The sequence below is a fragment of the Aegilops tauschii genome, chromosome 1 (genome assembly GCF_002575655.3).
Source record: "Aegilops tauschii subsp. strangulata cultivar AL8/78 chromosome 1, Aet v6.0, whole genome shotgun sequence".
Classification (NCBI taxonomy): domain Eukaryota; kingdom Viridiplantae; phylum Streptophyta; class Magnoliopsida; order Poales; family Poaceae; genus Aegilops; species Aegilops tauschii.
This window is the reverse complement of record NC_053035.3, coordinates 492,444,844-492,516,932: the sequence shown is the minus strand read 5'-3', so window position 1 is coordinate 492,516,932 and position 72,089 is coordinate 492,444,844. Positions and strand designations below refer to the sequence as shown.

General features: G+C 47.0%; 3 protein-coding genes across 3 annotated transcripts; 2 read left to right on the top strand and 1 right to left on the bottom strand.

Annotated features, from left to right (window-relative positions):
- The first annotated feature begins 53,900 nt into the window (after positions 1-53,900).
- On the top strand, positions 53,901-54,419 carry LOC109740132 (uncharacterized). Its single transcript, XM_020299170.1, has one exon. The coding sequence runs from the start codon at positions 53,901-53,903 to the stop codon at positions 54,417-54,419; it is 519 nt and encodes a 172-aa protein (XP_020154759.1).
- Positions 54,420-57,890: 3,471 nt separating this feature from the next.
- On the bottom strand, positions 57,891-58,692 carry LOC120961981 (protein RADIALIS-like 3). Its single transcript, XM_040392130.3, has 2 exons — positions 58,324-58,692; positions 57,891-58,211 (listed from the first exon to the last, which is right to left on the bottom strand). The coding sequence occupies exons 1-2, from the start codon at positions 58,602-58,604 to the stop codon at positions 58,190-58,192; spliced, it is 303 nt and encodes a 100-aa protein (XP_040248064.1). The 5' UTR covers positions 58,605-58,692; the 3' UTR covers positions 57,891-58,189.
- A 4,727-nt stretch (positions 58,693-63,419) lies between these two features.
- On the top strand, positions 63,420-64,588 carry LOC109740115 (uncharacterized). Its single transcript, XM_020299150.4, has 3 exons — positions 63,420-63,816; positions 63,915-64,001; positions 64,091-64,588. The coding sequence occupies exons 1-3, from the start codon at positions 63,733-63,735 to the stop codon at positions 64,343-64,345; spliced, it is 426 nt and encodes a 141-aa protein (XP_020154739.1). The 5' UTR covers positions 63,420-63,732; the 3' UTR covers positions 64,346-64,588.
- The last annotated feature ends 7,501 nt before the right edge of the window (positions 64,589-72,089 follow it).

The following is a 72,089-nucleotide window of genomic DNA, read 5'->3' as shown; positions in this document are numbered from 1 at the left end:
ATAAAATAGTAAAGATAGTACCACATACTTGTGGCACTGCAATTTGAGTCATATTGGTATAGAACGCATGAAGAAGCTCCATGCAGATAGATCGTTTGGACTCACTTGATTTTGAATCACTTGAGACATGCAAATCATACCACATGGGCAAGATGACTGAAAGGCCTCGTTTTCAGTAAGATGGAACAAGAGAGCAACTTATTGGAAGTAATACATTTGATGTATGCAATCCAATGAGTGCTGAGGCATGCATTGGATATCGTTATGTTCTTACTTCACAAATGATTTGAGTAAATACAGAGTGTATTTACTTGATGAAACACAAGTCTGAATTATTGAAAGGTTCAAGTATTTTCAGAGTGAGGTTGAAGATCGTCATGACAAGAGGATAAAATGTCTGTGATATGATCATAGAGATGAGTATCTGAGTTACGAGTTTGGCACACAATTAAGACATTGTGGAAAGTGTTTCACAATTAATACCGCCTGGAACACCATAGTGTGATGGTGTGTCCGGACATCATAGCTGCACCCTATTGGATATGGTGCATACCATGATGTCTCTTATCAAATTACCACTATCGTTTATGGGTTAGGCATTAGAGACAACCGCATTCACTTTAAAAGGGGCACCACGCAATTCCGTTGAGACGACACCGTTTAGAGAAACCTAAGTTGTCGTTTCTTAAAAGTTTGGGGCTGCGATGCTTATGTGAAAAAGTTTCATGTTGATAAGCTCGAACCCAAAGCGGATATATGCATCTTCATAGAATACCCAAAACAGTTGGGTGTACCTCCTATTTCAGATCTGGAAGCAAAAGTAATTGCTTCTAGAAACGAGTCCTTTCTCGAGGAAAAGTTTCTCTCGAAAGAATTGAGTGGGAGGATGGTGGAGACTTGATAAGGTTATTGAACCGTCACTTCAACTAGTGTGTAGCAGGGCACAGGAAGTTGTTCCTGTGGCACCTACACCAATTGAAGTGGAAGCTTATGATAGTGATCATGAAACTTCGGATCAAGTCACTACCAAACCTCGTAGGACGACGAGGATGCGTAATACTTCAGAGTGGTACGTGATCCCGTCTGAGATATCATGTTGTTGGACAATACTGAACCTACGATCTATGGAGAAGCGATGGTGGGCCCATATTCCGACAAATGGTTAGAAGCTATAAAATTCGAGAGGATCCATGTATGAAAACAAAGTATAGACTTTGAGAGTACTACTTGATGGTCGTAAGGCTGTTGAGGTAAATGGATCTTTAAGAAGAAGACGGACATGGACGGTAATGTTACCGTCTATGAAGCTCGACTTGTGGCAAAGAGTATTTCCACAAGTTCAAGGAGTTGACTACGATGAGATTTTCTCATCCGTAGCGGTGCTTAAGTCCGTCGGAATCATGTTAGCATTAGCTGCATTTGTGAAATCTGGCAGATGGATGTCAAAACAAGTTTCCTTACCAGTTTTCGTAAGGAAAGGTTGTATGTGATACAATCAGAAAGTTTTTGTCGATCCTAAGGATGCTAAAAGGTATGCTAGCTCCAGCGATCCTTCCATGGATTAGAGCAAGCATCTCGGAGTCAGAATATACACTTTGATGGAGTGATCAAAGTTTTTGGGTTTATACAAAGTTTGTTAGAAACTTGTATTTACAATAAAGTGAGTGGGAGCGCTACAACATTTCTGATAAGTATATGTGAATGACATATTGTTGATCCGAAATGATGTAAAATTTCTGGAAAGCATAAAGGGTTGTTTGAAAGGAGTTTTTCAAAGGAATACCTGGATAAAGCTGCTTACATATTGGGCATCAAGATCTATAGAGATAGATCAAAACGCCTGATGATACTTTCAAAGAACGCACACCTTGACATGATTTTGAAAGAGTTCAAAATAGGTCAGCAAAGAAGGAGTTCTTGGTTGTGTTACAAGGTGTGAGTATTGAGTAAGACTCAAGACCTGACCACAGCAGAAGAGAGAGAAAGGACGAAGGTCGTCCCCTATGCTTCAGACATAGGCTCTACAGTATGCTATGCTGTGTACCGCACATGGAGTGTGCCTTGCCATGAGTTGGTCAAGGGTACAATAGTGATCCGGGAATGGATCACATGACAGCGGTCGAATTTATCCTTAGTATCTAGTGGACTAAGGAATTTTCTCGATTATGGAGGTGAAAAGGAGTTCGTCGTAAAGGGTTACGTCGATGCGAACTTTGACACTAATCCGGATGACTCTGAGTAGTAAACCGGATTCGTATAGTAGAGCAGTTATTTGAAATGGCTCCAAGTAGCGCGTGGTAGCATCCACAAGATGACATAGATATTCGTAAAGCACACACGGATCTGAAAGGTTCAGACCCGTTGACTAATAACCTCTCTCACAAGCATAACATGATCAAACCAGAACTCATTGAGTGTTAATCACATAGAGATGTGAACTAGATTGTTGACTCTAGTAAACTCTTTGGATGTTGGTCACATGGTGATGTGACCTATGAGTGTTAATCACATGGTGATGTGAACTAGATTATTGACTCTAGTGCAAGTGGGAGACTGTTAGAAATATGCCCTAGAGGCAAAAATTGGTTATTATTATATTTCCTTGTTCATGATAATCGTTCATTATCCATGCTAGAATTGTATTGATAGGAAACTCAGATACATGTGTGGATACATAGACAACACCATGTCCCTAGTAAGCCTCTAGTTGACTAGCTCGTTGATCAATAGATGGTTACGGTTTCCTGACCATGGACATTGGATGTCGTTGATAACGGGATCACATCATTAGGAGAATGATGTGATGGACAAGACCCAATCCTAAGCCTAGCACAAGATCGTGTAGTTCGTTTGCTCAGAGCTTTTCTAATGTCAAGTATCATTTCCTTAGACCATGAGATTGTGCAACTCCCGGATACCGTAGGAATGCTTTGGGTGTGCCAAACGTCACAACGTAACTGGGTGGCTATAAAGGTGCACTACGGGTATCTCCGAAAGTGTCTGTTGGGTTGGCACGAATCGAGACTGGGATTTGTCACTCCGTGTAAACGGAGAGGTATCTCTGGGCCCACTCGGTAGGACATCATCATAATGTGCACAATGTGACCAAGGAGTTGATCACGGGATGATGTGAGTTACGGAACGAGTAAAGAGACTTGCCGGTACGAGATTGAACAAGGTATAGGGATACCGACGATCGAATCTCGGGCAAGTAACATACCGATAGACAAAGGGAATTGCATACGGGATTGATTGAATCCCCGACATCGTGGTTCATCCGATGAGATCATCGTGGAACATGTGGGAGCCAACATGGGTATCCAGATCCCGCTGTTGGTTATTGACCGGAGAACGTCTCGGTCATGTCTGCATGGTTCCCGAACCCGTAGGGTCTACACGCTTAAGGTTCGATGACGCTAGGGTTATAGGGAAAGTATGTACGTGGTTACCCAATGTTGTTCGGAGTCCCGGATGAGATCCCGGACGTCACGAGGAGTTCCGGAATGGTCCGGAGGTAAAGATTTATATATGGGAAGTCCTGTTTTGGTCACCGGAAAAGTTTCGGGTGAAATCGGTAATGTACCGGGACCACCGGGAGGGTCCCGGGGGTCCACCAAGTGGGGCCACCAGCCCCAGAAGGCTGCGTGGGCCAAGTGTGGGAGGGGACCAGCCCCAGGTGGGCTGGTGCGCCCCCCCACCAAGACCCAAGGCGCATGGGAGAGTGGGAGGGGGCAAACCCTAGGTCCAGATGGGCCTTAGGGCCCATCTAGTGGGGCGCCCCCCTCTCCTCCCCTTGGCCGCCCCCCTTGATGGGATCTAGGGCTGGCCGCCTCCTCTTGGGGGTGGAAACCCTAAGGGGGGCGCAGCCCCCTCCCCCCTATATATAGTTGAGGTTTGGGCTGCCCAAGACACACGAGAACGTCTCTCTTTCGGTGCAGCCCTACCCCTCTTCTTCCTCCTCCTCTCCCGCGGTGCTTGGCGAAGCCCTGCGGGATTGCCACGCTCCTCCATCACCACCACACCGTCGTGTTGCTGGTGGATGGAGTCTTCCCCAACCTCTCCCTCTCTCTCCTTGCTGGATCAAGGCGTGGGAGACGTCACCGGGCTGCACGTGTGTTGAACGCGGAGGCACCGTTCTTCGGTGCTCAGATCGAAATCTACCGCGATCTGAATCGCTACGAGTACGAATCCCTCATCCGCGTTCTTGCAACGCTTCCGCTTAGCGATCTACAAGGGTATGTAGATGCACTCCCCTTCCCCTCGTTGCTAGATTACTCCATAGATTGATCTTGGTGATGCGTAGAAAATTTTGAATTTCTGCTACGTTCCCCAACAATGGGTACATCTCAAAATCAAGAGGTGATAACCGACCACAAACGGGAATGGTTGAAAAGCCGAGAAGAACGAAGAAGTGCGAAACTCCACTAACAAGAATATGGAGGATTACTTGCACCTCGAGAAACAAGAATAAGAATACTTGCGCTACTCCAACATGAATCTTGATGAATATTTGAGGAATGAAATAAATCATGACGAGCCACCGTTACAAACACCGGTAACAAAAGAATGATGAGATAGAATTGAAGGATGACAAAAATAAGATTAAGGCCTTGCGATGATTTGGGTGGAGGTTCGCGACGAAACCGGCGAGAAGCTTGGAACTCCAGAAAAGAAAAGACGAACAACCGAGAAATCACTCATCACGACAATCTCCGAAGAAAAGAATTAATCAACTTGACCACGATGAAATGAGAATAAGAATTATGTTATGCTTATCCTTCATCAATTAAATTGATGAGAAGCAATGGATTGCATACAACTTATTCACATCGGGAAAAAATTAAGGGGAGATATAGCGCAATACTTGGGAAAATCTTCATGCACCACCGGTAGGATTTGGAAAGAACGAATTAATAGATATGATAACAACAAAAAGAATCTTGAACGAGCCACCATAGGAATTCAAAATTGAGTGACGAAGGAGAATGAATCACCGGGAAGAATTAGAAAAGCACGAAGATACTTGATGGAATCTAGAGACAAGAGAACAAAGAGATTGCAAACTGATTAAAGAGCAGAACACCGGAAGAATATGGAAACGAACAAAAAGGCATGAATATAGAATAATCGGAGAACGGATTTGAAAACTTAGAACGAAGAAATATTTTGAAATGGAGGCCTCCGGATAATTGAGACGGAAAACAACTCCTGAAATACTCCGGATGGGTGAAAAGAATTGCACGACTAGAAACAATATGAGCGGATAGCATCAAGCTAGCGACATGAATCTTCGGGAGAATGGACAAGATTTAAGAGAAACTCTTATTTAGTCTTCAAATGTTGAGAATGACGACGAGAAAGAACACCAAAATTGTTGAGATACTCCGGGAGACTGAAAAGCGAAGAGGTAGAGTCAACAATGAAAATATTTTGAAATCGATCTTGGAAAGGCATCTGACTGATGAAATCCATACTTACGTCAAACTTCAAAAAGGATTTGAGAATAGCTCCGGGAAATTAGAAGAGTCAGGTAAGATCCTGGGAGAAGACCTGTGGTTAGTGTCGTGGAATTGTCACGGCAGATGTCCTCGAGCTAGGACTTAGTCGTGGAGCCATCGCAGCTAGGAAGCTTGAAGGGGTTATGTGGGACAAGGAACACGAGGGTTTATACTGGTTCGGCCCCTTACGGTGAAGGCAAAAGCCTACGTCCAGTTTGAGGTGGTATTGATTAGGGTTACGATTACCAGGGAGCTAAACGGCTATGCCCGGCTCTCGATGAGATTGTTGTCGCCCTTAAACCGCTGCCGGGTCGTCCCTTTATATAGGGAGGCTGACGCCCAGCAGCCCATAGAGTCCCGGTCGGCTCATAAGAGTGTCCGGCTCGGACTCTCAACTATACTTGCCTTACACTACAAGTTCTACCATAATAATGATTGTAACTACGGGCCTTAAGCCATATCCGGGTCTCAGCCCATCTCTGGCCCATCGTCTTCAAACTTGGCTCCGGGCTTCTGGCAATGACCACACGAGTAACCCGGCCCCTCCTGGCGGGTGACTCTAAGGTCTATATCCTCAACAGTTAGGGCCCACTAAAAAGAAACACCGTTGAAAAAGATTGTTGAAAGAGAAATGATGCACCAGAGCAGCTGAAAGATTTGAATGAGGTAACAACCTCGAAATAATTGAATGCAAACACGAATCTTCTGAGATGTCTTCAACACTACGGAATGATTAAACGACGAGAGGGAAACGAGCAATGGGAAACATTTGAGCCGAGGAAAGAATACGATCGACAACGAAAAACATGAATTGAGTCCACCGGAGAAGAAAAAAGATGAAGAATGTCAAACGAGACGAGAATTCACTGGTTGAAATAATTTACGAAAGACTGAAGAGGTTCCGCACGAATGAAATTGATGCTCGAAAGAGACTCAGGCTCCGGGAAAAAGAGGGGATGGGAGGGCGGGAAAAACAACGGCAACTTGGAAGGGGAAATCGACGAATAGCTTGAGGAGAAAGCACCGGTTGAAATATTTGAGGAAAGAATGCAAAGGCCTCGCACTAGCAGGATGGATACTCGATTACGGACTCCGGCTCGGAGAAGAAAAAAGGGTGGGTGGGTGGGAAAAACAAGGACAACTTCGGACAGGGAAACAACATCGATTGAAAAGAGCTGAGGATTGATCTTGCAAAAGATGACAAGGATCGAAACCACTCGATGAGAAATGCGCCGGATTGAAAAGAGAATGGACAATGAATGAAAAACTAACCGCGTGATCCTAAAGAAAAATTTGAAGGGGAAGAGAAGTAGTTCAAAACACCTACGTCAAGATTTCTCACCAGAGCGACGAAGGGACTGAGGAGTAAAAAGAATTCCTACCCTCCGATATAATTAGACTCAGAAATAGTTTTCTTCTAGACTCAACAACGGCGAACTACGCGATCAATCAAGGGGGGCTCCTAGGGTCAGTCGAGGCTCTGATACCAACTTGTCACGCCTAAGATGCGACCCTATCCTAAAGGAACACGAAGGTCCCACCAAGGATAGAAGCGCAACTTGAAGACGCTTTTGCAAGGTGGATATCATTACATCAACATTACATAATAGATGGGGATACATTCAAGGCATACAAATGCCGCAAGAATACAACAATACATCATACATAAGATCAACATCCGACTACGGATGAAACACAAACAGAAGCTCAAACGACATCCACCCTGCTAGCCCAGGCTGCCGACCGGGAATCTATCCCCTGATCGAAGAAGAAGCAGAAGAACTCCAAAACAAGAAACATCGCTCTCGCGTCATGATCATCGCAAAACCTGTACCTGCAACTGTTGTTGTACTAATCTGTGAGCCACGAGGACTCAGCAATCCCATTACCATGGGTATCAAGACTAGCAAAGCTTAATGGGTAAGGAAGGGGTAAAATGGTGAGGTTGCAGCAGCGACTAAGCAAGTATGGTGGCTAACATACGCAAATAAGAGCGAGAAGAGAAGCAACGGAATGGTCGTGAAACTAGCAATGATCAAGAAGTGATCCTGAACTCCTACTTACATCAAACATACCCAAAAACCGTGTTCACTTCCTGGACTCCGCCGAGAAGAGACCATCACGACTACACACGCGGTTGATGCGTTTTAGATAAGTCAAGTGTCAAGTTCTCTACAACCGGACATTAACAAATTCCCATCTGCCACATAACCGCGGGCACGGCTCTCGAAAGTTTATACCCTGCAGGGGTGTCCCAACTTAGCCCATTATAAGCTCTCACGGTCAACGAAGGATATTCCTTCTTCCGGGAAGACCCGATCAGTCTCGGAATCCCAGTTTACAAGACATTTCGACAATGGTAAAACAAGACCAGCAAAGCCGCCCGATGCACCGACAATCCCGATAGGAGCTGCACATATCTCGTTCTCATGGCAACACCGGATAAGTCAAGCTACGAGTAAAACAAGACCTCGAGTTGCCCCGAGGTGGCCCCGCAGGTTGCTCGGTTCAGAACAACACTTAGAGAAGCACTGGCCCGGGGGGTTAAATAAAGATGACCCTCGGGAGCGCGACTACCAAGGGAAAAAGGCTAGGTGATAGGCAAATGGTAAAGCCAAGGTCGGGCCTTGCTGGACGAGTTTTATTCAAAGCGAACTGTCAAGGGGGTCCCATAAATCACCCAACCGCGTAAGGAACGCAAAATAAGGGAAAATAACACCGGTATGACGGAAACTAGGGCAGCAAGAGTGGAACAAAACACCAGGCATAAGGCCGAGCCTTCCACCCTTTACCAAGTATATAGATGCATTAATTAAGTAATAGATATTGTGATATCCCAACAAAGTTCATGATATCCATGTTCCAACATGGAACAAACTTCTTCATCTTCACCTGCAACTAGCAACGCTATAAGAGGGCTGAGCAAAAGCGGTAACATAGCCAAACAACGGTTTGCTAGGAAGGGTGACAAAGGTTAGTGGTTCATGGCAATTTGGGAGGCCTGAAGAGAAAGTGATAGGTAGCGCAGCATAGCGATAGAACGAAGCAACTAGCATAGCAATGATAGTAGTGAGATCCAGGGTAACGGTCATCTTGCCTGAAATCCCGCTAGGAAGAAGATCGAGTCCATGAAGAAGATGAAGCCACGAAGACGAACGAATCCTCACGATCGCAACGAAACAGGAACTAACGAGAAGGAGCACAACCGGAAAGAAGCAAACAACACGGTAAACATTCAACACATAAACAAGACATGATGCTCAACCAAGTATGATGCATGACAAGGCTACATGAAGCTACTCATGACAAGAGATGATGCATACAAGAACAACACATCAAAGCAAGTTTAAATGAGGCCGAAAACAACATATAACAAGTCCGGTAAGTCCTCATATGCAAGTTTCGAAATTGGTCCAGATCTGAATAAACCTTATGTTGAAGTTGTTAAACAGCAAGTTAAGATGCACCAAGATGATCTACACAAAATTCTAGTCAAGTTACATATAAAGTTCATTTAATTCGGAGCTACGGCTCAAAACAAGGATGCAACATGATAATATGAAACTACATGCAATTCTAAGCAAGTTTCATATAGAGCATGCTCAAAACGGAGCAACGGTGCAACACATACACTCCAAACAAGATATAACAACAATCTGTCCAAAACAGCAACTAGGCATCTAGCAAGCATCAAAACAATATCCTCCATCACCCTAACGTGAGAGCAAAAGGAATGGACATGAAGTACAGGTAAAGCATGACAAAACATGAACACTGAGCTATCTCCAGAAATCAGTAGAACATGCTTAAAAGGACATGGCAAGATTACAAATAATAACAGTTTCACAGACTTAGCAGAAATCACTGGACATGGCAGAAATAACATCAGGTTGCTAAGTTTAGAGCTATCAAACAACATGATACAGGAACATAACATAGCAAAAAAAGGCATGGCAGGAATCTACTAATTGCATATAACAAAACACCCTTACTGATCACGAGCCAAAAAGGCACAGAAGATATTATGGCACCCATGTAAACATAGCAAGTTATATGACAGATTCAGACACTGAAAATAACAGTGCATGGCAGAAACAACGATAAGTAGGCATGTTGGTGAGCTTGAACCACTCACCACAGAGCAATACGTGGCATGACAAGGTAACCAACAGTAAGACGGCATAAATATGAAGCTAAGCATGGCAATAGCATAGTCATAGGGTACATGGATCACTAGCAAAACACATGGAAATAACGAACTTCATGTTAACAGGCTGACAGCAACATTATTTAGCAATTTGAGAGCAAGATAGCAACAAGCTAGAACAGGCTATAACTGCACACAAGGGCATGGCTGGATAGAGCATAACATGTATAACAAAACATCCTTAGTGAACATCTCCATATTATGCATAGAACTCATGGTGACAGCAGGTTTACATGGCATCACAATGTAACAGACTCAGACTTAGCATAAAACACGAAGTCACAGAAATCAGCAATATCACGGAGCCTACTTTGCAGGCTTGTGCTAGTCACCATATATATCATACAAATACAAGAGAAGCACCCTTTAAAGAGGGCATGGCATAGATCAAAACACATGTAGACATCAAGCTCATAGGATGCACACACAAAATGCAATGAAAAAGACAAATCACTAAGTTCTGATAACAGACAGCAGGTAACATCATATAGCACTCTTGCAATGATGATTAGGGCATCAAGATGGACTCAAACAAACATAGCACAATGGAATTAAATGAAGATCATCTCATGATGAACATTTGGACATATTACAGGCACAAATCGGAGCAACGAGCATGAAGTTATGATCACTCCAACATGCACACATGAGATGATATAACAGGGACTTGGCAGATTTTCGAAGTCAACCTCGGTTTTTCAGATCTGGGCGCGGAGAACGAGGATCGCCGGAGGTCTTGCCGGAGACGAAGGAGAGGCGACGGAGGGCACGGGATCCGGCAGATCCGGCGGAGGGCGAGGTCGGGGACCCGTTCCCGGCCCGATCCGGCGACCTGCGGGCGGCGGGGCCGGCAGGTTCCTGTGGCGCGCAGAAGCGCGTGGCGGCGCCGGCAGACAGGTGGCGCGACGGGGTTGGTGCGGGAGGCGGCGGTGGACGCGTCCGGCGCGGGCGGACTTGTCCGGCGGCGCGGAGGGACCTAGGCTAGGGTTTAGGTTAGGATTCATCCGCGAAAAAAGGAGGGGAAGGTCTATTTATAGGTAGAGGAAGCTAGGAGAGTCCAAAAGAGGTGCGGTTTTCGCCCACACGATCGTGATCGAACGACCGAGAGCATGGAGGGGGTTTGGATGGGCTAGTGGGCTGAATTGGAGTGGTGTTGGGCTGCAAGACAAAAGGGGCTTTCGGGGTACGCGGTTAACCGTTGGGGCATCAAACGTCGTCCAAATGGAACGAAATTTGACGGACGGTCTGTCGGTGCTATACCAAGGCCACTCGGCAAATCTCGGCCCATTCCAAGAATGTTTTTCTCCCGCTCACGAAACAAGGTCTGAGTGGGGCGACGGGCGCGAGGGAGAGTGTCGAATCGCGAAACGGACAACGGGGAAAAGGACCGGATGCAAGTTTTGAAAACATGAGGATGCAATGCAGATGATGACATGGCACGAAGCAACACGCAAGCAAATGACATGGCAACGACGGCGAATAACTGGATGGCACCTGGCGCATCGAATCCGGGGCGTTACATCGCTGGACCGTGCCTCACCTGCGCGGGGCCTCCTGGGCCACGGCCCGGCCCATCTGCTGCTTCCCCCTGCTGGGCCCGCGTCGCCCCGGCTGGGCCGTTAGGCAGCTCTTGGGCCGCCTCCATGCCCTAGGCCCGAGACATCGGTATCCTTGATCTGGCTATCCGGTGGCCTCCCGTCCACCTCATTCCCCACCCCCACCGCCTTCCTCGACCCAGTGCGCTCCTCCCATGCATCTCTGCCGAACGCCTCGCCCTCCCCTCCCGCCCAGCCATCCTCTACTGCCGCCCCTCCCCCGCCCCCTCCTTCCTCGCCGTGACTGGCCATGCCTCGCGATTGGGATGACGGGGCGGTCTGGCACAAGCGCCGCGCCGAGGATCGTCGCGAGGCATCCCGTCCCTCTCCCTATGCCCTTCGCCATGAAGAAGAGCTCCGGCGTGAGCTGCGGGAACTCCACAATGGTCGCCGTGATGATCGCCGGTCCCCGGCCCACCGCGACTCCCGGGGCCGGTCCCGCTCTCCCCGACCGGCAACTTCTGGGGACTGGCGGTCCTGTCGGCGTTCGCCGTCCCCGGCCTCGCGGCGCGGCCGTAGCCCCTCCCCATCCCGGGCTGTGCGCCCCCCGTCTCCCTGAGCTCAAGCTCCATCGTTTGCCCCCGCGGCTCAAAAATACGTGCCGCCCCATGCCATCGTCCCCTCAGCTCCTACCACTGCTGCCATCCCGGGCGCCCCCCTCCCCCGGGCCGCCAAGGCCCTGCCAAGAAGAAGAAGCGCCGCGGCCAGGGCCGTGGCAACCCGGCCACGCGCCACCCGTCGGCCCCGGGCACCTCCTCCGCCCCGGGCCTGTCTCCAACCGTCCTCGCACCCCTTGCTTCAATTGCGGGGTGGCGGGCCACTCGCAAGTCAACTGCGTCAACCCCCAGTCCTGCTACCTCTGCAAGGACCCCGGGCATCCGGCCCTCCTGTGCCCGGATCGACCGGTGACGTCGGAGCTCATGATGTACGGCCACGGTATCGAGGGGCTGGGCTTCTTCCACGTCGAGGTCCCCGACATCCCACCGCCCACCCCCTCCCTCCAGGCGGTCGTCACTGTGGTCGACGGGGTGGCCTCTCCGGAGATGATTGAGGCCGAGCTCAACCACCTCTACCGTCGCCAGTGGGACTGGGTGGTCACTCCTACCGCCGGTCACATCTTCACCGTGGTCTTCCGCGACACCGTCAGCTACGGCTACGCCACTCGTAGTGGCCGGATCACCCTCGCCCTCAACCAGCTCATCGTCGACATCACCGAGCCAGTCCTCGGACAATCAAGGGATAGCACTGGAAGCCCAAAAGTGTCTGGACCATCCGGTCTAGGCATATATGGGAGAAATGAGCTTCCGCGTTCCCTTTTAGGTTATGGTCTGGGTCATGGGAATGTGCGTGCGTTAAGAAGAGAGCTGGGATGTGTTGTGTGGGCTTAACCCCGGGCCAATATAGGAATGTTGGTAGTTTTTTTGCGAGGAATGATGGTGGTTAATAGGAAGAAAGCCCTGCATTCAACAAAGTAAGGGTGGCGATGGCGACCGCATGCTCTGGCGATGGCGACCCGCTTCCTCTAGCGCTGGTTGTCGCCCCCGCCGCCTCCCCTTGCTCCGGCGGCGCCCCAGCGCCCGCGTCCCCTCCCGCTCCGCCGGCGCCGTGCGCTCGCTCGGGCTGCTGCCCCCTTCGCCCACCCTGCCCCTCCTCCTTGTGTCCGCTGGGCGGACCTAGCGGACGAGGAGCCGCTGCGCTCTCCAGCCAGCCGCCCCTCTCCCCCTCTCGCCGCTCCCCGTCGCTCTGCTCAGCCGAGCCGGTGGCTCAGCCCCCCGCGTGCGGGGCTCTGCCGCCGGCTCGCGGCTGTTGCGGTTGCCGACGCTGCCTTCGAGCTCGTCTCGGGCGAATGGGATGCAAGGTGCAGTCTTGCGGGAGAGGGGCTCGCCGCCGGCGGGTGCGGTCCTGGGGTGTCGTTGGCCGCTCCGACCAGGTCTTCCCCTGCTCGACGTGGCGCCGGCCGGTGGCCAGCGGGTGTCCGGTAATGTCCCCGGCTCCGCCAGCGGCTCGCCGTGGCATGTCCCCCGCGGCCCCGTTTGTTCGCGCATCGCCCTTCCGTCCGTTCATTGCCACCTTCGGGTCCTCCTCACTCCGCTTCCGTGCTTCCCTTCCCCTGCGGCGGCCCTGGCTGGCCCTCTCCGGCGGCTAACCGGCGGCGGCGATTCCTACGCCTTGGGTGAAACCCTATAGATCGCGGCTTCCCACCGCTCGCTGGACCGTGCCTCACCTGCGCGGGGCCTCCTGGGCCGCGGCCCGGCCCATCTGCTGCTTCCCCCTGCTGAGCCCGCGTCGCCCCGGCTGGGCTGTCAGGCAGCTCTTGGGCCGCCTCCATGCCCTAGGCCCGAGACACCGGTATCCTTGATCTGGCTACCCGGTGGCCTCCCGTCCGCCTCGTTCCCCACCCCCGCCGCCTTCCTCGACCCAGTGCGCTCCTCCCCTGCATCTCTGCCGAACGCCTCGCCCTCCCCTCTCGCCCGACCATCCTCTACTGCCGCCCCTCCCCCGCCCCCTCCTTCCTCGCCGCGACTGGCCATGCCTCGCGATTGGGATGACGGGGCGGTCCGGCACAAGCGCCGCGTCGAGGATCGTCGCGAGGCATCCCGTCCCTCTCCCGATGCCCTTCGCCGTGAAGAAGAGCTCCGGTTGAGCTGCGGGAACTCCACGATGGCCGCCGTGATGATCGCCGGTCCCCGGCCCGCCGCGATTCCCGGGGCCGGTCCCGCTCTCCCCGACCGGCAACTTCTGGGGACTGGCGGTCCCGTCGGCGTTCGCCGTCCCCGGCCTCGCGGCGCGGCCGTAGCCCCTCCGCATCCCGGGCTGTGCGCCCCCCCGTCTCCCCGCGCTCAAGCTCCATCGTTTGCCCCCGCGGCTCAAAAGTACGTGCCGCCCCACGCTATCGTCCCCTCGGCTCCTACCACTGCTGCCATCCCGGGCGCCCCCCTCCCCGGGGCCGCCAAGGCCCCGCCAAGAGGAAGAAGCGCCGCGGCCAGGGCCGCGGCCAGGGCCGTGGCAACCCGGCCACGCTCCCCCCGTCGGCCCCGGGCACCTTCTCCTCCCCGGGCCCCGTCTCCAACCGTCCTCGCCCCCTAGCTTCAATTGCGGGGTGGCGGGCCACTCGCAAGTCAATTGCGTCAACCCCCAGTGCTGCTACCTCTGCAAGGACCCCGGGCATCCGGCCCTCCTGTGCCCGGATCGACCGGTGACATCGGAGCTCATGATGTACGGCCACGGTATCGAGGGGCTGGACTTCTTCCACCTCGAGGTCCCCGACATCCCACCGCCCACCCCCTCCCTCCAGGCGGTCGTCACTGTGGTCGACGGGGTGGCCTCTTCGGAGATGATTGAGGCCGAGCTCAACCACCTCTACCGTCGCTAGTGGGATTGGGTGGTCACTCCTACCGCCGGCCACATCTTCACCGTGGTCTCACTACTAGGAAAAGGGCTATAGATGGAATGGCCACTAATGGCGCACCATATATGTGGTGCGCCATTGCTATGTAGCAGTGGCGCATCATGTGCTGGTGCGCCATTAGTGTGAAATACACTAATGGCGCACCAGACACACGGTGCGCCATTAGTAACAATTTTTTTTATTTTTCCAGACATACTAATGGCGCACCAGTGCACAGTGCGCCATTACTAGTTCTAACTAGTAACGGCCCACCAGCCACATAGTGCGCCACTACAATATTTTTTTTATTTTTTATTTTTTTGCAAAACTGCTAATGGCGCATCAGGGGAGAGTGCGCCATTACTAGTTTAAGCTAGTAATGGCGCACTGTTCGACGGTGCGCCATTAGTGTATATTTCATGGACACTTTGATCTCGATCCCCCTCCATCTCGATCGCTATCCCACCTCGTCAGATCTGGTCCCCCTCGCCGCCGAGCACCCCCCGCACCCTCTACCCCGCTCCACCGGCCGCCGCCGACCCCCGCACCCTCCCCCGCTCCAACCGCCGCCGACGACCCACCGCACCCTTCCCTGCTCCACCGTCGCCGACGACCCACCGCACCCTCCCCCGCTCCACCGCCGCCGACGACCCACCGCACCCTAGCTCCCCTGCTCCACCGCCGTCGACGACCCACCGCAACCTCCCCGGCTCGCTCCACCGCCGCCGACGACCCCCCGCACCCTCCCCGGCCCGCTCCACAGCCGCCGACGACCCCCCCGCACCCTCCCGGGCCCGCTCCACCGTCACAAATGAATGCAACTAAAATTGCAAAAAAAAACAAATTTGATTATATTTTCAAATAACAAATTTGATGATATTTTCAAATAATAAATTTGATGATATTTTTAAATAATAAATTATTACTGTTTCATATTCATATTCAATTTCTAAAAAATTATTAGATGCAACAAAAAATAATAATAAAAAAATTACTTATGGCGCACCTCTGGCTGGTGCGCCATTGCTACATAATTTTTTTTTACTAATGGCGCACGCGTCGTGGGTGCGCCATTGCTATGTAAAAAAAAACATTCTAATGGCGCACCGCTTCGGGGTGCGCCATTAGTAAGTTTCCCCCCTTAGCTAATTCCTCCCTCTCCCTCGCCAGTCCACCCGCGCGCTCACCGGCCTGACCCACGACGCCGCCGCCCCGACCCCCGCCGCCCCCGCGCTCCCCCACCACTGCAGCTCCCCCGCGCCGCCGCCCCCGCGCCCCCGCGCCCCCCACCACTGCAGCGCCGCCGCCCCCGCGCCCCCCACCACTGCAGCTCCCCCGCGCCGCCGCCCCCGCGTCTACCCGCCGCCCCACCTCGTCTTCCACGCGCCAAATCGAGCGGCGGCCAGGTAAATCCCTCCTGACCCGCCGGCGTCCACCTCGACCTCCCTCCTCCCCTCCATTCCCTCCTGACTCCTCCACCTTCCCTTCTCTCTGCAGGATCGGACGAACTCCATCATCGAGCAGAACCGGGGCGAGCTCCAGCCCTACCCACCTGCGTCCAGCGCAGGTATGCTCATCCCCTTCCCGCCCCTCCGGCTGCCGGCGTCCGCCCTCCCTCTCCCCTGTCCCCCATCTCTGATTGGCAGTGGTTATGTTGATGAATATAAGTGGTGGTTATTTCAGTGTTTATTTCAGTGAATATAAGTGGTTATGTTGCAAAATCTTCTACTTTGTAATAAAGCTCAAGTGTTTCCAACACATATTTTATATGAGGTTGCATCTGTGTCAACTGTCAAGTTCAGCACTTTCATATGGTATCTCAAGCAAGTCTCATTATCTCAAGCAATATTAATGTAGAAGTGAAGGGTGGTGTCACTGCAGATCGGAGCAGTTCGCTCCTCACACAAATTCAGATGGTCTGCAAGGCCATAATACTGAGCATGGTTCTTGTTTTTAGTAGAAGCTCTATACACACAGTCTCCCAAAAGCTTAGCAAATCAGTCATCAGTGTAGGTGCCAGGGTTAGCTAGAGACAATGGAGTAGACAGAACACAGACGTATAGTCAAGCCTCTTGAGAGGCTGGAATGATATCAGTGGCAATTAATTTGGCTTTACTGAAAACCTTACTGAAACTAAATTCAGTTAGCTGGGTCATCTTCCACTTGAGAGGCTGGAATGATATCAGTGGCATTTATTTCCTATGATATGATGCAGCAGTAGTAGTAGTATATTGTGCTTAGGGCATGAATCATATGCAGCAGTAGTAGTAGTATTTTGTGATGTGGCAGAATATCTTGTTTCAAATATAGCCTATGCATGTCTTGTTTTCTGGTTATGGATATTGTATAGTACTGCATATCTTGTTTTTTTGTAATATAATGCTTACCAAAGGCACATAAACTGCCAAAACTGAAAGAAATTGGAGTGTTGAAGATATGCTAGTAGAGGACCATATGGTCTGTGGCCTTTTCATCCATATGAAAGTAGAGGCACATTGTGGTGCTAGTTTGCTGGGTTTTTTCTCCGACCATTGTGTCGTGATGATTTTGCAGGTACCCCGAGAGGCCCTTGAGTTTGCCGGAATGTCGATTAACTTCCGTTCCGGCAAATTCGGGTACTCCATATGTCCTATTTTCAGCAAAGGTCATGCTGAAATTTTCCGTGAATTTTAGCATGACTTTGCTAAAAATAGGACATATGGGGCACTTCCGACTAATGCATGGGCCGGGGTATCTTAGTACTTAATTAAGTAGGATCAACTGCCTCTTGTGTTATACATATAGAAGTGTGATATCTACTCATAGTTATTACTAATGTCAGTTGCTCGTCATCGATAAACCTTAATCTGGTAGGATGACCTACTAAAAAAGCCCATACCACATATTCTACTTGGATGGGCGTGTGTTCACCACACTGTGGATTATCTTATTGGACCCAACAGAGATGATGTAGTTTTGAATTATGAACATAGGAATGTCGTCATCGGACGACGAAAGTCTCTCGGGGGAGTGCGGCTGGTGCCACGACGGTCGAGGTCTGTGTGACAGGCCTCACTTAGACGATGATCGGCGCTTCAGCATTAAGCTCGAGGAGACCTTCGAAGTTGAGACGGTACGCAACGACGACAAGTGTTTTTTTCATTATTAAGCATGACTTCAACTATTTCAACGTGTAATTTCATCTTTTACAATTCGAGTATAGTTTATCCCATGCCATGCAAGACGCTATGTCTTGGAGAGGATGGATTTTGAAGATCATGAAAATTTTGAAACGAAGAAAATTCACCTAAGGACACATCATGATGTGGATTTTGAAGTAAATCTGTATAATGCTGGGAGCGTAACCCATTTTGGTTGCAAAAATTGGGAAGCATTTTGCAAGATGTATGGTTTTGATGAGGGTATGCTTGTCACCATGGATCTTGGTGAACCTGGCATCGACCAAGACAATATGGACATTTGGGTCCTTGTTGATACGCCTCCAGTTCTACTGCTATGTGAGTTTGTCAAACATAGTTAATTATTAACTAATCTATATTGTTTATTTCAAAATAGTTGACAACTTATTTCCATTGACAGCTTATTTTGATTGTTCAAAAAATGTGCGGAAAATGGTAGACAAAACCCATTACACCGATGGCTCCGAGTTAACTTATCAGGAGAAAAATCATCTGGTCGGATTTTGTACTGATCTTGAGAATTACAATATCTACAATCAAACTCCTCAACATTATGGTCAATACGTGCCACTAGTGCATGTGTTGAACTACGGAAACTACCATGGAGATACCCTGGTAAGATTTTTTACTATTATGACATCCGTGCATCTTTTGCATACTTCTAAAACTAGTACATCATTGCTAACTATGAAGTTATTACTATGTTTTTCAACAGAGAATCCCAGAGGATTGTGTGCCTCATTTGATGTATCAGAATGGCAGCCTTCAAGTTTTGAACTTATATCCAGGTCATCCTAGGAATCTCAACTGTCCATACCGGATTTCTAGAAGAACTGGAGACATGCTAATCAGAGAATGGAAAAAATGTATGGACAGACGTAAGGAGGTTCTTGGAAGCAAAAGGAAGCGCCGCGCAAGAATTGGAGACAGGATGATCTCCATTCTCCATAATGGAGAGTCAGGGTCTATATTGTTTTATGCTATTTTACCTTAAATAGGGTATTTTAGGTCCTTAATAACGAGTAGAAGTTGTATGATGATGATTAGTAGGACTTGTTAGGATTAGTATTACTTTCGACAAACTCGCTACTCGCGGCCTCGAGACTTGTAATGTTCTATCTTTGTTCGGTCTTTTGAATTCAGAGACTTATATGATGAATTGTATTCGGAGACTAATCTTCTATTGTATTCGATGAATCTGCTGTTGCTGTGTGGTGCTGTTTATGTTCTGTCCAATAATATATTTTGTAATCTGTGCAAATATTAGAAGAAAAAAATCCCTAATATACATACTAATGGCGCATCACCCAAATGTGCGCCATTAGTATGCCAAAGGATACTAATGGCGCATCACCCAGCAGTGCGCCATTAGTATGGCAAAGCACATGCCCACTGGGAGGCATACTAATGGCGCACCGTGGCCTATACTAATGGCGTACTGCCTGGTGCGCCATTAGTATACCAGATACTAATGGCGCACCAGTGGTGCGCCATTAGTAAAAAATACTAGTGGCGTGGTGCTAGTGGCACACGAGTAGTGCGCCATTAGTAGGCAAAACTGGTGCGCCACTAGTAAGCCTTTTTCTAGTAGTGATCTTCCGCGACACCGTCAGCTACGGCTACGCCACTCGTAGTGGCTGGATCACCCTCGCCCTCAACCAGCTCGTCGTTGACATCACCGAGCCGGTCCTCGATGCCAAGGCAGTGGCCGTCCTGGATACCGCCTCGATCCTCGTGGCCGGTCTTCCCGACATCCACTACAAAAAAAAGACACATCCGTGACATTTTGGGGCGAACGAAATTTTTTTCTATCATATTTATGACACTTCTATGACGATAATTGTGACAAAAACGATATCATCATAGATGTGGTGGGGTCCTACTTCTATGAAAAAAATCATGACAGAAAATGGGCTTTTCGTCCTGGGCGGGCCGGAGACGCAGCTGCATGACATTCTTTGGGCCGTCCATGACAGAAAAACCGTGGTAGAAGCGAGGGCGAGGAAAATATCGGGGTGTTCCCGGTTACGGTGGGTGGTCGGGGCCGAGCGACGCGCGTTTCTCTCGTACACGTACGCACGTGGGTGCGAGGCGTTGGGCTCTAACTGAACCCGAGCGAGGTGTTGGGCTCTAACTGAACTCGAGCGATTGCACTGCAGGCTACGCGTTACTGAACCCGAGCGATCGATTGATGGCTGTTAACTGAACCCGATCGAGCGATTCCTTTGCTACTGCTGCTAACTGAAGCTGATCGATGCTGCCTCTGGATGAACAGTGAGCGTTGCTGGGGGGGGGTGGATGAACAGTTCCTGGTGGGGGTGGATGAACAGGACCCTGTGGTGTTGCCTCTGGATGAACAGGACCTCGATCGATCGAGCCGGTTGGGGCTGGATGAACAGGACCTCGTGGAGGGCTGGACGAACAGGACCACCCCGTGGAGGGCTGGATGAACAGTAGACGGTGGAGGGCTGGATGAACAGTACCCGTGGAGGGGTGGTTGAACAGGAGCCCGTGGAGAGGGCTGGTTGAACAGTAGCCGGTGGAGTAGCGCGTGGTGGAGGCTGGATGAACAGGAGCCTGTGGATGAACAGTCGCAGGTGGAGGCTGGAGGAGGTCGACGGTGGATGAATAGTAGCCCGTGGAGGCTGGAGGGGGTCGACGGTGGAGATGAACATTATCCCGTGGAGTCCCGTTTTGCGGTACGCGACACCCCTCCCGATGAACCTGGCCCCCGTTTCGACCGTAGCGCTCCAACACAAGTCTGTTTCCTCCGTTTTGCGGTACGCCACACCCCTCCCGATCAACAGGACCCCCGTTTCGACCGTAGGAGGTCCATTTCCTCCGTTTTGCGGTACGCCAGACCCGTCCCGATGAACAGGATCCCGTTTTGAACATGGTCGATCGAACACAAGGCCGTTTCCTCTGTTCTGCAGTACGCCAGGCCTTGTTTCCATCGGCTGTTCCGTCCAAGCCGGTTGGCTCCCAAGCGTTTCGTTGGCTCCCGATGAACACGACGCATTCCGTTGCCTCCCCATGAACACGACGACGACGCAGTTTCTCCATTCCGACCCAGCCATGTACACGAGCCCTGGCCGTACGTACGCGCGAGTAGGCGTTCGAGACATCGCCCGTATGTACGTACGTGGCCGTGTTTGCTTTCTTGCACCCTGGCTGTTGTACGTACGTGTACATGCTACGTGCGCGCCTATACATCGACCAGTATGTACGTACACATTCGCGACCAGAATGACGATGCTATGTACGCTTCGACCAGGTGGGTCCCGACTGTCAGGCACTTCCTTGCGTGCGAATATGTAGCTGGTGGGTCCCAACAGTCAGGGGGCGAATCTTTTTTTTTGCCCGGACACATTTCCTTGCGTGCGAAGATGTCACTGCTGGTCCCAGCAGTCAGGGGGGAAATGTTTCTTTCGCGAAGTATGGTTGCCCGTCCGGTGGGTCCCTGCTGTCAGGTGGAGGAATAATTATTTTCCGCGTAATAAGGAGGCACTTCCTTGCTGCGGCCGTGGACCCAGCTGTCAGCCTCTCCACGTACAGTCCACGTTCGATGGAAGTCGTTCCTTGACCACGTTGACCACGCCGCGCCGAGAGCACCAGGGCGGTGGACGACGGCGAGGCCTAGGAAGGGGATGACGCGGAACCGGGGAAGACACGGCAATGGAAACCCGGGCGGAGAGGAGTATGAGGGTTCACTGGTTCGGCTGCGGTGTGAGGCTGCCGTCGCCGCAGGGCCTGGCTAGCAGTGGGAATAGTAGGGGCGGTGAGGCCTCCGCGGCAGCACAGCCGGCCACGGGAGGCAGGATCATGCGGCACGACCGGTGCTACTTTGGGCGGCTGGAGCAAAAAGACCAGAGGTTGAAGAAGCACTACGGCCGTTGGATGGACAACGTATGGTCACTAGAGCTAGAATCGTTCATATTGACTAAGTTGACAAAGCACTCCGTCCCCGTCAACTTAGTAGGCCCACAGTCAGCCTCCCACCAAGGTGGGTCCCAACTAGCAGGGGGAGTATTCAATTTTTTGTGCGTAATAAGGAGGCACTTCCGGTGGGTCCGAGCTGACAACGGGGGGAACATTTTTTTTGCGAAATACGGTGGCCCGTCCGGTGGGTCCCAGCAGTCAGGGGGGAAACATTTTTTTTGCCAAATACGGTGGCCCGTCCGGTGGGTCCCTGCTGTCAGGTGGAGGAATAATTATTTTTCTGCGTAATAAGGAGGCACTTCCTTGCGGCTGTCGTGGACTCAGCTGTCAGCCTCTCCATGTACAGTACTCTTCCGATGGAAGCCGTTCCTTGACCACGTTGACCACGCCGCGCCGAGAGCACCTGGGCGGTGGACGACGGCGAGCGGCGAGGCCTAGGAAGGGGACGACGTGGAGCCGGGGAAGACGCGGTAGTGGAAGCCCGCGCGGAGAGGAGTACGAGGGTTCACTGGTTCGGCTATGGTGTGAGGCTGCCATCGCTGCAGAATAACAGGGGTGTGGGTGACTAGAGGGATGGCCTGGCCGGCGGTGGGAGTAGTAGGGGGCGGTGAGGCCTCCGCGGCAGCACAGCCGGCCACGGGAGGCAGGAGCAGGCGGCACGACCGGTGCTGCTTTGGGCGGCTGGAGCAAGAAGACCAGAGGTTGAAGAAGCACTACGGCCGTTGGATGGACATCGTACGGTCGCTGTAGCTAGAATCGTTCATATTGACTAAGTTGACAAAGCCCTTGGTACGCCCCAGATGTCAAGGGGAGGAATCATTTTTTGGGCGGGTGAAGCTAGAATATCCGAGATTGAAGAAGAAGCATGGCATCCGTTGGATGGACATCCAACGGCCACTGCTGCTAGAACCGTGTGTTGACTATAATAAGTTGACAAAGCCTTGCATATGCGTCAACTTCTTTTTTAAAGGACGCGTCAACTTAGTAGGGCCATAAGTGTGTGGCAGAGAACTTATAGCCCATTTGCGATTTGTAAGAATGTACAACCCATTTTTGAATTCTAATGGAATTTACTACAGCCCATTTACAGTTTGTGAAAAGTACAGCCCATTTTCTAGCTAGGACAACGATTAATAATTTCAACCAACCGTTCAAGACAGAATTCAATAAAATTTCCCACATTTTGATGGGATCCGAAATATTTTTATCCCGAAATTTCTAGTCAGATTAAATATAAATTTGTATTACGTAAAAATCTAACGAAACATTGCGCCCACAACAATTAAAAATTAAGTTTTTCAAAATCCATAAATAATATTTTAAAAACTGATTTCGTGCTTGGTGCATTTTTTATAGTTACTGCCCAGTTTTTATAATTACATCCCATTTATTATTTTTTAAAGCCCATTTTCCTGTTAAGCCTAATGCATCCCTCCTAGGAAAGATTTGCAGCCCAGCGGGGCGGAGAATAACAAGTTGACCTTGCCTGGGTATTCCTCAAAAAAACGTATAGCTGGGCTAGCCATTTCATCTTGAAAAAAAATTAATATCTGGGCTGGATATCTGTCCTGGGCTAGATGGGCCACAACCCGCCCAGTTAATACCCTGCTCTCCTCTGAACAACAACAAAAACATCGCCAAGAAAAACTCTACAGTGCTCACGCCTCAAAAATACAAATACTGCTCGAGCTGCTTGGTCCCAGCTGTCGGCCGCACCTTGTGCAATTCTCTCGTTTATATTGACTACATAGGTTGACAATGGTTTGGGACCGTGATGTCAGGAAACCAGGAGGAAGCAAAAAAATATAGTTGTACATAATAAGGAGGCACTTGCGTACGTACGGCTATGGCCCTAGTGGGTCCCTACTGTCATCCAGTCAAAATAAAGTCATCTCCCGAATCCTCATGTTCATTGACCATGTTAACAATGCTCGGCGCCACGGCGAGCGCAACAACTCGAAGGACGACGGAGAGGGCCTCGCGGGCCCTACGGATGGTCTGATACAGCGCCCGCTGCTCATTCAGGAAGCCAGGATCATCGGACACCTATGAGCACCTTCGAGAGACTGAGACGGGATGAAACGGTAAGGCCGCGCTTGGGAGCTCTAGTTTATTTCACACCTGTATTAAGATACAAGTGTAATTTACTCGTCATCGGAAATAATGCGTAAAATACAGGCGTAATGAAACCGAGGGCCCGAGGTCTGTAAGTAAAACCGACGGGTTACGCGTGTAATTTGAGAGATCGGTGTATATTTTACTAGTCGAAATCGACCAACCAAGCGCTTCGCCCGAGACCATCTGCTTTTATTTACAAGCGTCAGTTTTACAAGCGGTTCTGGTTGGAAAACGATGATCCAATCACGGCCTAAGATGATGAGTTGGTCGGAAGATCATATAGTTTCACGTCTAACCTACCCGACTTGTCGTATAGGCTATGAATGAAACATAAGACGATGAACTTCTTAAGCACGAAAACAACAGAAGAGGATGATCTTACAAAAAAGCAAATCACTGGCATTAGATCGACATGCAAAACAATACGAAGCATTATTCTCAGGAGGCACGGTGAACAGCTCGTGATGCCGCATGCCACAACATTCCAAGCTCAACTTTGCAATCAAACACAAGGCCTGGCATTACATAGAAAATATTCAGAACAAACTCTTAAAATATCTTACATAAGTCAACATTCATGTGACTATGCATCTCAGCAGAGTAAATATTTACTTCTGAACTGAAGACATGAATAGGAAAAAATGATCGACGTTGCTCACAACAAAGGGCGTCCCACTCAAAAATATCAAATGCATGTCTTCTGGCTAACATCAATGAGCAAAAATTGACAAGGTTTTCCAATTCCAATATATTAAACTAATGTCAACTTTGACAAGCTTTTCCCATTCAAAATATGTAATGCCTATGATTGTGGAACGGGCAGGGTTTGTCATCAGTTTGTCATCTGATAGTCCGGTGGCTCAAGGTGACGACAAATGATTAGAGAACCATTCGCTGTATTGTGCATGATGTGAAGTATTATGGAGGACACGAACCATCTGAACATTTTGTGCAGTTCCACTAAAATCAAGCTGAGCATCCCTGTGGATTTCGTATTTATATGCTGCCAGAAAACAAAGACACATCAGCACACACATGAATATTGGCCCCAGTGTCAACCCACCAATCGGTGGACTAACAAACTGAAAGTACGGTAAACAGATTACCATACCCAGATGCCCCATCATTGTTGCTTAGAGTGACATTGACAGACTTGGAGTCCTGTCCTGGCTTCTTGGTACTTGTTTGGGCACTTGTTTGCCCAGTGTTCCTTCGAACCACAAGTAAAGCAGCCATCTCTCTTTTTGTCTTTCTTCTTACCCTTCTTAATGGCCGACGCTGGCAGCACCATTCAAACATATAGTCCGGTGGCTCAAGGTGACGACGAATGATTAGAGAACCATTTGATGTATTATGCATGATGAAGTATTATGGAGGACACAAACCATCTGGACATTTTGTGCAGTTTCACTAAAATCAAGCTGAGCATCCCTGTGGATATCGTATTTATATGCTGCAAGAAAACAAAGACACAGCAGCACACACATGAATATTGGCCCCAATGTCAACCCACCAATCGGTGGACTAACAAACTCAAAGTACGGTAAACAGATTACCATACCCAGATGCCCCATCATTGTTGCTTAGAATGACATTGACAGATTTGGAGTCCTGTCCTGGCTTCCTGTACTAGTTTGGGCACTTTTTGCCCAGTGCACTCCACGTGTTGTAGAGTTTCCTATGCTCTCTGCAGACTAGTCATGTCACCAGCGTCTACTAATACTCTGTAAAGCTTCTCGATCATTCCTTGTGTAATGTAGCGCAAACAGTGACTGCTTCTTTCTGCAAAGTGGTAAGACCAACTGGACCCACTAATGCAGCAGTTTGCCTTAGACACATTGGCTCCTTTTGTGCAGTTCAACTAAAATCAAAGTCGGAATAAAACCGAGCTTTAATTTTGATATCCCTGTAAGCAACAAAAGGTATAAGGGAAACAATTACTGAGAAATAACGGTTGATGACTGGTACTCCCAGAAGAAAAACATCTACTGATCTACCTTATCTTAATGGGAAACAAAGAAGGAGAGTAGCAATTCTCAATCAGTGTGATTCATTCATATTAACTGAGACATTATCTTAACAATGCCTTGTTTCAACATGTATAAAGAACGACAAAGCAGAAAAGTATCATTCCTAAAACATTCATTTTAACAGAGACATTATCGTAACAATACCTTGGTTAAACATGTAGAAAGAACTACAAAGCAGGATAGTACCATTTGTAAAACACTGTAACTGATATATAATAACAGAGACATTATCTGAACAATACATTTCTTAAACATGTACTCCGGCCGATCCCTAACAGAAATGGTACTCCCGCCGATCCCTAACAAGTGTTGCAGTTTTGAACTAAGATTCAGTAGTTAATTCCGAGGAAAGTTGGTACTGACCTTTCAAGACCAAGATTTGAAACAACTCGTGAGGAAGACCTGAGAGAGATCTCAACACATATATGGAAATCCGGTCTCGTTTTGTGCAGTTCCACCAAAATTAAGGGAAGCAAAATGTCGCAATAGCAACAAGTTGAATAGTTATCCCTGTTTTAACAGAGGCAAAAAAGGAATCAATTACTGGCCAATAAAGGAGGATGAAACATGCGGCCACAAAAATGGTAATCCCGCCAATCCCTAACAAGTGTTGCAGTTTTGAAATAAGATTCAGTAGTTAATTCTGAGAGTGGCATTGCTTAATTTTACCAGCGGCATTAGATTAACAAAAAGAATAAACAATTCCAGGGGAGAGTGGGCGCAACAACAACATGTGCTTCCATCTACTTATAAAGGGGGTGATGCAGAGTTTGTTGTAACAAAGCAACAAGCATAATGTATGGGTTGGTCCCATTTTTGTTCACTACTTAATGGGAAAAGACAGCAATACAATAGCTTCAATTCAACATTTATTTAAAACAGTACCAATACAAGTAGCACAACATCTCAAAACACACTGCACGATCATGTGGATGAAGGCAAGTACCAACCTGTCATGACGCACACAAGATCACGTACGAATCTGCCAACACGAATAGGAAATCCAATCTCGTTTTGTGCACTTACTCTGAAATCAAGTAAAGTCGCCGGTGTGACATTTAAGTTTGCTATAGCAACAAGTTGAATAGATATCCCTGATTTAACAGAGGCAAAAAAGAAAACAATTACTGCCAATAAAGGAGGATGAAACATGCGGCCACAAAAAGAAGCATCTACCTTATCTTGATTGAAAACAAAGTATAGAACAGTAGCATTTCTAAAAGGGTTGCATTGATTCATATTAACAGAGAAATTCTCTTAAAATAGTTCAGTAGTTAATTCTAAGAGTGGCATTGCTTAAAATACAATAGCTTCAATTCAACATTTATTTAAAACAGTACCAATACAAGTAGCACAACATCTCAAAACACACTGCACGATCATGTGGATGGGACATGGGACATGCCAGCACCATGTGCGTCCACACGTATAAATGGGTGATGCAGAGTATGTAGCCAAGCAGCATATCTGCGTTGGTCCCATATTTGTTCTCTTTGAAACTTTTTCTGATGTGAGGGCAGCAAATCTAGTCCTGCACAAACTACCCGACCCCCCAGTTTCTTTACCTTTTCAACAAAGAGTTCAGTTCCTTACAGATGTGTGTACTGGGTTACCCCCTTTTTCCCTTTTCGACCAACAAAGCAGCTGGATAACTAGTCTATACTACTTTCCCTCCCTCCTTTCCTCATTGAACCACGTCCTAGATTCATGCTCCAACCTACCGCACCCTTCTTTCCTCTTTGAACCAAGACCTAGATTCAACTACAGAATCAAAAAAGATCAGCATGCAGCTAGACCAATGACGGTTTCAAAGAAGCTTATACCTTAGGGTCATCTGGATGTGGCAAGGCGTGCGGCGGGAGGTTGGATCTGCCCACACTACGTACGGCAGCGAGGAAGAAGGGGTCGGTAGCCCTCCCGCACAGGCGCTGGGTGAAAGAGAAAAGCGCAGCCGGCAGTGGATTTCCTCCCTCGCCGAAGGCGATAGAGTGAACGCTGCACCTCCTCCCCTTCCCGGTGCGACGGGATCCGGACGCCTCCTTCGCCAGCTGTGAGGGGCATGAGAGAGACAGAGGCCACAGCGCAGTCTTGTTTAGATCTGGTGAAGAGGGTGAGAGACAGTGAATATAGCAAACCCTAGCAAAGGAACGCTGAGCCTCCAGCGTGTATATATATATGTAGTGCGGCGAGAGTGTGGAGAGTGCGGACTGAGCTCTGGTACCTTAACTGCACCTGCTTTTGGCTGTATGACAAGTGGGCCAGCCACATTTTGGGCCCACCTGTCATAAACCCAAAGGCAGGTGCACTAAAGTCAATGAAGCTGCATCCATATAGTACTCATGTATACGACTAATATATAGTGGAGTGGTTTTCTTATTCTCTCCATAATAATCGGTTTAAATTGTGTAAGTACGAAACGAAACTCTTTGTTTAACATACCAGTGAAGAAAACTACTACTCCCTCTGTTCCTAAATATTTGTCTTTGTAGATATTTCAACAAATGACTACATACGGAGCAAAATGAGTGAATCTACACTGTAAAAAATGTCTATATACATCAGTATGTGGTAGCCCATTGCAAACCACTTGAAAGACAAATATTTAGGAACGGAGGGAGTACTTCCGATGAACTAACGATCCACGCGTCCTGGTCACACTTCCTGTCCTTCACGTGCGGTACACTACCCTCCCTTAAGTGAACAATCACACATGCGCCAAATTATCGGAAACATGTGAGAGTGTGTACAAATAAAGAATTTTAATTTCAATTATCGGAAAGGTTTGAGGGTATGTACAGTTTGCCCTCTCTAATAATTTTGGTTTGTTGTGTTCGGCCTAAACTTGGTCAAACTTTACAAAGTTTGACTTCAGTCAAATCTAATATGCGGAGTAAATAAAAATGGAGGGCTACTACGTCCATCCGGGTTTTTAGTCCACACCATTTTTTAATCAAAGTTAATAGCTGGACAAATAAAATTACAGGGGAGCTGGAGACAAAGTTGTGAGAAGGCTTAGAAATCAATACAAAACTTATGCTCTTAGTACCAACGTCGATCCTTCTTCGAGGAAACATTTGGTTCATTGCAAATTGTGTGATAAAATTGCACCAACATGAAAGACGACTGCGTCTCCAACGCAACCAAGGTGAACTGACGAAGGATATCATCTTTGTGGGTAACAAGCAAAGAGCACTGATGGAAGACAGCTTGTTTTTCATTGAAAATCGATCAGCTTCACCAGCCGACGCAACCATGAGGCGCAACCATGAGCATCGATAGGTCATCGTGGTGATGCATCATCCATTTGGCATCAAGTTTGGGTGAGGCACCTATGAAGTTCGACAAATCCTCACCGTGGTCTGTTTCTTCTCAGTAGTCAAGCTCGAGGAAGGAAGAACCACGTGGCAGAGGACAGTGAGGCGGAACAACAACGGCCATCCTATTTTGTGCAGTTCCACTAAAATTGAGGTAGACATGCCCGGGTATGGAGATACGCATCGCTGTTTCCAAAAATATAAAAAAGGGATATAGTGTTGTTACTTTGTTTTATAAGATTAACAACGACATCTCAATTGTCAATAAGAATTATGAAAAGTACACCAACAAACAGAAGCATCATGATTATCTTGATGGGAACTAAACCAGGATACCCGAGAAAAAAAAGCATTTCTTCATTTAACCAGTGATAGTATTAATTAGCAGCAGCAATAGGAGCATATGGACAATGATCGCACAACCACCATGTACTTTTTGTCGAAACAAAATGTATACCTCCACCGAGGCATAAATCAGGACAACTTTTCGAGTGGCATTTCCTCTATAATAGTAGGTGATGTTGGACCAGCTGGCGAACCCTAGCTACTATACATGGGGAGCTGGGGAGTAGTCACATAGAAGAAAACCCGCATGCAGCGATCTGGGGAGCTGGACCAGTACAAGAAGTTATACCTCAGGTGGGCGGGATCTACCCACACGACGGCAGCGAACAAGGGCGCAGAGGACCTTTGTCCGCGCCAGCGCCGGCTCCGAGAGGACGGTGCGCATCGGCTTCCTCCATCGCCGACGGCGACAACGTCAACGCTGCACCTCCTCACCTCCCGCAGCGGACAGGATTCGGCCGGATCTGTGACCACCGGTGAGGAGAGAGATAGTGTGGACACTGTCATCTTGTTTTGATATGGAGAGGGTGAGAGAGCGGGACGCGAGAAACTCTATCAAACAAGAGGCTATAATGGAGTAAAACAATCTCTCCATAGCAGTGGTTTTAAATAAAATACGCGCGTTCCCGGAAAAAAGAAACGAAGACTAGAGGACTATTTTTTAACGTACCAAGGAAGAAAACTCGATCAAAAACACGCCCCCGCTTCCAGGTCGCGAGAGTCGTCGCGCACACACACATAGACATAGACATGCATATCCGTGTTTACGTAAAATTCCATTTCCATCTCCATCTCCAATCATATTTGTCCAACCGGCACATTATTTACGTTGTTAATTATACACGCGGCAATATTAACGTACAACATCTCTTGTTTGCGGGCGTCCGGACCGCTGCCACGGCCGCTCCTGACCAACCCGAACCCTCTTCATCACCCGCGCGTGCTTCCCGCCCGAAACAGTCAGTGCCGCATTCATGCCCGGCCAGAGCGGACGCGACCTCTCACTGGCGTCGGCATTGAAGCGGCGCGCCGGCCGAGAGAGCGTCGCCCGCGCCGCTTCCTGGTGCACGCGACTGCTCCGCGTTCAAAGGTCGCAATAGCCGGCCACAACATTCATGTAAAAAGTTCTTGGGAGTCCGTGCTACAGCTAGCTGTCCTCCCCCAAGTCGTCAATCTCTTCGAGTAGTACTAGTACTCCATGGCGCGATCCATCGACAAGCAGGCGGGAAAGTTATCGTATACTTGGTTTGCGGTGAGTGGCATGCCGAGCGACCGTCTGGGGTCGAGCCGTGGAGGAGGGTGAGACACGAACGCGATAGACATGATTTAAACGTTGGTTTTGCTCGATGGCGCGATCCAACGAAACGAAACGTTGGTTTCTCTCCGTTTCCATTTTTTCTCCGGAAAAACGGAAACTTTCCACTCCATTTTCATTCCTACTCCAAGGTTGCCCCGTTACAACATTCCATCAAATACAAAGGAAAACTAACACGCATGCTGATGCATCTCAATGATTCACAGATCATAGCCAATATTTACTTCACAACTAAAGACAAAAGTTGTGAGAGCGTGTACGAAAGAAAAACTATTGATGGGGTCACTACGACTTAAACCCTAAACAGGATTTAATTTCCTGGCCAGGTAGAACCTGTCGAAGGAAAGACGGCTCGCACCCTCGGATCATACGATGCTTTTGTGCAGTTCCACTAAAATCGAGCTGAGCATCCCTGATGGCAAAGATATTGAAGAAGTGTGATTAGAATAATAGTATAGGCACTAGTTCATGAGACATAAACTCATCACAAGTAGAAGCCGGTAGAAGTAGAGAAAGATCGACATGGAGATGGAGCTACGTGGGGAGCTGCGGCAGTGGAGCAAGCTGGCTCCAAAATGAAGATGGACTACCTATGACGTCGGGCTGTAGCTAGAAGGGCGGTTGGGATGCGGCATCGGCCCATACCGCGGTGACCCCCGATTGGGACGCACCGACTATGGATTTTCTCCCTCGCCGATGTCGACCGTGTCTACGCAGAACATTGTTCCCTTCCCCCAGCTGCGGGATCAGGCCGGATATGTGACCAGCGGTGTGGCCACCGTCGTTCTATGCTTGTGAAGAGAGCAACCCAAGCAAGCAGGCTTGTAGCTTAGGCTCCTGCTAGTGTATATATAGTGATTTTCTTTTTCTCTCCATATCAACCATTTTATATTGCGTACGTGTCATTGAAAAGTGAAATGATGGTTGCTTCTTCCGACTAACTTACTGTGGGATTTGAGTGCTCCTTTAGTGGCCCCTACACGTACTCCCCCGACTGGTATGCAACAGCCACACGTATACATGGACGCAAGAACGCGCGCGACGCCCTAATGCATGCATGTCTGAGCACACGACGGAACACACACGGTCACGCTCAAGTGCTCAACCTACACGTGCATGCACACACATACTCAGCCAGGGTGAGCTAGTGACCGTATAAACACCGGAAAATGTATATATTGAGCGCAATGAGCGTATTATGAAGTCCACTGACCGTATTTTTACAAATATACAGTGACAGACAGTGTATTTATCTCGTTTGAAATTAAAACATATTAACCGGAGAGGAGGCAGTATGGACTAGCATTACTTTGCTGTGTCCCGTCAACTTGCCGAACAAGGAGAAGCTTGCAGGACGGGAGAAGCTTGCGCGCGGTGGCTCGCAGGACAAGGAGAAACTTTTGACTAATGCAAGCTCTCCTTCGCTCAGGCGGTGGACGTGCAATTATTGTTGCACTTCCCGAAGAGGCGAACAGCCAAGCGCAAAGTTTACTAGTACTAGTACTACTACTATAGTCTATTGAGGTATGTACTATACTAGTACTAGGAACCGGATGGAGGAGCGTCTGCACTCTTATTATATTTTTAAAATGTGATAAAGCAATCTTCAACACATTTGGTCCTCTTCGAGGGTTCTCGCATGTGATAATGGAAGTTGATTGCATGGAACACTCGCCACAATTCTCGCTTAATTCTGGCTCATATCATGTTACAAATAGGAGTGCTCGGTAATATTTCCTCTTTTTTTGTTATTCAGCATGTAAACAGGTCAGCAAACCTTGCGGCGCATCTTTGTGCGAACCGTGCTTGCTGCACTTTGAATGTGGCCGAGAGCTGGCTTGATGAAACACCTCGCTTCCTAGTGACCAGTGTCTTGGCTGATCGTCCTAAGAATGCTTATATATGAATGAAGCTCTCTTATTTACCCGCAAAAAGATTAAGCCATATTAACCGGAAAGGAGGGAGCATGGACTAGCACTACTTGTTGGTGTGTCCCGTCAACTCGCAGAACGAGGAGAAGCTTGCAGGACAAGGTGAAGCTCGCTTACGCCTTTTGACTAATGCAACGTACCCTCGCCCAGGCGGTGGACATGCATCAGTTCATTCGGTGTCAGATTGCCATAGGCATACACTGTAGTACCGAGCATGCGGAGTACCATCACTGTTCGACTTCACGAAGAGGCGAAGAGCCAAGCGCAAGGTTTGGTAGTACGAGTAGTACTACTACTAGAACCGCATGGTGGAGCTTCTATACTCTTATTTTTTTTAATCTCTGATAAAGTACACATTTATTCCGGAGAAGGGCGGAAAACGGCAGCCCAACATGTAATGATGATATCGATCAACCATGCTCGAATATATCTTGGCCTCCGTGCGAGCCCGTCTATGTGTTCTCGCTCCTCGCAAGGAACGGCGGGCTGGCCATTTTGCCGTCAATTGAGATCGGTTTGCTCACACTCCGGTCCCACATGTCAGTGATATGCCAAGAGGAGGTGCGTTGACCAACTGGCCATACGCGTACTTGGTTTTGCACCTTCATACTACTCCTCCCTCCGTCACAGTTTACAGGGCGCGCTTCATTATGATGCATTTCTCTCAATGCATTTCCACCACCAGAGAGACTTTAGACGCGTTTGGTTTAATGCTCAATTAATTAGGGCGTGGTAACCGCAATTTTCTCTCGATGTAGTACTACGGAGTGGAGTAAGTGCATGCATGTGTGTACCCGGGGTGGAAGCACTGCATGCATGTGTGTACACATTATTTCCTCTAGTAGTAATAGACGCCGTGCTATAACTACCAATGCTATTTTTCAGGCCGATCGCTAGTCGCCTTGGTCCCAGAGATTTTCTCTTTTTCTGAAGCGCGCTCTATAAATAGTGACGGATGGAGTAGTATGAGCGGATTTAAAGAAGAGCGTATTGATGGTTGCTTCTTCCGAGCAACTTACAGTGGGAAAGGTGGGGCTTATGATTTGACTGCTCATTACTCACTATTAATGCAGCACAACGACCGGTCTGAGTCTCCCATGAGGTTGTGCACTACCCCCTCGGTTCTTAAATATACTCCGGAGTATTTGTCTTTCTAGAGATTTCAACGAGTGACTACTCAAATATTTGTCTTTTTAGAGATTCAAATGGACTACTACATACGGATGTATATAGACATATTTTAGAGTGTAGATTCACTCATTTTGCTCCGTATGTAGTAAGAAGAGTGAAGACGAATGCCATCATTAGTTGAACTTTGAAGCATGGCTCCCCCAGTTGAAAACAATTGACAACAAAGTTAGTATGCAGCTCTTTGTTCCCTGATTTGTTTGAATTTGGAACAAAAACCGGGTTGAACCTCCCATGCCTGATCCACAGCACCTTATTATTCAAAATTGTGAAATATCACTACAGAGCTACCGTTAACGAGCTTTCTTAAGATTTCCATACTGATATCTGCTATCGCCGCTGAAGAGTCTTCATCTATCCCACAAATCATCTTCCTCGTGGGTCATCGCACCAGTTGAAGATGGCCATCACCGACAGAGGAAGCTCCAACTCGTTAATGACTGCCTTTTGCACGACCCTCATGCTTTTCCTCTCCGAGCAATCCACATGAATATCCCTGTCAAATTTTGATTTTGATTATTTCAGATGTTTCACCACTGCCTTGAGTACCGCTGATGCCCCAAATCCATGCAAACCGCGAAAACCAGATTTCCTTTGCCTGTATCCTCCAAAACAACAATTATCTCTCCTGCTTAAGCATTGATGTTTTTTGCTCTGATCTTGATATTCTGCAATGTTCAACAATAACAATATCAAAATGAGTTTTATCAATTTAGTCTTGTTTCTTTAATTAATTCCTTCATTTCAAACGACAAGGCGACTAAAATTGAAAATTTTCCAATTGGAACACAACTAATGAACATGGTGTGGTTATGAACATGTTATACTACATATAATATATTTTATCTCTACTCTTATAAAAAATGGAGTTGTTGATGATGGTGTGCCTGCCATCCTGCAATATAGGCCGTCCGATTTATATCTGACGGATAGGAAGGAAACTATGGCAATTTTGAAAAAAGATACCCACACCCCTCTCCATATTTGCAAATTAGGCCTCCCCTTGATCATGTTGATGTTCTGTGGAACACATGGACATCTTGCTAGTACTACGTATAATACATAGAACATTGATCATAATTTGGGCTAATGTGTGGCTTTTGCAGCTCAGGTCTAAATACTTGTCATAATGTAGGGGGCGGGGCACGATACTATGTGTGATAAACACGGTGTACACGTATGGAACATGGTTTAGATTATGAATATATAGTTAGTGCTACCTCTTGAGCACTGCGTTGGTTTTCCCTTGAAGAGGAAAGGGTGATGCAGTAAAGTAGCGTAAGTATTTCCCTCGGTTTTTGAGAACCAAGGTATCAATCCAGTAGGAGACCACGCTCAAGTCCCGCGCACCTACACAAACAAATAAGAACCTCGCAACCAACGCGATAAAGGGGTTGTCAATCCCTTCACGGTCACTTACGAGAGTGAGATCTGATAGATATGATAAGATAATATTTTTGGTATTTTTATGATAAAGATGCAAAGTAAAATAAATGGCAATAGAAATAACTAAGTGTTGGAAGATTAATATGATGGAGAATAGACCCGGGGGCCATAGGTTTCACTAGTGGCTTCTCTCAAGAGCATAAGTATTACGGTGGGTGAACAAATTACTGTCGAGCAATTGATAGAATTGAGCATAGTTATGAGAATATCTAGGTATGATCATGTATATAGGCATCACGTCCGTGACAAGTAGACCGAAATGATTCTACATCTACTACTATTACTCCACACATCGACCGCTATCCAACATGCATCTAGAGTATTAAGTTCATAAGAATAGAGTAATGCTTTAAGCAAGATGACATGATGTAGAGGGATAAACTCATGCAATGTGATATAAACCCCATCTTGTTATCCTCGATGGCAACAATACAATACGTGCCTTGCTGCCCTTGCTGTCACTGGGAAAGGACACCGCAAGATTGAGCCCAAAGCTAAGCACTTCTCCCATTGCAAGAAAGATCAATCTAGTAGGCCAAACCAAACTGATAATTTGAAGAGACTTGCAAAGATAACCAATCATACATAAAAGAATTCAGAGGAGATTCAAATATTGTTCATAGATAAACTTGATCATAAACCCACAATTCATCGGTCTCGACAAACACACCGCAAAAGAAGATTACATCGAATAGATCTCCAAGAGAATCGAGGAGAACTTTGTAGTGAGATCCAAAGAGAGAGAAGAAGCCATCTAGCTAATACACTATGGACCCAAAGGTCTGAGGTAAACTACTCACACATCATCGGAGAGGCTATGGTGTTGATGCAGAAGCCTTCCGTGATCAATGCCCCCTCTGGCGGAGCGCCGGAAAAGGCCCCAAGATGGGATCTCGCGGGTATAGAAGGTTGCGGCGGTGGAAATAGGGTTTTGGCTCCATATCTGATGTTTCCAGGGTACATGGGTATATATAGGAGGAAGAAGTACGTCGGTGGAGCAACGTGGGCCCCACGAGGTTGGAGGGCACGCCTGGGGGGTAGGCGCGCCCCCTGCCTCGTGCTCTCCTCGTTGATTGCTTTACGTAGACTCCAAGTCCTCTGGATCACGTTTGTTCCGAAAATCATGTTCCCGAAGTTTTCATTCCGTTTGGACTCCGTTTGATATTCTTTTTCTGCGAAACACTGAAATAGGCAAACAACAATTTGGGCTGGGCCTCCGGTTAATAGGTTAGTCCCAAAAATAAGATAAAAGTGTATAATAAAGCCCATTAAACATCCAAAACAGAATATAATATAGCATGGAACAATAAAAAATTATAGATACGTTGGAGACGTATCAAGCATCCCCAAGCTTAATTCCTGCTCGTCCTCGAGTAGGTAAATGATAAAAACAGAATTTTTGATGTGGAATGCTACTTGGCATAATTTTCAATGTAATTCTCTTAATTGTGGTATGAATGTTCAGATCTGAAAGATTCAAGACAAAATTTCAATATAGGCATAAAAATAATAATACTTCAAGCATACTGACTAAGCAATTATGTCTTCTCAAAATAACATGGCGAAAGAAAGTTAGCCCCACAAAATCATATAGTCTGGCTATGCTCTATCTTCATCACACAAAGTATTTAATCATGCACAACCCCGATGACAAGCCAATCAATTGTTTCATACTTTTAGTGTTCTAAAACTTTTCAATCTTCACGCAATACATGAGCGTGAGCCATGGACATAGCACTATATGTGGAATAGAATGGTGGTTGTGGAGAAGACAAAAAAAGGAGAAGATAGTCTGACATCAACTAGGCGTATCAAGGGGCTATGGAGATGCCCATCAATAGATATCAATGTGAGTGAGTAGGGATTGCCATGCAACGGATGCACTAGAGCTATAAGTATATGAAAGCTCAACAAAAGAAACTAAGTGGGTGTGCATCCAACTCCTTGCTCACGAAGACCTAGGGCATTTTGAGGAAGCCCATCATTGGAATATACAAGCCAAGTTCTATAATGAAAATTTCCCACTAGTACGTGAAAGTGATATCATAGGAGACTCTCTGTCATGAAGATCATGGTGCTACTTTGAAGCACAAGTGTGGTAAAAGGATAGTAGCATTGTCCCTTCTCTCTTTTTCTCTCATTTATTATTTATTTGGGCCTTTTCTCTTTTTTTGGCCTTTTTTTATTAGTCCGGAGTCTCATCCCGACTTATGGGGGAAACATAGTCTCCATCATCCTTTCCTCACTTGGGACAATGCTCTAATAATGATGATCATCACACTTTTATTTTCTTTACAACTCAAGAATTACAACTCAAAACTTAGAACAAAATATGACTCTATGTGGATGCCTCCGGCGGTATACCGGGATATGCAATGAATCAAGAGTGACATGCATGAAAGAATTATGAACGGTGGCTATATGACAATGATGAAGCGTGTCATAGTAAACGGAACAGTGGTAAGTTGCATGGCAATATATCTCGGAATGGCTATGGAAATGCCATGATAGGTAGGTATGGTGGCTGTTTTGAGGAAGGTATATGGTGGGTGTATGATACCGGCGAAAAGTGCGCGGTATTAGAGAGGCTAGCAATTGTGGAAGGATGAGAGTGCATATAATCCATGGACTCAACATTAGTCATAAAGAACTCATATACTTGTTGCAAAAATCTACAAGTTATCAAAGCAAAGTATTACGCGCATGCTCCTAGGGGGGTAGATTGGTAGGAAAAGACCATCGCTCATCCCCGACCGCCACTCATAAGGAAGACAATCAATAAATAAATCATGCTCCGACTTCATCACATAACGGTTCACCATACGTGCATGCTACATGAATCACAAACTTTAACACAAGTATTTCTCAAATTCACAACTACTCAACTAGCATGACTCTAATATTACCATCTTCATATCTCAAAACAATTATCAAGCATCAAACTTCTCATAGTATTCAACACACTCATAAGATATTTTTTACTAATCTTGGATGCCTATCATAATTAAAGCAAATTACCATGCTGTTTTGTAGGACTCTCAAAATAATATAAGTGAAGCATTAGAGAACAATAGTTTCTATAAAACAAATCCACCACCGTGCTCTAAAAGATATAAGTGAAGTACTAGAGCAAAAACTATATAGCTCAAAAGATATAAGTGAAGCACATAGAGTATTCTAATAAATTCCGAATCAAGTGTGTCTCTCTCAAAAGGTGTGTACAGCAAGGATGATTGTGGTAAACTAAAAAGCAAAGACTCAAATCATAAAATACGCTCCAAGCAAAACACATATCATGTGGTGAATAAAAATATAGCTCCAAGTAAAGTCACCGATGGACGAGGACGAAAGAGGGGATGCCTTCCGGGGCATCCCCAAGCTTTGGCTTTTAGGTGTCCTTAGATTATCTTGGGGTTCCATGGGCATCCGCAAGATTAGGCTCTTGCCACTCCTTGTTCCATAATCCATCAAATCTTTTACCCAAAACTTGAAAACTTCACAACACAAAACTTAACAGAAAATCTCATGAGCTCCGTTAGCGAAAGAAAACAAAACACCACTTCAAGGTACTGTAATGAACTTATTCTTTATTTATATTGGTGTTAAACCTACTGTATTCCAACTTCTCTATGGTTTATAAACTCTTTTACTAGCCATAGATTCATCAAAATAAGCAAACAACACACGAAAAACAGAATCTGTCAAAAACAGAACAGTCTGTAGTAATCTGTAACTAACGCAAACTTCTGGAACTCAAAAAATTCTACCAAAATAGGAAGACCTAGAAAATTTGTTTATTGATCTACTGGAATTGTAATCAGTATTTTATCACGTTCTGGTGATTTTTAACAATTGTTTTCATGAACAGAAAGTTTCTGGAATTTTCAGCAAGATCAAATAACTATCATCCAATAAGATCCTATAGGTTTAACTTGGCACAAACACTAATTAAAACATAAAAACAAATCTAACCAGAGGCTAGATCAAATACTTATTCCTAAACAGAAGCAAAAAAGCAAAAAACTAAAATAACATTGGGTTGCCTCCCAACAAGCGCTATCGTTTAACGCCCCTAGCAAGGCATAAAAGCGAGGATTGATCTAGGTATTGCCATCTTTGGTAGGCAATCCATAAGTAGCTCTCATAATAGATTCATAAGGTAATTTTATTTTCTTTCTAGGGAAGTGTTCCATGCCTTTCCTTAACGAAAATTGGAATCTAATATTCCCTTCCTTCATATCAATAATTGCACCAATCGTTCTAACAAAAGGTCTACCAAGAATAATAGGACATGAAGGATTGCAATCTATATCAAGAACAATAAAATCTACGGGCACATAATTCCTATTTGCAACAATAAGAACATCATTAATTCTTCCCATAGGTTTCTTGATAGTGGAATCCGCTAGGTGTAAGTTTAAAGAGCAATCATCAAATTCGCGGAAACCTAACAAATCACACAAAGTTTTTGGAATCGTGGAAACACCAGCACCCAAATCACACAAATCATAGCATTCATGATCTTTAATTTTAATTTTAATAGTAGGTTCCCACTCATCATAAAGTTTTCTAGGGATAGAAACTTCCAACTCAAGTTTTTCTTCATAAGATTGCATTAAAGCATCAACGATATGTTTGGTAAATGCTTTATTTTGACTATAAGCATGCGGATAATTTAGCACGGATTGCAACAAGGAAATACAATCTATCAAAGAGCAATTATCATAATTAAATTCCTTGAAATCCAAAATAGTGGGCTCACTGATATCTAAAGTTTTGACTTCTTCAATCCCACTTTTACCAAATTTCGCATTAAGATCTAAAGACTCCGAATTTTTGGGACGCCTTCTAGGTAAAGGTGACTCATCTCCAGTCCCATCATTATCAAGATTCATATTTCAAAACAAAGATTTAATAGGAGACACATCAATAACTTTTAGATCTTCATGTTTATTCTCATAAAAATTAGAAGAACACGCTTTCACAAAAGCAATCTTTCTTAGCACGCATCCTAGCGGTTCTTTCTTTGCACTCATCAATGGAAATTCTCATGGCTTTGAGAGACTCATTGATATCATGCTTAGGTGGCATAGATCTAAGTTTCAAAGAATCAACATCAAGAGAAATTCTATCAACGTTCCTAGCCAATTCATCAACTTTAAGCAATTTTTCTTCAAGCAAAGCATTGAAATTCTTTTGTGAATTCATAAACTCCTTAACACTAGTCTCAAATTCAGAGGGCGTCTTATTAAAATTTCCCTAAGAATTGTTGTAGGAATTACCATAATTATTAGAGGAATTACTAGGGAATTTCCTAGGATTGTAGTTTCCTCTATACGCATTGTTACCAAAATTATTCCTACCAACAAAGTTCACATCCATAGATTCATTATTATTCTCAATCAAAGTAGACAAAGGCATATCACTAGGATCAGAAGAAACACTTTTAGTAGCAAATAATTTCATGAGTTCATCCATCTTTCCACTCAAAACATTAATTTCTTCTATCGCATACACTTTTTTATTAGTAGATCTTTCGGTGTGCCATTGAGAATAATTAACCATAATACTATCTAGGAGTTTAGTAGCTTCTCCTAAAGTTATTTCATAAAAGTGCCTTCCGCGGCCGAATCGAAAAGATTTCTAGAAGCAAAATTCAATCCGGCATAATTTTTTCGTATAATCATCCAAAGATTCAAACCATGTGTAGGGCAATTACGTATCATTAATTTCATCCTCTCCCAAGCTTGTGCAACATGTTCATGATCAAGTTGCTTAAAATTCATGATATCGTTTCTAAGAGAGATGCTTTTAGCGGGATGAAAATACTTAGAGATAAAAGCATCTTTGCACTTATTCCATGAATCAGTACTATTTTTAGGCAAAGACGAAAACCAAACTTTAGCACGATCTCTAAGCGAAAAAGGAAATAGCTTCAATTTAACAATATCATTGTCCACATCTTTCTTCTTTTGCATATCACACAAATCAACGAAGCTATTTAGATGGGTAGCGGCATCTTCACTAGGAAGGCCGGCGAATTGATCTTTCATGATAAGATTCAACAAAGCAGCATTAATTTAACAAGATTCAGCATCGGTAAGAGGAGCAATCGGAGTTCTAAGAAAATCATCGTTGTTGGTATTGGTAAAGTCACACAATTTAGTATTATCTTGAATCATCGTGACAAGCAAGCAATCCAACACACAACCAAACAAGAAGCAAGCGAGAAAGAGGCGAACGGAAAAGAGAGGGTGAATAAAATGGCAAGGGTGAAGTGGGGGAGAGGAAAATGAGAGGCAAATGGCAAATAATGTAATGCGAGGGATAAGAGTTTGTGTTGGGTACTTGGTATGTCTTGACTTTTGCGTAGACTCCCCGGCAACGGCGCCAGAAATCCTTCTTGCTACCTCTTGAGCACTGCGTTGGTTTTCCCTTGAAGAGGAAAGGGTGATGCAGTAAAGTACTGTAAGTATTTCCCTCAGTTTTTGAGAACCAAGGTATCAATCCAGTAGGAGACCACGCTCAAGTCCCGCGCACCTACACAAACAAATAAGAACCTCGCAACCAACACGATAAAGGGGTTGTCAATCCCTTCACGGTCACTTACGAGAGTGAGATCTGATAGATATGATAAGATAATATTTTTGGTATTTTTATGATAAAGATGCAAAGTAAAATAAACGGCAATAGAAATAACTAAGTGTTGGAAGATTAATATGATGGAGAATAGACCCGGGGGCCATAGGTTTCACTAGTGGCTTCTCTCAAGAGCATAAGTATTACGGTGGGTGAACAAATTACTGTCGAGCAATTGATAGAATTGAGCATAGTTATGAGAATATCTAGGTATGATCATGTATATAGGCATCACGTCCGTGACAAGTAGATCGAAACGATTCTGCATCTACTACTATTACTCCACACATCGACCGCTATCCAGCATGCATCTAGAGTATTAAGTTCATAAGAACAGAGTAATGCTTTAAGCAAGATGACATGATGTAGAGGGATAAACTCATGCAATGTGATATAAACCCCATCTTGTTATCCTCGATGGCAACAATACAATACGTGCCTTGCTGCCCCTGCTGTCACTGGGAAAGGACACCGCAAGATTGAACCCAAAGCTAAGCACTTCTCCCATTGCAAGAAAGATCAATCTAGTAGGCCAAACCAAAGTGATAATTCGAAGAGACTTGCAAAGATAACCAATCATACAGAAAAGAATTCAGAGGAGATTCAAATATTGTTCATAGATAAACTTGATCATAAACCCACAATTCATCGGTCTCGACAAACACACCGCAAAATAAGATTACATCGAATAGATCTCCAAAAGAAGCGAGGAGAACTTTGTATTGAGATCCAAAGAGAGAGAAGAAGCCATCTAGCTAATAACTATGGACCCGAAGGTCTGAGGTAAACTACTCACACATCATCGGAGAGGCTATGGTGTTGATGTAGAAGCCCTCCGTGATCAATGCCCCCTCCGGCGGAGCGCCGGAAAAGGCCCCAAGATGGGATCTCATGGGTACAGAAGGTTGCAGCGGTGGAAATAGGGTTTTGGCTCGGTACCTGATGTTTCCAGGGTACATGGGTATATATAGGAGGAAGAAGTACGTTGGTGGAGCAACGTGGGCCCCACGAGTGTGGAGGGCGCGCCTGGGGGGGTAGGCGCGCCCCCCTGCCTCGTGCTCTCCTCGTTGATTGCTTTACGTAGACTCCAAGTCCTCTGGATCACGTTTGTTCCGAAAATCACGTTCCCGAAGGTTTCATTCCGTTTGGACTCCGTTTGATATTCTTTTTCTGCGAAACACTAAAATAGGCAAAAAACAGCAATTTGGGCTGGGCCTCCGGTTAATAGGTTAGTCCCAAAAATAATATAAAAGTGTATAATAAAGCCCATTAAACATCCAAAACAGAATATAATATAGCATGGAACAATAAAAAATTATAGATACGTTGGAGACGTATCAGTTAGTACATCAAATGTACTATTATTTGGAATCAACATCAAGTGTATTCAAAAAATAGAATTCGAGTTCATGTAGTACACATAGTTCATATCTATCTCTATAGTAATCATGTGGTGTGTTATTAAGGTAATACACGAATGATGGTTGAAGTTGGCAACAATCATGATTGTAGATTCTTATTGAAATAGAGAAACGAATTCAAATTCAGTTCAAATTGCAGCGGTAGTATACACATTTGGAATGCACTAAAATGTTGGTATGAGTAGGTTACATGCATTATACAGCAAGCGAAAAAATTTAATTGGACAGACTCCCTCCATTCCCTTATACAAGGCCACTACCAAAAATACATTTTGCATCAATACAAGGCCACAAACGGTAATTGAGGCAAATATTAATGATGTTTTCTCGTACTAGTAACTTTTTAATACTTACATGCATGTAGTCATAATGACACTTAGCTACTTCCTTCACATTCATTCGTTGCATGCTTGTGGCGTATTAAAGATCCCGGTTAACGAAAAGAAAAGTTGCCTTTCAAAGTAGTCATTGAATTTTCCCTTGGTACCTGTAATATGAGTTTGTGGCCTTGTATAAGGGAATGGAGGGAGTAACATGGATTCATACTCCCTCCTTCCATCTATATTGGGCGTAATGTGTTTTTTAAGACCGCCTTTGACTATTGACAAGATTAATAGTACATGACATGCACAATGTGAAAATTATATCATTGAAAGAACCTTTCACAGACGAATTTAACGGTGTGCTTTGTGTAAGTTGCATGTCATATATTAGTGCTCTAATATTTGGTCAAAGTTAGCATCGAAAAACGCATTAGGCCCTATATAGATGGAAGGAGGGAGTAGCTTTGAATAGCATTTTTATAGTAAACGGGGCAAGACTCTCTCTTTGGGTGGTGTGAATAGTTTTATTTTTTTTGTTTTCTTTTTGGTTGAGGGAAGTGCGAATTGATTTGGTACGTACAAGTACAATATTACACGTTAGGCTTGTCCCTAAAATTCAACCCGCGCCTTGTTATATCCCGAAAATTCAGATATCGTGCTCCCAAAACCGGCGCCTTCACAACCCGCGCCTTGCTATCCCGAAATTACAACGCGCGCGAAAACTCCCACCAGCTGCCAAATCCCGACACGCGAAATCCCCCTTCTAACCCTGAGCCGAAAGGGCCGCTAGTTCAAATCGGTGGGGGGTACTTTTGTAACACACCTTACATTTTGGTCAAGCGCGTCCCTAAGTCATGGTTCACCCCCTCCCATCGCCTCCTATTTGCCATTCGAAATCCCAGGCCGCCATAACCTCTCCGCTCCAGCCACGAAACCCCACCCTCCTCCGTCCGCCACCTCACCGCTGCCCAGCCGGAGCCTCTTCCCCGATGGCGTTGTCCACCGCAACAGCTCGACGTCCCTCGTCCACCTCCCCGGATGAGGATCTGTCGTCCATCTCGTCGTCCTGCTGGTGCAGCCGCCCCGTCCTCCACCTCCAAGGAGCTGCTCCGACGATCGCCTCGTCTATCGCGGCTGCTCCATCCCCACACGCTGCCTTAACCTGCTCCACCGGAACCGCAGCATCCTCACCGACTCCTCGGACGAAGCCGAGGCCTACTCGGCGCCACCAAAGATGTTGTACACTCATCGCATCGCACCTTCTCCTTAGCTCGACCTCCCGGCACCGACGGTGCTCCATCCCGCACCCCCATGGAGCGGCTACCTTGAAGCCGGCGCCGCGGGCGACATCTCCACGGCGGCTCTCCCCAGTGCGAGGCCCCTTAGGCGGCGGCGTCCATACCAGCCGAATCTGTTGCTGCTGCTCCGGCTCTCGCTCGCTCGCTCGCACTGCTGCTGCTGCTCTCGCTCTCGCTCGATTGCTCGCTCGCCCAACTGCTGCTGCTCCGGCTCTTGCTCGCTCGCTCGCGCTGCTGCTGCTGCTCTCCCCCTCGCTCGTGCTGCTGCTCTGCTCCGATTTAGCTACACTTCAGTCGACTGAATCGACTTTTGGGTCAGTCGGTTTTCAGGGGGTGGGGGGGGGCTCGTCGGAGTTAAGGAAGAACCACCCGCAGCGGGGACAGGGGCTCGCCGGAGAGGTACCCCACTATCTATCTTAGGGTTCAGGGTGGGGGCGGGGGGCCTATAGGGCTGGCCGGGGCGGCGGCGGACCGGCGGTGGGGAGTTGTTTCGGGGCGGCGAGGCGGCGCTGGGGCCGGCGGTTCGGCCGGTGGTGGCTGGCGACTCAGGGGGGTGCAGGTTGAAGATGAACTGCAGGCCCTACCTAAACTACATGTCAAGTGCCTCTCTGCTACCATTGCGTTCAGTTTCGATAGTAACATTCAGATTCCACAGTAAATTTTAGTATCGACAGTTAAGTTCAGAGTCAACAGTTTTTACCTCATCTGTTATAGTCAGGTGGTTTTTGGTGATGTAAATTTTACATCTATTTTACATCATCTATTGGAGATGCTATTAGAATCCCACTTGAGATTGACGATGTCTGTCTTGTGCTGCTTCAGCCTTGATGTCTTACGGCTCACCGGGGCTGCTCAAACGACAGAACGATCCATCACAATAGAGCAGTGCCCTGGACGCCGTCTACAGATTCCTCAGATCTTCCTCCACACCTCCGACAGCCACCTCTGCCTCAACTGCTTCAGCGACCAATCCAATGATGCTAAGGTCGACACGGCTACGGCAAAGAGGTTGTACACTTGTTGCATCACTTATTACTATACATTCATGTCGATCCATTAGGGCTATTTTGGTTCAACGGAAAAACATAGCAATAGGGAATTTTCCAATGGCACTATACTATTCAATTATTCATGCATTTTGTTGAAAGGAATGAAGCAAAACATCCACCTGGACCTACTTTTCAAAATCCTATGCATGAAAACAAGACCAAGTGCATTAGTGGCAGAATAACATTCTAACTGTACACGCTTTCATATGGTTTCACTTTATTTTGGCCATGTTTCTTTGCATTCCTCTGCTCTTCCAATTCCTGTAAACCAGACACTCAGGGCTTCTTTGATTCAAAGGATTCTCAAAGGAATTTTGGAGGATTCTAATCCTTAGGAATTTTTCCTATCTTGGTTGTTTGATTCGTAGTATTGTAAACCATAGGAATTTTTCCATAGGATTCATTTGCACTAGATTTCATAGGAAACTTTCCATCCACTCAAACCTCTTTGAAAGAATCCTATGTTTTTTCTATGCACAATCAAACACTCGTACAATCTTGTAGGATTCAAGACGACATTCCACTCTAATCTCATGTTTTTCCTATTCCCGCGTTTTGGAAATCCTACGAATCAAAGAGGCCCTCAAGTTGACAGAAATCCTGTGTTTACAAATGCTCTGTTTACCATGTGCATTCCTATCCTATTCCGGTGTTTTTCCTATCCCTGCGTTTTTAGAATCATGCAAGCCAAATGAGCCCTTATAGAATTACTTCAGTTACAGGTAGGTGTCGAAGGGAACTTTGTGTGGTTTGTCCTGCTCCTTCCGCGACGTCGTCCACCTCAACTGAGCTGCTCCATCGACAGAAACATCCACCAAACCAGACATCACGACTCCTGACCGTCTTTCGCCGCCTCAAATCTCCTTCCCTGCCGCCGGCACCCACCGCAACGGCATCACCATCATCGACTCAGCAGATGAACCTGAGGAGTACACGGTCCACAAGAGAGGTCGCACTCTTTTGTTTCTGCTTATGTTATGCATTGCTTAAAATTTCCTGCTACTTTATTGTCCTGTTCACCTCTTGGACTCCAAGTCAGGTCCAAATTAATGTTCAAACTTGAGTTCTAAATTAGTTGTGGGGCACATATCGAGGAAGCAATGAATAGTATCTCTGTCTAATATCAGGTTCACCTAGGGTATGCCTATGTTGTTCATCTTGGGTGGGAAACAAATACTAAAGCAATCATCATCTGTCTTTTTATTAAATTAAAGCAATCATCAGCCTGCTATCATTATTTTTGGATCCATCCACTGGTTGTTACCATCACTCTAAATTTCTGCATGCTCTCCTTACATAATCTCACCATATTTTTTTCATATGCATGTCAGATATTGTACACAGTCATGCTAAACATGTAGAGAAAAAGAGAAGAGTTTTGCGCGGCAATACAATGTCATGCCGACATCGCTCCATGGTGGGTTCAATGGCAAACCCTCCCCACCCCTCTCCAGATTGTAATCCAGAGGAAGATATCTGTTCTGAGGCGGATTCAGACGCCGCTGACCACTCCTATTTACCCCCAAGGTGTTTGTTCTACCTTGGCATGACGATGTTAGTCATATCATGCATATGTTGCCTTGCAGTGCCTACTTTTGACACCATATATGTCATCTGTTTAGTTTAGACATGTTCTCTAATGCCACATGTTTAGTTTCTATATCATATATGGGAATTATGCAGTCTCATGTCTTTTAGCCAGCCATAATATACGTGAAATGTGCAATGCCATCCTGTTTAACCAGGCATCATATATTTGAATGATATCTTGCCCATCCTTTTCTTAATTACATTTCCATTTGTCGACAATGTTTGTACATTAAACTACTCTTTCTGTGAATTAGCCATTTGGGTGGGAGATTGAAAAATCTGGAGTCAAAACAAGGCCTTCAGAGCAGACCGTGCTACCTGTCGAAGCAGATCTCTTGTTGGTCCCGATAGCTTCTCAAAGATGGATTCAGAGACAGATGACCAGTCCTATTCCCCCACCGAGGTGTATGCTCTAACTTGGCACGGTTATACTGCTCATATCATGCATATGATGTCTTGCATTGCATAGTTTAGACATCATATACACAATATTCAACACCATGTTCTTAGTTCAGACATCATATCTAATGCCCTCTGTTTAGCATATAAATCACATATGTGAATTAAATGATGCGATCCTGATTACTTAGATAACATGTAGGTGAATTATGTCATGCGATCCTGTTTAGTTATTCATCATATCTTTGAATTATGTTATGCTGTGCTATCCAGTTTAGATAGACATCATATATGTGAAATTATGTCATGCTATCCGTTTTAGTTAAACAATATACATGTCAACTATTTCATGCCCTCTTTTTTCCACACTATTTATTGCATCTGTCTCTCATACAATGTCTGTACATTCAACTATGTTTCCTGTTTATCAGCCATTTGATCGGAGTGGGTGATGCCAGCATCTAGCGGACTAAAAACACGGTCTTCAAATAAAACAGTGCTACCTCTTGGTGGAGATAGCACCCTGGTTGTACATGCATGAGAACCAGCCCTACCACACATAACCCAAATTCTCGCAGATTGTACCCCTACTGCGATGGACAGAGAACTAGCTTCACCCAGTTTAACCCCAACCCCAGCAGATAGTAACGCAGTTCTTGTTGACACAACACAATCTCCACCACAGAGCTCCCAAACAAGAGCAGTTATTAAGGCAGCTCCAGTGCCCAAAGGGCCAGTACTACCGCAGCGAACCCCAACTCCACCAGTTAGTACACCTATTCCTGTGGAGGAAGCACAACCACCTAGTCGTAGTTTAGCATCTATCGCATTTGATGTTGTTAAATCGTATGTGCGTATCTTCCCATCTTGGAAATATTATACTGAAGATGAAGGAAAATGCCAGTTGCAGGTGTTTGTCCAGGAGTTATGTGTAAGTAATGTTATTCATGGCAATTACTTTGCTTTGTCCCATACATCCTACCTCCATGATGGTTATAATACAGCAAATTTTCCCATTTTTCTCTATAGATAAGGACCGATTTGGAAACTCAGGATGAGGTAACCTGTGCTAGTACCTCTGCTATCTTCAAGAACGCTTGGTGGTAGTATCGGAATTACCTGAAGAAAACGTACTTCACCGGCAAAGAAACTCATCAAATTCCCTTACGTTCTCCTGAGATACATTTACTAGACGATGACTGGGAACGCCTTGTTCTGTACTGGTCCCGAACCAAGAATGTGGTAAGGTCTATGAGCTCATTTTCTATTTTAAGTACTATATTCTTGCGTCTTACTGTACTCTGTTCATGTAGAACAAGTGCCTAAACCTGAAGAACAACTGTTCTAATTTAAGATTCCATTGCTACCATAGTTCAAAAAAGCGTTAGGCGTTAATTGTGCGTTTTGCCACCGCCTTGCGCTTTGCTAACCAAAGCGCATGCTTATGCGTAGTTATGCACAAATTAAGCGTAGTTATGCGCAATGCGTTTCGCCAACGCCTAGAGCCTAGGCGCGCTTAAGCGCTAGCTTAGGCGCGCCTTTTTTAACTATGATTGCTATCGTGCATACTGCTTTGCTCTTGTATCACTGTATTTACTCATACAAACTTATTTTTAAATTGAAGGATCCAATCGAAACTCCAATGGCACAGCAGGTATGTTCACGCATGTTTCTTTAACAGGCTTGCTCTTATCAATAGCTCTGTTGATTTCAATTTCAGTTGTGTATACAGTTGACTTATCATATCATGCACATTACTAGCATCACAACAAAGCCAATAGTGTTGTTGTACATGTAGACCCGTGGTACCCATCTGAAATCTTGTTGTGCCGTGTAGTTTCCCACGCTTTGTATTCTTTCACTGCTGCTTTGTCTTGAACTAATATGATTTGAACCGTGTCTCTATTTTGATTTGGCAAGACAATGCAGTGACCATAGGACATAGATATATGTTTGTTTGATGCTTTTATTATGTACTAGTACTTGGCAATAGAAGACTTGGTAGTTTAATCCTGTCCACCTTACTAATGAACTGGTTCACTGAAATGAGTTTCATATACTAGTACATGCTAAACCTGTTATGTGTCTGCTTGTTTCTTCTTTTAGAATGCTGACAGAATATTGGGGAAGAGTGCCTTATTAAGCAATGGTAAAGGAAGTAATGCAGATAAGGTTCAGGATAGTGACACATCCTTGTTGGTCTCCAACAAAGCTGATAAAACAGCTAAGGAAGACTATCTCGAAGACAGTGAGACAACCCTAAAGTCCTGTCTTGGTTTAGTGTTCGAGTTACTGGCCACTACCTCTTGCACAAGCTATTCAAACTCACTGTCTGAATCAGTTCAGTTTCTTGAGTCTCAACTACAAGCTGAAAGACATCGATCAGCTGTGCTGCGACAAGAAGCGGAAGGACTGCGGAAGTCCCTGGAGCATTCAGATGCATACTTTCTGGTGCAACAGCAAGCGTTGGAGGATTTTAGCACCAAACAGGACAAAGCTAATAAGCTTGCTAAGCTTATTGCCAGCATGGTGGATACCACGTTTCTTGAGCTCTTCTGAAGTTGTTTCAGTTATGCTCTTGTTTTGCTGCCGCGTTTATTTGCACTGGTGGCCAATTTTGACGGCCAGTGTATGTAATATGCTGCTTTGTTCCCTATATTTGCACCGGTGGCGAACTTTGATGCCCAGTGGATGTAATATGTGTAATAGCGGTAATAGGCTAGCGTTAATTTCTTGCTTATTTATTTCCTTATTGTCTTGTTTAGTTGTTTGCTTGTAGTCACTATAGTTCTTTTTCTGTGTTTTTCTAGTGGCCACAATAACCTATTTTTGGAAACTAGGCAAAAATAATCATGGCAACACACGGAATGTTGTAACCATGGGCCTCCTGCAGGCCGTATGATCCATGGGCCTTCTACGGGCCGTAGGATCCATTGGCCTTCTATACGGGCCGTAGGATCCATGGGCCTTCTACGGGTCGTACGATCCATGGGCCTTTTACGGGCCGTAGGATCCATGGGCCTTCTACGGGGCGTATCATCATTTCGCCAATCATGGGTCGTACTATTTGTGGACAATAACGGGCCGTTAATAGGCCGTATTTGATAACTCTATGAAAACAGCCCAACGGGTTTTTTTACATGAAAACGGCCCAACGTATTAACGGGCCACAAAAGGGCCGACTGTAACCACGGGCTGAATTTGGCCCACAAGCATAAAAAGACAGTAACGGGTCGTAAGTAACCGAATGCTGGAAATGAGCCCAAGAATAAATGGGCCCTGAGAAGGCCGAAAGATAACATGGGCTGGAAATGGCCCAATGGAATAATGGGCCGTTATTGGGTATAAAGTGATACATTGTTCATTACGGGCCAGTTTTACCACGGGTGGTTAAGGGGTCGAGGGTTACTAAGGGCCTCATATGGGCCGAAAGACGTCATGGGCCATACATGGGCCGGAAGTTAAAACGGGCTGGAATTATATTGGACGGCCCAGATGACGCTACTGGGCCTAACTCGGATAGGCCGTAAACGGGCCCTGGGATAGCGGGCTGTAAATGGGCTATATGCGAACAGGCCGTTAACAGGCTTGCCCTGGGCCAGCCCGCCACCTTTTGACCAAGTCAAACGGGCTGGCCTTTTCACAGGAATGGACCTCTGTTGGGACGTGCCACGTGTCGACGTATCATAGGCGCTTTGGGTCCAATGAGTGGATGACATCTGTCCCAACGGTGAGCCGACATGTGTTTCCTCCAGCCAATGATGATTTTACACGTGAAAAATCCCCATTGGTCGGGGCTGTTAACGGGTTATCGGATCCAAAACCGGACCCGATAGCTTAACGGCGTTCCGTTACGGTGGATGCCACGTGTCAGTCACCCTTGACGAAAGCACTTCTGTGACACGCGATTTATCGTCATGGAAGTGGACACTTCCATGATGATAATTTTGGTAATGTCATGGAACACTTCTACGACAGCACATGTATGACTATCTTGATTCTGTCATAAATTTGTCATGGATGTACATGCATGACAGAAAACGTGACCTACTGTGACAAACACGTATCATCAAGGAAGTGTATTTTTTTTAGTGATCGCCCGGTCTGAGCTCATCATCCGCCAGATCTCCAAGATTCTGGGCAAGGTGGTGGTGGTGGACGAGCTTTCCCTCTGCAAGGAGGAGGAGGTCCGGGTCAAGGTCAAGTGCTTAGACTCCTCCAAGCTCCGTGTCACCGTTCGCGTGTTCTTCAATGACCAGGGATTCGACCTCCGGATCGCCCCCCGAGCCTCCCAACCACGTCGGTCGTCCCCGCTTCGTCGATGACGGCCTTCCCGGTGACAACCCGGAGGCCGACGGGGACTACCACGGCCGCCATCGCCCCCACTCCCGCCGGTCAGAGGGCGAGGGGGAATCGGATGACTCGCACTCCCGGTCCCAGTCCCGCTCTCCTTCGCCTCCGGCCGCCGGTGGGCATGGGCGCCAGGCCGCTCCGGGCCTGCTCCTGGATGCCCCTTCCGGCCCGGTGGCCGAGTCTTCGGAGCAGCGACACCTCCAGTGTCGGCATGGTCGCCTGCCCTGCCTCCTTCCCGCGCTCCCCCGCTCCTTCTTCTCCCATCGGGCCGCTCCTGGAGACGGTGCTCCCCACGGCTGCGTCGCTAGCCCCCGAGCTGCCCTCGCCGGTCTTCGCGGGGAAAGCGGCCACCCCGGCTCCCTTCCCTGGCGCTTCTCTCCCTGCCGTCCTGATGGGCCTTCTCTGCGCCTCTCCTCCGGCGGCGAGCCTCGTTGCCATCGTGCCGGCCCCAGCTGCGGCATCTCCGCTTATGGCTCCCCTCGTGGCCGTCTCGCCGCGACCGGTCGGGACCCCGCCACCGCCCCTGATGCCGCTGGTGGAACGGGCTCCGCTCGTCGACGCCCCTGCTCCACCTCCGACGTGTGTGACTCCGACTTCGACTCCGACTCCGATGCTCCTCGGCTGCGCTGTGCCAGCTCTCCTGCTCCCTCCCGCGGCGGACCCCGGCCCGGATGGGGAGACCTGGGTGACCACACCCTTGGCTGCCCAGCCTCCCCCTCCGCGGTCCGTGGCCTACTCCCGCCGCGGCCGGTCTGCTTCCTCTCCGGTGACAGCCTCCCGCCGGAGCGCTCGGCTTGACGCTGCGCGCCCCGAGGGTAGCCCGACGCTGCCCATCCATGAGCGGGCGGAGCTCCGGGCGGCAGCCCGGAACCTGGAGCCAGGTACGCTTGCTGTCCCCCCCACGGCATCTACTTGTTACTTCTCTGCTCTTGAGTCGATTCCGCTTGGTCACCTTGCGAAGATCGCGACTGATTCCGCGGTCATCTTGAGAGGAGAGGTTGCTCCCCCCTTAGTCCAGATCGAGGCCATTAGGGCCCGCGAGATCCTTGATGGTAGGCTTGCAGAGGCCCGTGCAGCTCTACTCTCGCCTCCCGCCCCGTCGATCGCTATGCAGGATGCCATCCCGCCTCCTCCCCGGAGGGCCGGTGGCATCCTCCCCCTGACCGCTACCGAGCTTCGTGGACGCACCCGCTCTCGGACCGCCGCTCTCCGCGCCCAAAGCGCATCCCGTGTCCTGGGGTCAAGTAGCCCCTCAATGGATGCATAATGTGTGCCCTCTTCTAGAACATCCGCGGTTTCGGCCATGATGGCCGCCGCCGCCAACTCATTGAGTACATGCGAGATGAACACACTGACATTGTCGCCATCCAAGAAACCATGCGCACGGAATTCTCCCTCTCGGAACTCGACGGCCTTAGCGCCCACCTCTTCGCCTGGCATTGGCTCCCTTCTAGTGGGAGTTTGGGCCATTCCGGTGGCATCCTGTTAGGCGTCAAGGATGCCACCTTCGAGGTGGGCAGTATGGACCGGGCCCAGTTCTTTGTTAGCATGGAACTTTTCGAACACGCGTTGAACTTCAAGTGGGATGTTACTATCGTCTACGGCCCTGCACACCATAGTCGGTCTGCCTCCTTCCTCGAGGAGCTCCACCGGAAGGTTTCGGCTGCTTCGCTTCCGGTGGTTGTGGGGGGTGATTTCAACCTCCTGCATTTCGCGGAAGACAAGAGCAATTCGCACGTAAACTTTGCATGTATGCAAATGTTCAATGACTGCATTGCTGACCTTGGTCTCCGCGAATTAGATAGGGTTGGTGCCAGGTTCACCTGGACCAACCGTCAAGCTGCCCCGACCTAGTCTGTCCTGGACCAGGTCCTAGTTTCCCCGGAATGGGACCCCCGCTGCTCGCTTGCCTCCCTCCGGGCCATTACTCGGATCGGGTCTGACCACGTACCCCTCCTTCTATCTTCCGCCGACGAGCGCCCCCTGATCCCTCCCCGATTTCGGTTTGAGACATTCTGGTTGTCCCAAACTGGTTTCGTCGAGGCTGTGGGCGCCCGTTGGGTGGAGGCCCGCGCCCAACCTCAGTCCCAGTCTCGTCCCCCCTCTGCCATCGACTCGTGGCATTTCTATGCCAAGCGAGGCCGACAGTTCATGAAGGGTTGGGGCGCCAACCTGGGGCGCAACCTCCGCGAGCGCAAGAAGGCCCTGTTGTCTGCTATCCAGGCCCTGGACCTACGCGCCTACGCGACCGGCCTCTCTCCTGAGGAGTGGCTTTCCCGTTACGACTTGGAAGACCAACTCTCTATCATCTACTCCGATGAGGAGGCCTATTTGCGTTTGCGTGGTGCCCAGAAATGGGTGTTGAAGGGCAATGCGAACACGGCTTACTTCCAGGCCATAGCAAATGGTCGCCGTAGACGCAACACCATCCCCCTCCTCTGGGATTGCCCGAATCTCCTACAGTCCCCATGTGACATTAGATCCCATGTCGACGGGTTCTATAGATCCCTGTTCGCAGCCGCTCCGTGGACTGTTGGACCGGCCGCAAGCTTGTCACGGATGCAGAGAACACGGCCCTCACGGCCCCCTTCTCCGAGGGTGCGGTCTGGGCCGCCATCAAAGGCCTGAACCCTGCCTCGGCCCCGGGTCCGGATGGTCTCCCGGTTAAATTCTTCCAAGCCTTCTGGAATGTGATCAAACCGGAGGTCATGGCCATCTTTGACGAGTTCTACGTTGGGTCCATTGACCTCGGGCGCCTCAACTATGGGATTATCTCGCTTATCACCAAGGTGCTTGGGGCGTCCGACATCCGCCAGTTTCACCCGATCACGGTGATAAATGTGATCTTCCGGGTCCTGGCAAAAGGGTACGCCAATAGGGTGACCCTGCTTGCGGACCACATTACCCACCCCAACCAATCTGCCTTCATCCAAGGCCGATATATCCTGGATGTGGTGTTAGTCCTTCATGAAGTCCTCCATGAGGTCCACTCCAAACACCTCAAGGCGGTCTTCCTGAAGATCGATTTCCATAAAGCTTATGACACTGTTAGCTGGACCTTCCTTCGGGAAGTTCTGCTCCGGAAAGGATTCGACGACTGTTGGATCACCAAAGTGATGCAGATGGTCTCTTGTGGTCGCACTGCCGTGAAACATCAATGGGGAGATTGGCCCCTACTTCCCCACTCTTTGTGGGGTGATACCGGGCGACCTTTCTCCCCGTTCTTGTTCAATATGGTGGTGGACGCGCTTGCCGCCATCCTGGACAAGGCTAAGGCTGCGGGCCATATTCGTTGGATCACCCCCCACCTGGCCGGTGGCTCCGGTATCTCCCTGCTCCAGTACGCTGACGACACCATCATCATGGTCGAAGGCTCGGATGCATACATCGCTAACCTTAAGTTCCTTCTCCTCTGCTTCCAACAAATGTTTGGCCTCAAGATCAACTTCGACAAGAGTGATGTGATGGTGATGGGATACTCTCCGGCAGAGGCCCTCGACATTGCCAATCGCCTTCACTGCCGCCTGGGCTCCTTCCCCACTACCTACATGGGAACGCCCATTAGTGACTCTCGGCTTACCGTTGCTGACTTGCGGCCGACCGTGGCCAAGTTGCAGACGTGCATTGAGCCTTGGCAGGGTAGGTGGCTGTCGAAGGCGGCTCGGACGATTCTCATCAACTCCTCCCTCTCGAGTCTCCTCTTGTTCCTCATGAGCTTCTACAGCCTTCACGAGACCCTCCACCATGAGATCGCCAAGGTCCAATCCCACTTCTATTGGGCCGGGGACAACAATAAACAGAAGTACCACATGGTTAGTTGGCCCGACATCTGCAAGCCCCGGGAACAAGGAGGCCTCGGTATCATGTGCTCGAAGCGCATGAACATCGCCCTCCTTTCCCGTTGGCTCTGGCGCATCTCGCAAGGGCACGGCGGGCTGTGGTTAGACATCATCCAAAACAAGTACCTGCGTGGCCAACCACTGGCCTTCTGTCAACGGTTAGGTGGATCCCAGTTCTGGCAGTCTGTCATTCAACTGCTCCCCGTTCTCCGCATTGGGACTTCCATATCGGTCGGATCGGGATCTGCGACCCTGTTCTGGTTTGACCGATGGGCGGGAGACACCCCCTTCGCGGCTCGTTTCCCCGACCTCTTCTCCATCGCTGTCGTCCCCTCGATTTCAATTGAACGAGCCCTTATTGACTTAGGGCGCCTCGCGTTCCGGAGGCCATTTGGGCCTCCGGAAGCCGCCGCCTGGCAGGAGCTGCTTGATTGCGTCGCTCTCCATGAGCCGGTGGTTGATGCGGGGCCGGATGAGGTCCGGTGGCGTCTTGAGCCCTCTGGTCAATTCTCCACCAAGTCCCTATATTCGGCCATTGCCCCCTCCTCCGCCCCTCCCCCCCTCCCGACGGTGTGGACCATCCGCTTGCCTCTGAAAATCCGGATCTTCATGTGGCAATGGATCCACGGTCGGCTCCCGTCTGGGGTGGAGGTCCGCAAACGCAATGGCCCTGGCTCAGACTTTGCCCGCTATGAGCTACCCCCGAGGATTCGAACCACATCTTCTTCTCCTGCATGTCTGCTCAATTCGTTTGGAGCTGTTTTAGAGAGATTGTGGGACGTGGTTGGTGCCACACCAACTTCCCCGACCTCTTCGCTGAACTCCAGACTTCCCCCCTGCCCGCTCGCCACATTAGGTGGCTTGAGATTGGGGCTCTCGCGTGCACCCTCTGGACGATTCGCAATAAGCTTGTGATTCAGCGCACTCCACTTCGACGGGCTACTGCCGCTCTCTTCAAACTTTCTGGTTACTTGCAGCTTTGGCGGCAGCTTAGCCGCCCTCGGGACCGGGACGCCATCACCACCTTCATCGCCGACCTTCGCTTGATGGCCGTCTGTCTGTCGCCGCCGCCCCCGCCGCCTCCTCTGGAGCCAGATTAGTCGCCCGGCTTGCTATCCGGCTCAGGCTCCGGCCTTTCCTTTTTATGTTATTTTTTGGGCTTGTTGAGCTGTGCCCTCAGCAGCACCTTTGTACCTCCTGTTGTATGACTTGGGTGTGTGTGTCCTGGACTAGTTTGTGTATGTGTGCTCTTGGCGGTTTGCTTTATTTATAAAGCGGGGCGAAAGCCTTTTTCAGTAATAGGAAGAAAGAAGAAATGCCATGCTTGGCCCTGGTTGCCTGGGGCCCAACTCCGCCCTTGCATATTCGTGATCTCCGCCACCTCTGCCGTGTCACCACGATGATATAACAAAAGGAATCCATGAAACTTGAAACGTACTGTATTTGTTCAGATTTGTTTTTAGTAGTATGTGTGTATCACATATCTGCATTATCATCAATTTCTTTTCTCTTTTGATTGGTATGGACATATGGTTACATGTGCAGAGGATATAGATATTGTACATTAGAATACATACGAGATAAGTTAAATCCATGGAGGAAGGAGATAGGTCGATCCCGCCATAGACCACTTGCTACTGAAGTATTATGAACATGCATGCATCTGCATAGCCTTGCATGCGTACGTTGACATGGACACCATGCACAAGACTTATCTCATGCACATGCACATGCTTCCAGTTCCATCGATCTATGTAGTGTGTATCATTCATTGTCCATTGCCGCCTAGATCTTCAAGTGCTTCAACCTAACCGACAGAAATTACAAGATTAGCGCCAGCTTAAGTCCACACATAATTTGATTTTTCGACAAAGCACACATAATTTGATAAGAAACACGGTAAAGCCGGCCGGTCGTACCTGTCGGCCTCGTAGCCGGCGTTGTGGCCGAGGCCTGGGCAGGGGGAACGGTAGGCGGGGAAGGCCACCTTGCCGGCCTCGATGCGGGCGATGTCGTGGACGAGCAGCTCGTAGTAGCGTTTGACATCGTCGGCCGACTTGCCGCCACCAACGGCACGAGCGACGTTGTGCCAGCGGTCGGGCGTGTCCCGGTCGTGCACTGCCAGTGCCTGCTCGAACAGCTTGTTCTGCTGCGGCGTCCACCCAGCTCTCCCGGCCGCGCTCATTGACAGCGACGCCATTGCTCGATATACCTACGGTTGGGCTTATGATGTTGGCCCCCGTGAACTCGTTGGTTGCACAGGCTGCTTCTGAGATGGATGAGGAAGAGGTGTGAGAAGGGGTGCTACTTATAGCCCGCCAGACTAGACAATTGAGATGAAGGATTCAGCTCTGTGGGGGCGGAGAAGATGGAGAATAATGTGCATACGGGTGGAGGTAAAAAAAAAAAAAAAAGAGGAATACTTGAAGCAGCCAGCCACCACCAGAGGAGTGAGGAGGGGGGTCAGCTGGAGAAGGAACAAAATTTTCTGTCCCTTGGAAGTGGGGGATCTACCTTTCTATCTCCTCGGTGTAGTCCCGTCGCGAATCGGCTCGGCATCCTTCCTCGACCTCCTCCTGCTCAAAGATTCAAAGTAAAAATGTAAATATATGTGTCTATAATAACTCTAAATACATGCATATACGTTTTCATAGTTTTATGTTAAGACATGTGCATATTCATATGCAATATGCAGAGGCCGAAAGGGGTTCTCTTCTCTCATTTTGAAAAATGCAATCCATGTTTAATGAATCAAAGCTATGCCTATGGACATTGTTCTAAAAGAAGATACAACCTATTTGTTACACCAAATTATGCAAGTTCTACAGCGTGGATGTCTTGAATTATTATTTACACCACAAAATATCGAAAAATAATTTTTACTATATTTTGGTTCAACTAACTCCTGCCGTGCATGATGATCTTGGTTCTACCACTGACATATTTACTGGGGTTGCGTTGGGTTGTAACTATCTTGAGTGTACCTTAAAAGTTTCAGTTTTTTTGAAACAAAATCTAAGTTCCCATTCTTTGTAATATTCAGAGATGATAACATCAAGTATACAGAAAATTAGTCAATTATTTCTTTATCAAGGAGCTAGCTACATAGTTAAGAGCATCTAGTCGCTATTTACAAATAGCTAGTTGCAAAGATTGGATTCCATCACAAAAATTCAGATGCGCGTTGGCCATATGAACAAGGATATATCTTGCTTTTTGGATGGAAGAATCATATCGGGAAATCAAGCTCCAACTTCTTTGTGCATGATTCTTCCTAAGGCATTAAACATTGATTCCAAAAGAATTGTTTATTTTAGAGTCCAACGGAAAGAAAGAAACGCTTTCCAGTCTTAAGTGACAAGAATTTTCCATCGTGTGTCGCGGCTCATCGATGCTAAATTGTCCTTTCCTTTAGACGATTCAGGAACGTTAAAGGGCAACAATTCCTTTGGTACTAAGCTCAGTATATAGATAGGGGAAGGTAAATGTGATGGGGAAGAACTAGCTTGTTTGTGTTTTGAGCACAAGCCGTAACTTTTAAGTGACATCATGTGAAAGTAAATAAGCTTGCGGGAAAACACATGTGTATTTATTAGAACTAGGAGTAAACGGGCATATATACCATTACAATAGTTACACTCTCCCTTAGCTTACTATGATAGTATACATTACCTTGTGATTTATGGTTGGAGGCTATGCACTTACGTATATGCAAATCGTTCAAATTAATGGTTATTTGAAGAAATGTGAAGCCCGGTTAATTTCAAATCTAGTAGATTAACCCAAAAAAGACTTCAAACTAGTATAGTCATTTGCTTATTTTCTAACAATATATGCGCATTATCAGGAATTATACGAGCAACAAAGTCCTACAAATTAAGTCAGATAAACATGCTAAAAACATCCATGCATTTGTGTTTTCAGTTAATTGTTCAAAATAGCAATATATAAATTAGTAGTGGCAGAGCTAGTTACAAAATAAATTCAGCTTAAGCATTCACTTAAGTATTATATGTAACAACGGATGATTCTACATGTATGCCTGCATTAACCTTGAGCCACATTCGGGATATTTTCAGCACGCCGGTTGATTCAATCTATTGCAATTTGCTGCTGTATTTCTCTCAGATTTATGTTTCTTTCTCACTAGAATTGAATCAAACATATTTCTGAAAAAAACATAGCAGCAACTTGCTATGGATTGCTAAAGATGGTTAGACGCCGGGAGAAGTGTAGTGGAGATCAAGGTGGACCTTGGCCTGCCCAATGTTGTAGTTCTCTTGGTTGAAACTAACTTTGTGAGAAGTATCTTCCTGATTAAAGAAACATAAGGTTCTGTCAACCATCCGTCCTTTGTCCAACATACTGTACGCAGTCACATTGATATGGGCAGGTAAATCACCGGTTGATCTAATAAAATATTGATGTCCTAGTTGCAACGCATAGCCAACTGTCTAGTATAGAAAATGTACGTAAATCGGATGATGTATAATATGGCACTCTCTTTTTTTAGAAAAGGAGGATGACCACGGCCTCTGCATCTCGAAGATGCATGCAGCCACTTTATTAATTATTCACATAGTCCTTACAAAGTAATACATCAATACGTCTGAAGCCATCATCTTGGCAACATCTGTCGCTACTCCTATCCATTGATAAAGGGGTGCGGAAAGTGTGAGCCAAATACACAGACTTCTCGCCTAGCCTAACATCTAAAGCCGGAGGCCCCGACCAAGCCACATAGCGGGCCTGGGGCACAAACCGGTCCGACGCACTCATAGGTCGTCGTCGTCGTCTTCCATCAATCCAGCTTCAGAGCATGTACTGATACATCGACCTTGTCAGGCCTGCCGTTGATGCCCCCATGGTGCCAGACAGCGCCTCCTTCCTACGCGCGTTCATCATCACACATCCGTCGCTGAGACTTTGTTGCGCCTCGCTGCCGAGACTCCACGACGTCGATGCGTCATAGTGAACGCCGCTCCACCACAGATCCTGTACCTATATGCACAAAAGACACTTTCTGGACTGAATCCAAAATTTTAGCACCTATAGAGAAATTTATAGGGATTCCATTTCGCAACTGCCGTGGATCGAAAGCCTGGACCCCCGGAGCAAATGGACCCATGTGGTCAATGAGCCTGATTCGGTTTACCGTGTTCTTTTATTTCTTCAAGAGGAGATTCTCGCGCAAGTAGCAATTAAATTTGAATCTTTACAGGCAACTTGGTGATCAATCTATGCGCTAGAAAAGTAAACAGTCGATGTATATACACGAGTAACCATCAATGCGGTTTGTACACACACATAGTATACATGTATCTCGTGACGTAATTTATTTGTTACACCTATGTGTATCCATATTACATGTAGCTGTAGCAATAATATTAGCCGCTAAACATCACAGGCTTCAAGCTTTCAACACAGTGATTCTACAGCTAGCCGGCAGTGCTGGTCGATGGATCGACATGCAGCTACATATGTAGTTTACTTAGTCTTGTAAGTAGAATTCATCAGGAAGCTTTAGAAGGTACTAGATCGATCTGCAGACAGACATAAACAGGGGCCCGGCGTCAGTGTCATTTCAGTAATCAATGTATAAGTAGCATATGCACTCATGCATGCACGTCGACAGCCATACACATGACAATGGCACACCGCGGTTAACCCTAGCTCGATCGATCAGAGGAGCCGGTGATGTACGTTTCGAACGACTAATATTAAAGCTTATCACTATCTGTCTGACCCATGTCACCATGTGTATATCAATCAGGATTAGATCTCATGTGGCATAGTGACATGCATGCACGCACCGGCAAGCCAAGCCGGCCGGCCGGCCACCAACGCAGCATGCATGTCCATGCAACATGCACTCACGCACGCCGGCACGTCGGGCCACGTGCATCCATACACGCACACTCACGTAAGCATGTCCCCATATCATTCCTACCTCGCGTCCAAGACAGCTAGCGGCGGAAGGGCAAAGATGGCGACCTAGCCGGCGTAGCGTCCGGATGACTCGATCTGCGCGACGTCGTGGACGAGGCGTTCGAAGTGGCGGCGCAGCTCGTCGGCGGACTTGGCGCCGCCCATGTAACGGGCCACGTCGTGCCACCGGTGCGGCGTGTCCCGGTCGTACACCGCCAGCGCGCACTCAAACTGCTTGTTCTGCCGCTGCGTCCACCCCGTCGCCGCTGAACCTTTGGAGCCGGCCGCCGATGACATTGATGTATATATGGCTAGCCAGCTAGGTCTTGATGGTTATTATGGAATGCTTTCAGTGAGCTGGGTCGACCGTGTATTTATAGGACACGATCGCGTGCTTCGTGCATGCATGCGGAGAACCCTCTGATGAGCAAGTATGGTCGGAAGTCGCGACCAATCAGAAAGGTACATGATATTGGCGGTACCTTCGATCGGGTTGGATTGCAGGGGTCTCGTTTGATATAACTTGCAAAAATCAGAGAGGGGCGTTTTGGAGCTCGGGCTCAGCTGCACCCATAATCTAGCTCGTTCGTTTCAGTCTTGGGATGTGAAGAAATGCAGCTGGATTGTCAGATACGAGCGTCAGTAAAACAGCGAAACTCCCGAATACGGTAGGAAACAGTGCGCAATACGTGGGGTCGGCTTGGCACGGCCCGACGGACGTCGCGGCGGCTCGGCCTGGGCCGTGGACCAGGACGTAGGCTTTCTGACTAGGTCGTGGACCAGGACGTTCGCTTTTTTAGTCTGGGCCAAGGATCAGATAATGGGTCCGTGGCGGTGGCGCTGTCTGTGCCGTCCTGTCGGTCGGCCGGGCACCCCCGCTCGCAAACAAATGAAAAAAAAGATAGATTTGCCCTCGCCGCCATGGTAACCTAGGGTGTGGGGGACAAAAAGGGGAGAGTGTCGCGGAGGTCGGCCTACCGGACTGCGGCGGCGCCGGTGTTTCCACGTCGGGCTAGCAACGGATGGACGCCGAGGGTATGGAGTTCCTGCTTGACGCCGAGGGTATCGAGCGAGTCAAACCATTCCATGTCGCTAACAATGGGAGAGAAAGTGCACTGGCCTTCTCATAAACAGATAGATGTATACACCAAGGATTTGATAAAGCAACTGAGGGAAAACAATGTTAACCTTGGGAAGGTATACAGTATAATTGGGAGCTTCTTTGGTTCGGTCGAGAAGGTCACTTTCACGAAGGGGACGCTCAAGAATATTTGTGGGAAGATTAGCCGTGAACAGGCTGAAGACGATGTCCGGAAGACACTTCAGGCGTTTGCTGACATCCAGGCCAACGCCATTGCCAAACTGATTTCGAAATTTTTTGAACCGATCGCTGGCATCCGATGGGAGGTTCTCTCGCTGAATCGGCAAGTAGTGGCACAACCAGAGGGGCGGGGCATGATGCGTTCGTGGGATTGAATCTTCCTGTGAATTCTCCCTAGCTTTTTTCTGAACTTCGAAGTGATCTGTGCATATGATTCAGCGGCACATCGATTCTGAATCAAAAAATCTCTGCCTGCTGCAGCCTTCACCTCCCTCCCGCATGGACTCCGCATCTAGCGCCTGGAGCACAACGCATCTGCCAGCGGATGTCGACGACACTAATGGAGAGGTGAGCAGCCCGATCTGCGGCTAACTCTCAGGCAGGAAGCAGATGCATAACTGAATCCTCTCTGATCTCGTTAGCTTTTGATTTCTCAGGGCGAGGTCGTCCAGCAAGATGAGTCTGTCCACCGGCCTCTCACCCATGATTTGGGCAGCATGGTGGGGCAAGATTCACGGGAAGAAGGATTTGGTGATTACGATCCAGCTGCTGCTCCGGATTCGCCGCGTAGCACTGGTAGTTCTGCCATCGACGACCAATCTGGTGTCATGTGTGGTGGCAACGTGGAAGACTCTGAAGATGAGGAGGACATTATCAGCATGCTGCCTAAACACCGCTGTATAATAGACTAGATCGTGTAGCTAAATGAGAACTGGTAGGTGATTTGTGTGCTAGAAGATGTTGGTTAATTAGTATCGTTCACGCGTTCCATTGTGACGGCCCTGTTTGTAAAATCTACTTCCTTGTTTCATTTTCACTGGTTGCATCCTTGAACCTTAAACACGCGGGGATCCATTCTGGGTTTTTTTTCTGGCTTTTTAGCCCTTTTTTCAAGCACTTGTAGAAGCGTTGAGTAGCCTGGTTACCGGTCCTTGCGACGGCGGTCACGACCTCGTCGCCGCAGAGAGGGCATGCCATCAGAGGAAGCAGCCAATCGGCTGGGGCGGGGAGAGAGGATGAAGACGATGCGGACATGGCGTCGCACATGAGGATGAAGATGGAGATGGCTGAGCAGGCGCTAGCTCGGGAGAGTGCATGAGATGGATGGGGTAGTGGCTAGAGTGAATGACATAGTTGGGCTGGTGGGCATTTAATGGCGGATGTGTCGACACCGTGTGAGCGGAGTCTTGCTACGGCTCATGATGGCTCAGATGGGGTGCCGAGCCATCGCTTCTCTATCTGTCCCGCGACGCCGTTGCGACCTGCCCTCTCCATAAATGCGCCGCTGTCACACGAGGCGGAAAAGGCATATACGACCTGGAAATACAGGAAGACGCACAGATCTTGGCGCGTGGATATCAGGATCAGCTGAGCCCGAGCTCAGAAACGGATTTTCGTTATACTATCTGCAATAAAAATATAGTACTCCCTCCATTCGAGAAAAGCATAGTGCATTTTTCCTGAAGTTAAACTTCGTAAACTTTGACAAACTTAAATAAGAAATAGCAAGTATTAATGAAATAAATAAAATTACACAAACATATTTTTATGATGCATCTAAGGATATTTATTTTGTATTGTAGATTCATATAGTAAATTTCTCCATAAACTTGATTAAAGTTTACAAAGAACATCTAGGAAAAGAAATCTCTATGCACTATATTTTGGAACGAAATGGGTACTAACTAGAGCTAACTTAGAGCATGTGAAAATTCATCAGAAATGGAAATAGACAAGGTGAAATTGTCCATCATAAGCCATTAATGCTATAGGCGTTCTTTTCCCTATGCACTGAGTTACAGGCGCTACATGGGTCTTAACACAGCGACTTCCCAATTGTCTACTACAACAAGGTTTGCCCTACTCCGGCGAGGGAGGGGTGATAACGGCGGCGTGCCTTCGGCTCGCTCCAGTGCTTGTAGTCGTTGCCGGGTGGTCCATGGACCTGGTTGTAATTTTTATTACCTCTAGTCTTCTCATTACTGTCATGATCGATGAATAGATTGGAAATTTCTCTCGAAAAAAAAAATAGTTACATATGCTACATGGTATGTTTCTCATGTTCTCTACTAACTAACTTCTCTGATTTTTTTTCTTCCAAGATTCTGCAACAAGCCTCCACGTCAGTCTCTGTAAACACTTCCCACAAGAAAACTCTACTTTTTTAGGGAAAGAAATGAAACTTGTACTTTTTTAGGGAAAGAAGACAAAATTGTACAACCATTTGTATCAACATGTAAGACATTTTTTATTTTGCATAGGGCATAAAAATTTCTTACATTTTATTACAGTGGGAGTGCTTTTTTTAGGGGGTAAGAAAAGTGTATTTAACTGTCGCATTATATAATAATGAGCCAATATTCTAACATGTACGTCGGTATGGGATCTCCTATTGCACAACAGGCCCAATAATGCATAAGACTGCTATATGGGCTTGGCCAATAGATTCATATTTTTTATATGGAAAAGGTTTTAAATTTAGTAAGATATTTTCCTGTTCATTTTTTCTTCAATATATATTTATTACAGAAAAATTATGTCGGTTTGGAAAAAATCATCTTGTGTTAAAAATATTTATGTGCTTAATTGTTTTTGTGCATCTTCCAAAAATGTTTGCGTACCTATACAAGTCATATTTACCAAAAAAAAGTTCATATATTTGCTTAAGAAGTTCATCGAGGATTTGATTTATGTTCAAATTTTTAAAAATCATCCTACCCCCCCCCCCCCCCCCCCCCTTCGCCACAAAACAAAATCAGAAAATGAAGTGTGAGTAAGAAAGAAAAACATAAAAAATGTAGCGTACAAAGAACGAGTTGAAGTTAGATGTAAAATTGGAAGAAAAAAATAAAATAAAATAGACAAAAAATTCGTTCATGGGGCAACCCATGTAGTGCATGTAGCGAGTGTTATAAGAATATTTTTTTTCAATATACCACCATGGGCAATTACAACAATGCCGATCAGACATATAGGACATAAATGCCTATCTGCCACATTTGCTAAAGCCCTTCACTGATCGGTCGCTCGGCGGTTGCACTGCCTCTTACTAAACCACTCCTTCTCAAGGTTTCAATATGATGATACAATGTAACAAATAAAAAGTTGTTTATCATGGAACGAGCTTATCACGGTCATTTGCATGGAGGACTAACCATTCTATTGACTACAAGTGTTTATGAGGTTTAGGTTTTGGATCTCAAAGAAACTTAAAAGAACTGTTCAGAGTTGATTTTATCTTTCTTGCTGAGAGCTCCTCGAATGTCCATTCACATATGAAAGTTTCCACGCACCTAGTGCACTAGAGTATCTTCAATTCCAAAAAATTCAGATTTTTTTACTTTTTTTTTTCGAATTTATGGTCCTCCAGTTGCCGATGAGCCTGGGTACTGACATGGATTACCTAGAAGTGCCAGCTATAGTATTGTAAATGTACTTTGATAAATCACGAGTGGACATAATGTCACGCGAGGCTGAAATCTTAACCACACATTCCTCCAAGATGCGTGCAGTATACATACCAATAATCATGTATAAAATGCTTCAGCGTTGCATAATGATACTATTAACTTACGTATGTTAGACACCAATAACTACACCAGACCCACAATTTTAAATAGAAGAGTTACTCTCCATTTATGTCTGCATGAAAAATGAAGAACTCATATATTGGACGCCACATATAAGAGCTACCTAAACTCAACGTCACCGCTCTTTCATGACAAGCTGTCTGAAACTTGAAGGAATTTCACCGTCGCCTGTGTCACTCTGAGTCAAATTCATAGTTTTCTCACCCTTTTTTCCCGGATAGTCTTTGACATGTCCCACGGCTATAGCACTCCGCCTCCTTCTGTAGTTGTCATCCGCATTTTTCCATGTGCACTGAACACCACAGAATATACGGCCATGTACTCTCTCAGCTTTTGACATCTAAGACTTTCCGCCACTTTCTCAAATTCTCCATGGTCAACTCCTGTCCATCTTCTGGCACCGATAGGCCCAGTCACCAACTTGAATCTGGTACTCATCAACACTGCTTCAGCACCCCCTGCACAATTTGTCTGACCACATGTCTGACCACCAGTGTCTTGGCATGTGGCTATGTCCCGTGCTTACCGCATGTCTCGCCGCTATCACCGCGTCGAGCCTCTGCTGTCATGGTCGAGTCTCTAGGGCCGCGGACCCACACCACTCAAACCCCTACTACAGAGAACCACCGATCATCACCGACCGATGCTGAGTATCACGTCTCCATCAGACCATTGGTACCCAGTTCGATCCACGCGTCTCTCGCTATCCCGCTGAAATAGGTTGTGATTCTCCATGCACTTACGTCGTAACCCCTCCATCAGCACAGAGTGAAGTCTTCCGCTAGACTCCAACTCCACCTTCAACACGACTCCGTGTAGCTGCGCCTTGCTACCCCGCGCCCCGTCGACTTCAAGCACTCATGTGTACACTGTCTTGAATCAACCCTGCGCCATAGTCTTGTCGAAGCCGCACAAGCCCTCTGGCCTGCACCACGTGTTTCCACGCCCTAGAAGTCGGCCACCATCAGCATCACGCTCCTATGTCGTCGTCGCTGAAACCATCACTACTAGGGAAAACCTTATATACAGAAGCTTACCAGTAGCGTTGGTTAAAAAAAAGCGCTACTGCTACCTACCAGTAGCGCGGTGTATAAAAGAACGCTACTACTATATAAGTAGCAGTAGCGCGGCACAGGTAAAAGTGCTACTACTATAACTGACACACCGTTGTCGGCAAGCTAGGTTTAGTAGTAGCGCCAGTCTACAATCAGCGCTACTGCTATTGGTCATAGCAGTAGCGCTCTTCCACGCCCCGCGCTACTGCTACAGGTGCCTTATCCCCCCATTTTTTCCTCCCCCGCGCGCGTCCTCACTCTCCCCCTCACACTCTCACTCACCTCCGCCGTCGTCCCCAGCGCGCCGCCGTCCCCGCGGCGGTCCTCCCCCGCCGGCTGCCCTTGCCCGCGCCGGCCCCCCTCCCCCGCCGGCCACCCTCCCCCGCATCGGCCTCCTCCCCTGCTCCCTTGATACGTCCATTTTGCATCATGCTTTTATATCAATATTTATTCCATTATGGGCTGTTATTACACATTATGTCACAATACTTATGCCTATTCTCTCTTATTTTACAAGGTTTACATAAGGAGGGAGAGTGCCGGCAGCTGAAATTCTGGGCTGGAAAAGGAGCAAATATTAGAGACCTGTTCTGCACAACTCCAAAAGTCCTGAAACTTCACGGAAGTTGTTTTTGGTAATAATAAAAAATACTGAGCGGAAGAAATACCAGAGGGGGCCCACACCCTGGCCACGAGGGTGGGGGGCACGCCCTACCCCCCTGGGTGCGCCCCCTGCCTCGTGGGCCCCCTGTTGGCCCTCCGGTGCCCATCTTCTGCTATATGAAGTCTTTCGTCCGAAGAAAAAATCATAAGAAAGCTTTGGGGACGAGACTCCGCCGCCACGAGGCGGGACCTTGGCGAAACCAATCTAGGGCTCCGGCGGAGCTGTTCTGCCAGGAACACTTCCCTCCGGGAGGGGGAAATCCTCGCCATCGTCATCACCAACGCTCCTCTCATCGGGAGGGTCCCATTCTCCATCAACATCTTCACCAGCACCATCTCCTCTCAAACCCTAGTTCATCTCTTGTATACAATTCTTGTCTCTAAGTCTGGGATTGGTACCTGTAGATTGCTAGTAGTGTTGATTACTCCTCTGATTATGAACATGAATATGCTTTGTGAGTAGTTACGTTTGTTCCTGAGGACATGGGAGAAGTCTTGCTATTAGTAGTCATGTTAATTTGGTTTTCGTTTGATATTTTGATGAGATGTATGTTGTCTCTCCTCTAGTGGTGTTATGTGAACGTCGACTACATGACACTTCACCATTGTTTGGGCCTAGAGGAAGGCATTGGGAAGTAATAAGTAGATGATGGGTTGCTAGAGTGACAGAAGCTTAAACCCTAGTTTATGCGTTGCTTCGTAAGGGGCTGATTTGGATCCATAGGTTTACCTTAATACTTCTTTTGTAGTTGCGGATGCTTGCAATAGGGGTTAATCATAAGTGGGATGCTTGTCCAAGTAAGGACAGCACCCAAGCACCGGTCCACCCACATATCAAATTATCAAAGTACCAAACGCGAATCATATGAACGTGATGAAGACGAGCTTGACGATAATTCCCATGTGTCCTCGGGAGCGCTTTTCTTTATATAAGAGTTTGTCCAGGCTTGTCCTTTATTTCAAAAAGGATTGGGCCACCTTGCTGCACTTTATTTACTTTTGTTACTTGTTGCTCGTTACAAATTATCTTATCACAAAACTATCTGTTACCTATAATTTCAGTGCTTGCAGAGAATACCTTGCTGAAAACCGCTTATCGTTTCCTTCTGCTCCTCGTTGGGTTCAACACTCTTACTTATCGAAAGGACTATGATAGATCCCCTATACTTGTGGGTCATCAAGACTCTTTTCTGGCGCCGTTACCGGGGAGTGAAGCGCCCTTGGTAGGTGGAATTTGGTAAGGAAAAATTTATATAGTGTGCTGAAATTTATTGTCACTTGTTACTATGGAAAGTAATCCTCTGAGGGGCTTGTTCGGGGTATCTTCACCCCGACCAGTAGAGCAAAGAGTTGCTCCTCAACATACTGAACCTACTGAAAAGGAAAATGTCTACTTTGAAATTCCTTCGGGTATGGTAGAAAAACTGCTAGCTAATCCTTTTGCAGGAGATGGAACATTACATCCTGATGAGCACCTAATCTATGTGGATGAGGTTTGTGGATTATTTAAGCTTGCAGGTATGCCCGATGATGTTATTAAGAAGAAGGTCTTCCCTTTATCTTTGAAGGGCGATGCATTGACATGGTATAGACTATGTGATGATATGGGATCATGGAACTACAAACGATTGAAATTGGAATTTCATCAGAAGTTTTATCCTATGCATCTTGTTCATCGTGATATGAATTATATATATAATTTTTGGCCTCGCGAAGGAGAAAGCATCGCTCAAGCTTGGGGGAGGCTTAAATCAATGTTATATTCATGCCCCAATCATGAGCTCTCAAGAGAAATGATTATTCAAAAAAATTATGCTCGGCTTTCTGATAACAATCGCACCATGCTCGATACTTCTTCTGCTGGCTCTTTTATGATGAAGACTATTGAATTCAAATGGGATTTATTGGAAAGAATTAAACGCAACTCTGAAGATTGGGACCTCGACGAAGGTAAGGAGTTAGGTATGACACCTAAGTTTGATTGTGTTAAATCTTTTATGGATACCGATGTTTTCCGTAAATTTAGCACTAAATATGGACTTGACTCTGAGATAGTAGCTTCTTTCTGTGAATCTTTTGCTGCTCACGTTGATCTCCCTAAGGAGAAGTGGTTTAAATATCATCCTCCCATAGAACTAAAAGTAGCTGCACCTATTAAAGTTGAAGAAAAGACTATCACTTATAATGATCCTATTGTTCCTACTGCCTATGTTGAGAAACCACCTTTTCCTGTTAGAATAAAGGATCATGCTAAAGCTTCAACTGTGGTTCGTAAAAGCAATATTAGAACTTATAAACCTCCTGAGCAAGTTAAAGTTGAACCTAATATTGCTATTGTTAAAGATCTCTTGGATGATAATATTGATGGGCATGTTATTTATTTTTGTGATGAAACTGCTAGAATTGCTAAACCTTGTGCTAAAGATAAACATAGACCTGTGGTAGGCATGCCTGTTATTTCTGTTAAAATAGGAGATCATTGTTATCATGGCTTATGTGATATGGGTGCTAGTGCTAGTGCAATACCTATTGACTTATACAAAGAAATTATGCATGATATTGCACCTACTGAGTTAGAAGATATTAATGTCACAATTAAGCTTGCCAATAGAGATACTATTTCACCCATGGGAATTGTTAGAGATGTTGAAGTCTTATGTGGGAAAACTAAATATCCGGCTGATTTTCTCGTTCTTGGTTCCCCACAAGATAGCTTTGTCCCATTATATTTGGTAGACCCTTCTTGAACACTGTTAATGCTAAGATAGACTGCGAAAAGGATGTTGTTACCATTGGTCTGGGTGATATGACTCATGAGTTTAACTTTTCTAAATTTCGTAGACAACACCGTGAAGAGGAATTCCCTAGTAAGGATGAAATTATTGGTCTTGCTTCTATTGCCGTACCTCCTAGTGATCCTTTAGAACAATATTTTCTAGACCATGAAAATGATATGTTTATGAATGAAAGAAGGGAAATAGATGAAGTGTTGTTTAAACAGGGACCTATTCTGAAACACAACTTGCCTATTGAAATCCTAGGGGATCCTCCTCCACCCAAGGGTGATCCCGTGTTTGAGCTTAAACCATTACCTGATACACTTAAATATGCTTATCTTGATGAAAAGA

What these genes read in the sequence shown, in the direction of transcription:
- LOC109740132 (XM_020299170.1), top strand. Translation starts at nt 53,901, where the DNA reads ATGCGAGATGAACACACTGACATTGTCGCCATCCAAGAAACCATGCGC.
- LOC120961981 (XM_040392130.3), bottom strand. Translation starts at nt 58,604, where the DNA reads ATGGCGTCGCTGTCAATGAGCGCGGCCGGGAGAGCTGGGTGGACGCCG. An exon ending in GCCGGCTACGAGGCCGACAG is followed by an intron (nt 58,212 to 58,323) that starts GTACGACCGGCC and finishes TCTGTCGGTTAG; the next exon opens with GTTGAAGCACTTGAAGATCT.
- LOC109740115 (XM_020299150.4), top strand. Translation starts at nt 63,733, where the DNA reads ATGGGAGGTTCTCTCGCTGAATCGGCAAGTAGTGGCACAACCAGAGGG. An exon ending in TCGTGGGATTGAATCTTCCT is followed by an intron (nt 63,817 to 63,914) that starts GTGAATTCTCCC and finishes TGCCTGCTGCAG; the next exon opens with CCTTCACCTCCCTCCCGCAT. An exon ending in TCGACGACACTAATGGAGAG is followed by an intron (nt 64,002 to 64,090) that starts GTGAGCAGCCCG and finishes TTGATTTCTCAG; the next exon opens with GGCGAGGTCGTCCAGCAAGA.